Source organism: Spermophilus citellus, assembly GCF_964194105.1.
Source record: "Spermophilus citellus genome assembly, chromosome: 8".
Lineage (NCBI taxonomy): Eukaryota > Metazoa > Chordata > Mammalia > Rodentia > Sciuridae > Spermophilus > Spermophilus citellus.
Window position 1 is genome coordinate 148,119,181 of NC_138189.1, and position 72,089 is coordinate 148,191,269.

A 72,089-nucleotide genomic window follows, 5' to 3' on the forward strand; every position below is an offset into this window, starting at 1 on the left:
TTTCAAGCCTCCAGAACTGTGAGAAATAAATGGATTTTCTTTAGAAATTACCCAATCTCATGTATTTTATTACAGCATCAGGAACAGCTTAAGGCACATACTCCCTTCAAAAGTTGGAGTCTACTTCCTCTCCCCTGGAATGGATGTGGGCTGGACTTAGTGCATTGTTCTGTGGTAGAGGTGATGTTATATGACCTCCAAGGCTAGATCATGGAAAGGACTGCTTCTTCCTGCCTCAAACTCTCTTAAACCAGTTGCTCTAAGGAAAGCCAGCTGCCATGTCATGAGAGCACTTGAGCAGATATGGAAGAGATCTGCCTAGAAAAAATCTGAGCACTCCCCTAAAATCCAAGTCACACGTGTGAGCCATCTTGAAAGGGAATCCTGTACCCCACTGAACCTTCCTTGACCTTGACTGCAGCCTCAGCCAGTATCTTGACTCTTGCCTCGTGTTAAGGTTTAGATGCAAGGTGTCCCCAAAGGCTCCTTTGCTAATGTAGGAATTTTCAGAGGTTAAATGATTGGACTGTGAGACTTGCATCCTGATCACTCCATCTCAGTTTGAATGGGCTGACGGGGTGGTAATTGTAAGCAGGTGGGGCTGGTGGACGTGGGTCACTGGGGGCCTGCCCTGAAAGGGTACATCTTCCCTGTAGCTCCTTCCTCCCCCCATCAGCTTTCTGGCTGCCATCAATGAAGCAGTACCCTTCCACCACACCCTTCCACCATGATGCACTGCCCCACTTTGGCCCAAAGCAATGGAGTCAGTCCACTAGGAACTGAACCTCTGAAACGATGAGCTTAAATAAACTTTCCTTTCTCTAAGTTGCTTTGTTAGGCATTTTGGTCACAGTGATGCAAAGCTGACTAATGAGGGACTTTGAGCCAGAAGCACTCACTAATCTTCTCCAGAATTCCTGACCACAGAAACTGTCAGAGATAATAGATGCTTATTATTGTTTTAAGCCACTAAGTTTTGGGGAAATTTGTTATGCAATAATAGATAACGAATACAGGAAGTAATTAGCAGAGGATACTGTTCTATTCTTGAAACCCTTGAAATGAAAATAATAATTAGTGTATGATCACAGAATTCCTTTTCCCCAACTAGTTACATCTTATTCTCATTCATTCAGATCACATAAGCCCCACCAAAAATGCTTAGAATCTCTACTTTTCCTTCCATCTGTTCACATTTGAAGGTTGATATGTATTATTTGCCTGTGAATGCATGAATGTGAATGGAGCAGAAATGCCAAAAAGGGTTAAGAAATCTGAAATCTTGGTACACTTCCCTCATGGCTCACTCAATATTTTACACCTTTAATCTCCTTTGAAATCCTTTTTTGTTTTAGAGAAAATGCTTTTGAGCATTTGGATTGTTGTTAACTCCAATACAATTGTTAACTGAGTCTAAGGCCTTATTATCTCTTGAATGCATTTCTGATAAGTCCTCCTCTTCTGCCCTCTGACTGTATCTATCACCCTTCCACTCAAAATTTTTTCAAAGGTTGCTCACTGTGCACTGGAGTGGATCCATCTTTCCCTTCGAGCCTCCTGGGCCACCCTCACCCCACCTTCATGGTTGTATACAGAGCTCAGAACAAGACACCTACTGAGGGAATGCTCTGGAGACACTGAGGTGTGAGGTGAACTCAGCAAGCAAGAATCTCTCCTAAGGCTGTCCATTTCCTACAGGATTAGAGTTCATTTGCAGCACAGGCTTAATAATACCTGTTTTATGGGGTGGGGAGTGATAAACTTTACTGGAGTCTTTTGAATTTACGACCCTTCTCCACTCAGCACAAGACTACCTGTTCCTTCTCATCCCTCTGCCAGCCTTAGCCATGGGCTTAAGGGTCCTCCACTTTTTTTTTGGGGGGGGGGGGTGCGGGGGGATCAGGGATTGAACTCAGGGGCACTTACCACTGAGCCACATCTCAGCCCTTTTTGGTATTTTATTTAGAGACAAGGTCTCACTGAGTTGCTTAGCACCTTGCGTTTGCTGAGGCTGGCTTTGAACTCGAGATCCTCCTGCCTCAGCCTCTCCAGTTGCTGGGATTACAGGCGTACACCACTGCATCTGGCCACTCATTTGTTTTTACAAGAAGATAATTTGAAAAGCCAAGCCAAGCCCATCTCCTGTCCTGCTGGCTGTTAGGATAATCTACCAAAAATGGTGGGTGTAAGTTGGCCAGCAGCATTTTTTTCTGTAAACAATCAAACCATAAATTTCATGAATCTGGGGTTGACTTGAACTCACAAGGGTCCACAGTCAGTCATTTTTTGGCATTTTATTAACTGGGTGTGATCTTTGCTAGTCTTTGACATGTCTAACATTGGGTCTTTCCAATGGATTCCAAACCCAGTCCTCCATAATCTGATCTGCGTTTCTGCCTGGCCACTGGCCTCCTGCTAGGTTCTGCCCATAGGGGGCGCTGAGGAGGGGTGCGGGAGGGAGTGGGGAGCATCCTTCATCCCTACAGCTCCTTCCCCTCTCAGCATGGAATTCACTTTGTAGTTTTCCAGCTACAAACTGGCACCCTCCCTCACCGCCCAGAAGTACCAGCCGGCCGGGGCACTTCCTTAGATGTCTCAGTTCCAGCTTCCCAGTAGCCTCCTCTAAGTTTCAAAGTTTTAAAAATTCCAAACTCTCACCTTTCTTCTCCCAACCTGCCTGTGTGGCGGCCTTGCAAATGGGCCTTGCAGGTCCCCAACTACCAGGAGTGTCATTAGAGCTGGTGGATTTAGCAAAAAAAAAAAAAAAAAGATGGAAGTGAGTTCATTTTGAACAACAAATAATTTTTAGTCTCTCTTACACAATATTTTAGACAAACTTATTCTAAAAATTTACTCATTGTTTATATGAAAGTCAAATTTAACCGGGTGTCCTGTATTTTATCTGTAACCCTAAGCTTAACTGACCACGTGTCTCAGCTACTGCTCGGTGCCTGAGGCTGAGGTGGATTCCAACCAGACACAGACTCCTGTGGCCAGCAGCTTTGCCTCAATGGCGTTCCTATGGCTTTGCTGGCACTTCCTGGGGCTTCATGGCTGCTTTCTCCTGGGTGCTGCTGGCATTTCAGTCTGTGACAGTTCTTGGGCCCCTACTGATCCCTCTGCTTCCTGTTGCACACATTTCCCCTGAGGAAACCGTTGCAGGTTAGTCCCATCTTCATGTCTGCCCAGGGCAGGCTGACGAAGACGGTCCAGCCTCCTACGGTTCCCCCTGGGATGCTCTCAGAGTCCTCTGTGCCCTCGGCTACCCACCACACAATTTAATGTCTGGCTGGCAGTTCTCGATATTAAATCCTCTCTCTTCAAATAACTGGTGCGGTTATCTGTCTCTTGACTGATTCTGACCGGGTGCCCCTGAGCCTAGGGAGAATGCTAAATGGCTCCAGGAAGTTTCAGACACTAAACCATTCCATCAAAGAGATGTGGGATGTCATTGCCCCTGAACTTCTCTCGTGATTTTACCACAGTGTTGGCAAAACAGGTTGAGCAAGATGACTGCCTGTCATAAATGGGGCACCAGACGTTTGTCATGTTGTGTGTGATACTGGAAGTCACACTTGGACTCGTTGGCAAACCAGGACGCCTCCGCAGGAGGGTGATCATGGAAAAGACGAATCTTGAAGTCATTCCCCAGAAGGGGTTTCCTCATTTGATCTGGAGCAGAGAAGCCTGCAGGAGGATGGGGAAACTGTTTTTAGGTATCTGAAGGTCAGTCATATGGAAACAGGATTCAAGGATTTTGCATGGCTCCCGATGTTGGAACTGGAACCAATCAGCAGAGCCAGAAGTAGACCTGTGGGCTCATGATTTGGCAATGATACATACCTATATCCCTTCAATAGTTCTTAAACATGTATCTGGCAAGACTGGGGAGGAATGTGTGTGTGTGTGTGTGTGTGTGTGTGTGTGTGTGTGTGTGTGTGAGAGAGAGTGCTAATAAAATGTATATAGTTCTTTATGCTCAAAATAAAGGATTTATTACATGTGGTAACATGACAATAAAATTTCAATGTTTTGAAGACGTTTCTAGTTTTTATGTCACTATCTCTGAGTAGCAAGGGTCACTCACTTTACTAAGTAAGAAAAGAAGTAACTTACATGGGTGTCATTAAGGATTCTGTCCAGATACATTTGAGTTTCTTGGACTGATTTTTTTTTTGGGGGGGGAGATATTCATTTCCTTCTTTATTCAATACTATACTATAATCTTCTTTGGGTATTTTACAATTGTCTGAATGGAAAAATTATGGCCTATTAAAGGGTTTGTGATTTAGACAATAAAATAAAGTGCCTGTTTCTAGTAAACGTCATGGCATTATTGAGTTTTGGTATTCCAGATGATGACCACATTTTTGGACTCCAGTGGGCAAGACTTGAAGTTGTTCTTAGTGCCTTGAGCTACTTACACATTTGCCTCCCTAAAATACTCAACAGAGATAACTCAGCTCAGATGGGGAATATGTTTTTAAATTTCCCTTTGAATGCCTCATCTACTTCCATTTGGTGGGACCAATTTATAAGATCCTGTTATGTGAGGAGTCAGGCACGGAGACGCCTTACTTGGCACATTCCACAATTGGTGTTGGTGATATTTTAGCATCCCTTTTTGATTAATGCTCAGGAAGCTGTCTGGTTTTTCTACCCCTTAATCTAGACCTTCAATGGGTAAAAGGGAGCATATTTCTGCCAATACAAGCAAGACCTCATTAAGAATGAGAGTTTCAAGCCAGTCAAGATGGTGCACACCTGTAATCCCAGCAATTTGGGGTGGAGGTGGGGTGAGGCAGGAGGATTGCAAGTTCAAGGCCAACCTCAGCAACTTAGCAAGATCTGGTCTCAAAAATAAAAAGGACTGGATTAGCTCGGTGGTAGAGCATTTGTCTAGCATGTGCAAGGACCTGGGTCTAAATATTGAAAAAAAAAAAAAAAAGAACTAGAGCATCTAACAATGCCTTTAGTTACATTGCATGCAAAGAAGAGAGTTCCTCAGCACTGAATGTTACTGACTGTGGATATACAGAAATAAATCTTGCACCAGGAAGGAAGATCAAGTGGAACAATAAATAGAAATAACTTCATTTAATTAATGAAAAGTCTTGTTACACTTTCACAGGTTGTGGGAGATAGGCAAAACAGTGATTCATGATGAAATGATGTCAAGAGTGTTTGGTTATATTTGAAGATAAAACAAAAGAGGGAGTTGTATGTCTTTTCAAGGTCATACTGGGACATTGTGTAAGAGGCCTCTTAGGAATTTAAAAATTTTCCAGGAAGCTGTGCCTTATTTGACTTTGTGATTAACTGTTGCCCAGAGTCCAGACACTGTGGAGATGTGTGTTAACTCTAAGGTTTACCTGCTAAGATGCAGATTTCTCTATGGTGAAAAAGATAACCTCAAAAGTTATGCTTTTGTGTTCCAGAGACTATGAACCAGAATTTTCTCTAATTTAAAAAAGAAATATATATTGCCCTGTACCTTTCTTTTTCTTTAATATTTATTTTTTAGTTTTAGACACAATATCTTTATTTTATTTATTTATTTTCATGTGGTGCTGAGGATCAAACCCAGGGCTTGCACATGGTAGGTGAGTGCTCTACTGCTGAGCTACAGTCCCAGCCCCCTGTGCCTTTCTTGATGGACGATGTAAGTCCTTTTTCTTCAGATGCTCTTAAACCATCTTTGGTATCTCATTCATGCTCTTCTTAATCAATGAATCTAATAGAGTTTTTTTGTTTGTTTGTTTGTTTGTTTTTTGTGCCAGTGATTTAATTCAGTGGCACTCGACCACTGAGCCACATCTCCAGCCCTATTCTGTATTTTATTAGAGACAGGGTCTCACTGAGTTGCTTAGTGCCTCGCTTTTACTAAGGCAGGCTTTGAACTCGAGATCCTCCTGCCTCAGTCACTGGGATTACAGGCATTTACCACTGTGGCCCGGCCCTAGTAGAGTTTTGAAATGTGTTCATTCTGTATTTCTATGAAAGTTATGCTTTTAATTTTGAAAATTATATCTGACAAAAAGAAGAGTCAGAAAGAGAAGCAGTTGTCCTAAGAACTAATAAAATATTAATAAATCAAGAATTCAGTACATACACTGTCCCCTGCAAATAATAGTTGATGCCTGAGGCATGTGATTAGCTTGAGTACCTGGCTTTTAGGATGGCGTTATCTGAACACAGAACCACAGGAAGAGGCAACTAAGAGGAGAGACCTTAAAAATATGTTGGGTGAAGTTTGATAGAATCAAGGAACAGAGACTCAAGAGGCATGTGGTGTGGCAGTTTTTAAGTTTTGACCTGGAACCCATTAAATGTGACAAGTCACAGTGCTATGGGAAAGTCATTACCCTTCTCTGGGTCTCAGTTTCTTTATTTGTAAAATGAATGAGTTTGACTAGCTCACCAACCCTAAGATAATGGTACTCAATATTGAAAGTTTATTGAATAAAGGAAGACTAGATGTTTTTTGCACATTTTCCAAGAACATGCACAAAACCTGGGTTAGACACTATTAGAAAATAGATTTTTGATTGAATGTAAAAACAAAAACAAAAACAAAAAACAAACAAACAAACAAAAAACTTCACGGGAATTGTTTGCAAATATAAGAGCTGTCTTGTGAAGTTCCGACTCCTGGGACCAGTCTAGATGATCCAGCAAGATACTCAGGTGGACTTACCTGCACTGCCACTAAACTGCAGGTCCTGAAAAGAATACCTCATGTTCTTATCAAACCCAGACACGTCTTCTCGTCTCCCAGAGTGAATCTCAAATAGCTAACTCTGTGTTTCTCAATGTTTTCTTCTCGATTTTTTTTTTTTAAATTTTGTTTCTGTGTCTTGGCCGACCTGCTCGTCTACCTGTGTTTTGGCTGACTTTTATAATCAGGCCTACCTGTGTCCTGGAGGCAGATCATTTTGTTCTGTGAGGACCAAAGACCTCTCCCCAATTCTACATTCATGACATCATGTTGGTGGCTTTGAAATAGCTCTTATGGGGGATTTTATGTCACAAGTACAGGCAAATGCTGCACATCAGGACTGGTTATTTGAAGGTGCCCCAGATATACTATATATAGAAAACTTTAAATTGAGCAACAAAAAGAAAACTTTAAATTGACCACTGTGTCCAGGTACTGATGATTCCATATTTTGGTCTCAAACCAACATCAACTGCATAATCTAAAGAGCACCCTTGTAAGACTTCTGGTCATGGCTATATCCCTTCCTAGAGCTACACCCAGGACCACCGCAGGTACCCACTCCCTGGATAAGAAATGGACTTGTGCATGTGTCATGTCAATACACAATGGTCAGTTGCCATGGGGAGTCTGGTTTTAGGATGTGACTGCTTGGTGATGACTGGGAGGTGAAAAATGGGCTTCTGTTTTCTATCAGGGGAGAGATGATAGCTACTCCAGTTTTTCAGTCTTTTTGTCTCTTTGTCTACTTGAAGCTCAAATTACCCCAGATATACTATATATAAAAAACTTTAAGGTGAGCAACAAATATACCATTTATGGTAACTTTTAAAATACACATGGTTTTTAGAGTTCTATTCTTTTGAGAAAAGTAATAGGTGGATAATAAGAACATTAGGAAAAAATATGTGTATTTCATATGTATCCATGAAAATATGTGATGGTTTGGATGTGAGATGTCCCCTGAAAGCTCACGTGAGAGACAATGTAAGAAGGCTTAGAGGTAAGATGATTGGGTCATGACAGCCTCAACCCAATCAGTGAATTAATCCCCTTATAGAGACTGGCAGAGCAGTAACTGGAGTGGTGGGGTGGGGCTGGAGGAGGTGGGCACTTTAAGGACCATGTTTTGTATCTTGCAGGTGGAGCTTCTCTCTGCTTCCTGATCATTAGTCCTGAGCCCTTCCCTCTGCCTCATTCTTCCACCACTTGTTCTGCTTCACCTTGAGCCCCGGGAAAGGGGCCAGCTGTCTATGGACTGAGACCTCTGAGGTCATGATCCCACAAATAAACTTCTCCTCCTAAAAGTGTTCTTGTCCGGTCTTTTAGTCACAGCAGCAAAAAAGGTGGACTAAAACAATATATTAATATATCATATAAAGTGATATATTAATCGAATTATTTGCAGAATTGAAAAATTGGGACTTAGGGGTTAAGGAACTATTTTGTACCCACTAGAAAGGAAAACAGTGCTCTGGAAACTGGACCGGTGAGTTCTCGGTTTCTGTTTGCTCCTGACCTGTCACGGGACGGCAGGCCCCAAGTCATCCAGCACTCTGCACCCAATGCTTTTCTCTCTCACTGTGGGTGTGAAATGTCTCCTCAGCTCCGGAGTTTAACAAATTATATTCCTGGGTCTTTTAATGTTAAGTGATTTTGTTCTGGTTGACTTACAGAGAGTAGTCAGTGCTTATATAAGTGTAATATTTCCAGAATTCCTAGAAAATTGACTGAATTTTTATTATTCTAACTGTTCTAGACTTTTAATAAAAAATTCTTCCAGAAAGTGCTAACTCAGAAGCACTCTATATGATAATAGAGATAGATATATATGTATAATACATAATAAAATGCATGGTAAATCTTTGGATAAGTTGGTCTAATTTATAATTTTGATTTCAGAAAAATCAACTTTTCCTCATTTTAATGTTTTAAGTATAATGTATTTATATATTTTATTTTTTAGAAGATCAGAGTTTTGCTTGCTGAACTTGCTCAACTCTATATACTAGCTCATCTAGTATAAATGAGCTATAATACTACTTAATAATGTTGAGGATTATGAAACATGTAAAATGATGTGTCTAACAAAATAGAATTATAATTTTCACAGTGTTTTGGTACTAATGATTATGTTTTATAGTATATTAGCTCAAACATAATTTCCAATATCAAGTTAATTTTAAAACCTGGGCTAATATTAAATCGAGACAATTAATAGATAATCTTTGCCAACCTAGATACATTCTATGATATAATAAAAAAAAGCATTGAAAACTAAATCTGACTTTAAAATAGATATACATCTTTGTTTCTTTTTCTTTTTTTCCATTTTTACTATACTAGAGAGTGGCATATTTTGGGGTGACATTAATGAATGTATTCGTTTTCCCTTTTATATAACACAAAATTATCAATTATCCCTCTAGTTTTCTCTGTGAAGTAGATGCTGGTGAATTTATTTAAAGTGGCGTGAATTTGGGTAACTAAGGCTGAACAGAGAACAACAGTGCAGGTAGGTGGTGGTGCAGAGAAGTACGAGAGTTCCAAAGGCAAGGGATTTTTGTTTGCTTGTTTTCCAAAGGAAGCATGAAATAGGAGAGGGACAGACAAAACCTAAGTGGATATAGAAAATTATAGAAGGTTTGCTGAAAGTAAATGGTATTTGACTTGCTCGTCTGAGAAGAAGCAATAAAATATGTTAACGTTCTAGTAAAGTTTTCTTACATTTGATGGGCTTATTCAAAAGGCTTTTTTCTTTTCTGTTTTTGGAACTTGGAATCCTTTATTACTAAATATTGAATTAACACAGAAATAGAATTTGGCTTTCTCTCTGTTAAAATGATTAACTGGTCTTAATGCTCTTAAAAAGGGATAATAAGCAGTTATTATTTACCTTTGTGTAACCCATCCAGCTAGCAGAGATTTTCATATTGTACCAGAATAATTCTCTGTGGTTTGTGTCGATATTTTCATGTCCATGGTTATAAAAAACAAAGTCTCACATCCTGACAGAGCAAGATTCTTTAAATTTGCTTTTCCCACTTCTGTGCTTGTTTGAAAACTCTGCGGTTGTCCTAATGAAGGTACCCTTTGTTTCCCCAGGCACTCGAAATCTTAACCAAATCTCCGGTTAAACCCATTGCTTCTGACTTCCTAAGATCACATCCTAAATTCAGAAACAATGAAGTTTGTGGGGTGTATTTACACCTAAAGTGACCTTGGGGAGTCCCCCAACACCTCTGGAAATCACAACGATTTGCACTTTCACCTTATGGAAAAGAGAATGTTAGAGACAATTAGGTTTATTTCATATTTTTTAAAAAGCTCAATGCTATTTCAAGAGTAGCATAGGAAGAATTCTCTGATCAGAAGGGACGCTCAGCCTGCCCTGGGTTAAGTTTGTTGTGTAGGTAAAATATCATTAATATAAATGGTTCAGAGATGGCATATGTCACAGAAAAGTCCTGAAGATCTTGCAATGCCCTTGCTGTCCATCATATGTTCTCATCCCTGAGAGGAAACCTTGGTCAAACCCTTGAAAAACGCGCACGCGGGAGAGAGCTCTGTTCACCTCCATTCTGCCATTGTGGGCTACCCTCATCAATTAGCCACAGCCACAGGAAAGAGGCTCACCCTGCCTTTCTGCACGCCTGCCTGCGGTCTGCTCTAAGTTCTAAGCCAGAGATCAGATTTTCAAGGAGAAAGCCTCAGAACCTCATGGAAGGCACTGCACTGGGGACTGTCAACTACAGACTCTTCAAAGAGCAGACTCCTGATTAGCTTCTAAGATGACATCCCTCTTCAACTTGTAGACTGTGCGAGGAGATGAAGTCATAATTTCCAGGCCTGGTTTTTGTTTGTTTGTTTGCCTAGAAGATGATAACTGTGTGAAATCAGATCACTGACCCAACATCCAGCTGAACAAGAATTAATTATATAAGGCCAAATGAACAGATGAGAAAAATATAATTGTGATTATTTATTTGGAAGGTTATTTATATTTTTAATAGTCTATTTTCTGATGGGTATATTGTTCACTTCTGAGGTGGCAAATCGAGTTGAGTGTTTTTTTCTTTTTTAAAGAAATTCCTATCTTTTAGAGACACATGCTGACACAGATGAAACGGTGCAGTATCTGGGAATGGCTTCAAAATAACCTTGGGGCAGAGTGAGTGGGAAGAGGAAGCGAGTTTGCTCCATGTGGATAATCGTTAAGCAGGCTGGTGGGAACATGAAGTCTCATCATGCAGTTGAGAGAGTCTATAATTTTGGTTTAAGAAAAATCAATATGTTTTTATCTGATTTGAGTGCAAGAATAATATATTTGTACCTTTTATTTTTTAGAAGGCCTGTGCTTGCTTTCTGAACTTCCTCAACTTCATCTGCTAGTTTATGGGTGAAAATAAGTTAATATGGTTTTTTAGTAATGTTAAGAATTGATTGTGAAAAAATATAAAATATGTAGATACTTGACATTTTCATAATAAAATGATTTAAAAATCTCATTACAAAATTTTCTGTGTTTTCCTGATCATCATTTAAATATATCTTATTTCAAGATATGCACAAACCATTATTTCTGTATCAATTTCTCTTATTGGACTTCGGTTGTTTCAAATTTTTATTGTTATAAATAATACTGGAATAAACCTTTTTACAGAATTTTGTTTTGTTTTATTGTTTTGATACACACACACCCACACCCACCCTCCCCCCACACCACGCACAGAGTGAAATGGGCTCCATAGTCAAGAAAATTGCATGTCCATCTCCCCACATATATTCTGTGTGTGTGTGTGCGTGTGTGTGTGTGCGCACGTGCGTAAAAGAACCTGAAGTCTATTCTTGAATTTCAAGGTCACAATATAGCACATTAGATCCTGAGACCTGTTCATCCTCCAGGACTGCAACTCCATGCCCTGTGACCAGTGTCTCTCCATATCCTGCCCCTTTCCACTCCTGGCAACCACTGTTCTGCTTTTATTTATTTGATATTTTTTAGATTCCACATAGAAGGGAGATTGTGTGGTATTTGTCTTTCTGTACCTGTCTTATTTCACGTACCATAATGTCCTCTAAGTTCATCCACGTAGCAGCGAATGACAGCATCTCCTTCTTAAAGGTTGAGTAATGCACCTTCTATACACACATATGTGCACACATGCACACATGCATATACGTGAACACACATGTACACATGTATACCACAGTCCTTTTTCCATTCACATGTCAATGGACTTTTTGGCTGTTTCCATATCTTAGTTATTATAACACTGCAATGATCGTGGTCCCTTCCAGGTACTGATCTATTTCCTTCTGGTATATACCCCGGGGGGGGGGGTTTCTGGGTAGTTCTGATTTCAATTTTTGGAGGTACCACTAGGCTATCTTCCATAATGGCTGCACCAGTTTACATTCCCACCAAAGGTGTGCATGCATTTTGCTCCACATCCTTGCCAACGCTTATCTCCTGCCTTTTTGATAATAGTAATTTTACTCACACGAGGTGATGTATGGCTTTGACTTGCACTTCCTTGAGGGGCAGTAACACAAGCATCTTTTCATACGACTACTGGTCATTTGTGTCTGTGTGTGTCTTCTTTAAAAACATGTCTATTTAGAGACTTTGGCCTCCCCCTGACTCCCTTTCTCTGGTACTAGGGATGGAACCCAGGGGCATTTTATTGCTGAGCTCCATCCCCAGCCCTTTTACATTTTTTATTTTGAGACAGGATCTTGCTAAGTTGCCAGGCTACCCTCAGACTTGCAGTGCTTCTGCCCCAGCCTCCCAGGTCTCCAGGATTAAATGTGTGTGCCACCATGCCAGCTCACTTTGGCCATTTCAAAATCAGGCTTTTATGTGCTGAATACCTCTAATCCCAAAGTCCAAAATGCAAAATGCTCCAGAATCCAAAACTTTGAGGGCACCAGAGTGATGCTACAGGTGGAAAATGCCAGACCTGACCTCACTGACCCACGGGTGGACCTCAGTTGTGTTAGGAGAAACTGCCTAGTTTTTCATCGCTGTGACCAAAAGACCCAGAAAGAACAACTCAGAGGAGAGAAAGTATATTCTGGCTTCTAGTGCTAGAGCTTTAGTCGGTGGTCAGCTGAGTCCACTGTCTGGGCCCAAAGTGAGACGTTCCTCATGGCAAGGGCTTAGGGAAGGAAAGCCGCTGCCATTAGAGCATCCAGGAAGCAGGAGGGCAGGGGAAGGGGCTGCAGGAAAGATGGTCCCTCCCAGAGCACCCCCCAGTGACCCACCTCCTCCAGCCACACCCCACCTGCCTGCAGTTACCACCCAGGCTGCCCATTCACACTAGGACAGACTGATCAGGGCACAGCTCTCCCAATCCAATCATCTCACCCCTGAACTTCCTGCATTAACACTGGAGCTTTTGAGGGACAACTCATATCCAAACTGTAACAACAGTCCAAATGTAGGCATTAAAAGCCCTGTGTGTATAAGGTCTACATGAAGTGTGCATGAACTTCACATTTAGACTGGATTCCTTCCCCCAAAATATCTCATTGTATATGTGGAAATATTCTAAAATCTGCAAAATCTGAAACTCAAAGCCCTTCAGGTCCCAAGCATTTCAGATGTGGTTTACTCAGCCTGATTTTTGTTTGGTTTTTAATTTGTGTGAGTTCCTTGTATAAGATGATAACCCCTTTTCAGATATATGGTTTGAAGTTTTTGCTCCTAAACTGCAGATTGCCTTTTTCATTTTTTTGCTTGCTTTCTTTATTGTGCAGATGCTCTTTATTTTGATGTAGTTCCACTTTATTTTTGCTTTCGTAGTCAGAGCTATGAAATCATTGCCAAGACCAATGTCAAGGAGGTTTTCTGCTATGTTTTGCTAAGGGAATTATTCAGATTTAAGTCTTTATTCCATTTGTGCTAATTTTTGTGTGTAGTATGAGATGAGGGTAAATTTCTTTCTTGGACGCATGGCTATCCAATGCCATTTATTGAAGGGACTATCATTTCCATTGTGTGTTTTGGAATCTCTGTTGAAAATCAACAACTATATATGCTTGGGTTTGTTTATGGGATCTCTGTTATGTTCTATTGGTTCGTAGAAGTATCACATACTAACCAATTGTGACACTGGAGTTCCTGTTCTGAAGGTTCTATGTGTCTGTTTTTATGCTAGTACCATACTGTTTTGATTACTAGTGTTTTGTAAAATAATCTGAAATCAGGAAGTATAATGCCTTTAACGTCAGTCTTCTTTTTCAAGATTTCCTTGGCTGTCTGGGGCCTTTTGTGATTCCATTTGGAATTTTATAATTATTTTTTCTATTTCTGTGAAAAATGTCATTGACCTCTTGATACGGAATTTCATTGATAGGGATCACATTGGATCTACAGATTACTTTGGGTAGCATGGACATTTGAATAATATTAATGCTCCTAACCTATTACATGGGCTATCTTTCCATTTATTTGTGCCTTCTTCAACTGCTTTCATCCATGTTTTATAGTTTTTAGGTACAGATCTTTCTCCCCTTCATGAAATTACTTCTAAGTATTTTATTCTTTATGATGGAATCATAAATGGGATTATTTTATTTTCAGAAAAATTAGTGTTGGTTCTCTGTCTTTTGAAGTATTCCCAGAAGGACATGTTGGATCAAGGGGTGTAAAATTCTAAGCCTCTTGATAAGAATCATTTAATTTCACAGCTTTACCAACACACACAAGCACAATCTAATTTTCCTTAGCTGTTTTATTTCAGTATTTTCCAACATTGTGTGACAGATAGTACCTTGCTATACTTGCCCTTGGGAATTATTTCCAACAGGCTCTTCCTAGGTGCTATTTCCATATCTTGGGCTCATGCATGCTTGGATAGACATTCCTACTGTGCATGAACTTTGATATTTGGCTGCAGGTGGCCAAGAGCCCTTGCTCCTGAGCCAAGGGGAATTTCTGGAGGCCCCAGCACCATGATCCTGACAATTTCTGGCTTCTGGTATGAGAAAGAAGATTCAGATGTGTGGGAAGGAGCAGGTATTGGCTCGCACAATTGAGGCGTTCACTTAAAGGGTGAAACACTGTCCCAAGCTTGGCAGAAAAGAGACCTGGAGAAGAACATGTTGTGACTAGAGCCTGAAGTCTGGAAAAAGACTTCAGGGGTTAAATTATGTATCCAAAACGGGCTTTGACATTAAAATGAGGAGGAAAAAAGTGAGTTTTCCAGACCAATAAATGAGCCAGTATTTTTCTCTTAGAGGTGGATATAGCATATGTCAGTGCCTTCTAATGAATATAAAACCGAGAAGCTGCCTGGGTTTGCCTGATTTTGAGATGACTTTGCAGGCAATGAGGGGCAGGCTAGTCGAGCAACTTCCTGCAGGTGGTTTGTGAGTGTCAGGAGTACACCACAGGCTGACTTGGATATGGCAAGCACCCGCTTCTTCAGCCAGGCTTTGTTGGGTGCAATGTTAACGTTTTCTACATTACTCCAACACCAAATATTTCATATAGACAATTTGAAACAAAAAGATATACTAGGGAACAAAAGAAGTAGGGGAAGAAAGTAGCAACTGACTGCCAGAGGTCCTTTGTGAATGTCTTCTCTGTAAGGAATCTGCTCGCACAATTACTCTGGCTAGTTGTTGTACTTAGTACATAAGTATGAGTCTCTCAGAAAAACTGTGAGAGACTTTGAAAGGGGCAGCAGATTACGGGGTGTCCTTTCAATGAAAAGCTAGGCCTTGTCTAGGTAACCCATGGGACTAGTTAGATTTTATGAGGTGTGTGCATTTCTCTGTCTTAGACTAGGCGGCTTTACCACTCTATAAGTTGTAGAAAATGGGAAGTAATGCAAATGATTCTTATCCACAGAGATGCAAATAAGTGTTGTCCAATAAAAATACTTTTGGTTTTCCCTTGTGAGAAAGATGATTTTGAACATTACATTTTATTGACCTTAATAAGCTTTGCAACTTTTAGCATTTTAACCTTTCTAATTAAGTGTGTGTGTGTGTGTGTGTGTGTGTGTGTGTGTATTCTTTCTATTTTTCTTTAAACAGTAACACCTTACTGGTTTCCTCCATAGTATAAGTGTTATATAAAATCTTTGGCACATATTCATTTCATATTTGTATGAGAGTCATTATTTTAATCCTGAAAAATTATATTTTAATAGTTCTTGTTATCAGGAACCAAAGTTCCGCTGCTCAGCTCCTCTGCAGACGCAGGAGAAGTTCTGCAAATAAGCCTGATAAGCAAGAGCAAGGTTTGTTGTGCAGGTTTTTCATTGATAAGAGGTTTTTTTTGTGTGTGATTTTGTCATTCTTTACTTCCTAGTTGTGAAGAGGGAGACACTCGTTTACAACTGGAGATTTCCTTTATGAATATAAAATTCTCTTACAAAATGGTAATTTCCATTCTCTTTTTAGAGCTTCTCTTGTGGTTGTAGTTCCTCAAAATAACCAACTCAAAGTAAGCCTTAGGCCAAAAAGACATTTCTTGGGGTGATATATTTTGGTCTTCTACAGTCATGTTTTGGGGTGCCATGCTCCGACCCCCTTCAGCAGACATGTCACTGTTCAGAGGGAGACTTTAGAATCTATGTTGCCATCCTCAATCATCTCTTCTGAAGTCCATGCTGAACATGAGCTCAAGACAGTCAGAGAAGCCTGGGCTGTCCTCAGCCCTGGAGATGAGTTAGTGCTGAGCATCAAGACTCTGCGAGGGATGACCCTCCCCCAGCATCTCTTCTTCCTCGTACGAAAGGGAAGAAGCTGAGTCCTCCTTGTGTCAGCACATCATACACGACGTTTCTTTTATCTTTTCTCTCCATTTTTCCTTTCCTTGTGAGTGACGGGTGGCACACAGACACAGCAGTGTGAACATGAGGTTAAGGGGGTCATTCTATAGCTAAGGCCTACTGTACTGGCTCCACATGCTTTTTTAAATATTATTTTTCAGGTATAGGTGGAGACACATGTTTGTTTTATTTTCATGAAGTGCTGAGGATTGAACCCAGTGCCTCATGCATGCTAGGCTCTACCTCTGAGCCACAAGCCCAGCCCACCCACATGCTTTCTTTTTGCCAATATACTAATATGGGTAATGTATGTTGTAACATATATGCAAAGATAGAAAATGTGAAAGGATGAGACAAAAAATTAAATTGAACAAAGGCTCTAATACTTTCAAAAAAAAAAAAAAGCAATGTACCTGAGGCCACTCTGGCCCTGTTTTGTCTTAAGTCAATAGGATATGCTTCCTTCCTCAGTAAACAACCTGTTATCTGCAGAAGAAATGTGGACCCAAAGACAGCTCCCTGCCAATGAGAAGAACACGAGTTACCCCAAAGGGAGGGCTTTTGTGACCTTCACACAGACCAAATTCCAGGACTCAGAAAAACAAGATAATTAGAAGCTGAGCCCCCAACCATAAAATCTGTAACAACAAGTTCCAGTTAGAACCAGTCAGTGTGGGCCAAGATGACCAGAGTTTCCTCAGCTCTTTAGCAGGTCATTATAATAGTGAAATCTCCATGCGGCAAGACCACATGCAATGGGGATTTAAAAGTCAGCAGCAATCCCGCTGTCAGTCAAAGTCAAGAGGTAGACTTGGGTGGGACTCTCTGGGGTCCCAACAAAACAGGAGGGCAGGGGGTACATCATCCTTCTCTTCTCTGAGAGAAGCTACTCTCTCCCTTGAGAATGTCCCATTGTCCTCCTTTTCTTATTCCTTCTAATAAGCTCTTGCCTGCTATTCCAAGTGACTTATTTGAAACCCTTCCCGTGTGATCACAAGGAAATGGTGACTGAGGACCACCATGGTCACTTCAGGTCTGTGGATGGTCTTGTTCTGCAGTAGTAAGGATTTTTTAAGGGCAGGCAATGGTAGTTTGAAATGAAGATGAGGTCTAGTAGGTATCTATTGTATAACACACACACACACTTTCAAAAGACAAAAAATAATTTTCAGGAATGGTAGGGTCAAAATCCATTTCTCCATATGCACCATCATTCCAGAAATGGTGGTTTCCACAAAGAAAATAGCTTCCAATTGATATTTTTATATAGAACATCAACTCCTTTGGTTCATCCTCAGGCTCTGCCCTAAAACTCATCTTGCATAAGAAGTGGAGCCCATTCTAAAGCCGTCTACCTCCCCAGGACACCTTTAGGCTCACAAGGATTTGGAACAAGCCTTAGTATTTTAGGGTTTTGGTTTTTTTTGGTACTGGGGATTAAACTCAGGGGCACTCAACCCCTGAGATACATCCCCAGCCCTCTTTTGTATTTTATTTAGAGACAGGGTCTTACTGAGTTGCTTAACGCCTTGATTTTGCTGAGGGTGGCTTTGAACCAGGGATCCTCCTGCCTCAGCCTCCTGAGCCACCGGGATTACAGGTGTGCGTCACCACGCCTGGCAGTATTTAAGCTTTTGTTTTTCTGGTTTTCACTTTACTACTCTGGGCAGGACTTCACATCTTTCTAGTGTGGGAAATATAGAAATGCAGAAAGAAGGGTTTAATCCCTTCTCCAAGAAAACTCCAGAGTACTGGAGAAGGGAGGAGACTGGGGAAGATAAGACAGAATAGACATCATACATTGTTAGATCGAACAGGGCCTTCAAGATATTTCCACACCAACCCATTTAATTTAGGCTGGAGAGTTGTGCTCCGAGGGTCAAGGGAGGCATTTGCCTCCAATCCAACATGGGATGTTTATGATACAGATTTAAATAACTCTTCTCACAAAAATTTGCCTTCAAATTAAAATCTGAAAATCAGAAAAAAATACTCTTGATTCTTTATTACTAAGTTAATATCCTAGGCCCAGGCTTTTAAAAAAATTTGCATGCAGTTAAATATTTTATATAATTTTAAATTTTGAAATGATCTGCAGTTTCCTTGTGATGGTTCCCTGTGCAGTGATCCTGGGGCACACCGGCTGAAGGATGAAGCTTACCAGCAGTTGATCAAAGGGCTGGCTAGGGGGTGGTTCACCCTCCTGGTGAAGGCAGAAAAGGAGCCTTGTTGAGAGAATTTAAAAACTATAATAAAACTGAACTAAGAGTTGGTCTGCTTATTATTATCATTGTTCTCTGCGATTATAAACAATGTCAGTGATAAAATTTTCCTCCCTGAAAAAAATCAGTTGGTCTAAATTCTAACCAATTGCTGTAGTTCCTGATGAGTTCTAACATGTACGTAAGCTTCAGATCAGCACCTGTTATTACATTTCCTTTAGTAAACATGGTCTCCGACTATAAATGAGTTCAGAGAACTGCCACTTTCCCATTAGCCTTCCACACACATAGACTCAGCTCTATGTGTTTGATAGCAAGTCCTCCAATCCCTGAGGTTCTTCAGACTTCTGCATTTGGAACGTGGCTGAGTAGTAGGTAATGACGGCTCAGTCCTAACAGGGACTCAGAGAAGCTGCCTTGGCTAAAAGCAGAGTCTTCATTAGACTTGCAGGTGCCCCAGGGATGACTAACACAAGATAAAGCTTGACCTCTCTGCCTTTGCCTCCTCTCTGTCTCTTAATGCCTTAAACTTTGGGTCAGATTCCTGCTCAGTTCTGCACTGTCGAGCTAATCATTCAAGGAGTATAAGATAAGATTTATTAGCCCTGAATTTACCTAACAGAATCGTCCCTCTTGAAAACTGGGGATATCAGGATGATAGTAAGGAAGGTATTTTCAAGATTTGCAGGACTTTCAACTGCCAGACCCTGCAGAGGCACTTAGAAGTTTCCAGTCATTGCCCTAAACCTGTAGACACATTTGGATTCTGGGAACAGTAGAAGCTTGCAGCCAGTTCAACCACCAATGAGATGGCCCCTCTAGGTGGGAGCGATTACCCCGTGATAGGAACTGAGGCTGCCCCCACTAATGGGGAGCAATCTTCTCACGGGAACCACAGTGCCCCCTTGAGTGATGGCTTTTCCAGAGCCCCTTCCAGAACCAGCAAGACTATGGTCTGACCTGGCTGACTTACCCTCTCAGCTGTGCAGCCCCTGCCCCCGCCACGCAAGCGCCAGACCCAGGCTTTTGTTCCTTTTCTATAAAACCTCAAAGTTTCTGCCAGTCCCTTGAAGACAGATCTTGGGTCACTGTGCCTCTGTGTCTGTTCTTCCCTGCGTAGTCACACTGACTAAAAGCTCCTTCCCTGCACTCTACCTATGTCCATCTCTTTGAGTGGCATCTTGGGACTGGGGACGGAGCTTGGTCTCCCAAGGACTCCTGTAACACAGTGATTTTAAAGATAGGAAGAGCACTGAAATTACTTCAAGTCTGCCACTCTGTGTGACCACTTGTTTTTATCTGTGCAGTATTTTACAGTGTAAATTTTAGTTCATATATGAAATATTTTATTGAATTTGAAAACTCTCTCTAAAATAAAGATTTATCCTTTTAAATTGCTTATTGTTTCAAAGGAAAAATTAAGAAGATGTATCACATTAGTGATACACTTTAGTAGTTTTCCAAGTGAGTCCCTTTTACTGAAGTTGTAGTTTAATTACAATTTACTCATTAGTTAGTAGAAAAATTTTACAGAAAATACTATTAGATTCTAACCACAGATGAAAGTTCAGATTATTCAGCAGATATTGTAGCACAACTTCCTTTAAAGTTGGAGGATTTGAAGAAGCACCCAAGCCTTGTCCTGACTGATTCCATTTTTCTAACTTCATCTCATGCTGGGAGCAGAACCTGCCTCCCAAGAGACCCAATCCTGGTGCCAGTGGAGCCAGTAGAACCAGACTTGCTCCCTGCCCAGGCATACATCCCCACGCGTCAGACCCACAGCTGCCATGACACACTCTGGTTCCCTGCTTGGGTCCTTCCCCATATTATTCTAAGGCCACCCTCAGTATGGGAAAGAACTTTTCTGGATTAATTGCCTCCCTAATTTGGCCAAGCTGAAGGCACATTCCTTTCCTGCTTCGCCTTTGTCTCTCCTGGTTAATTGGACTGCCTCAGTTCACCAGACCTGGGGAGCCCAGGTCGGCCTCGAGCCTGGAACCTTGATAACAGAATAACTACTAAATAATGGAGGATGCTGCACTTCCGTTGTCGGGAGACGTGGAAAGGGAAATGTCTAAGATCACCACGATCTGGAGGCCGAAATTCGTGATCATTCAGCCATTTCTCAGATATTTTCAAAAAAAGAAAAATAAATTTTATAAATTTTTACCAAATGAAAATGAAACTTATGATTAATTTTCTGGAGCTCTTATAGTAGGAGATATGTGACTGTGGAGACATTTGAAAGCCATTAAAATCAATACCGGAGAAATTAAGACATGGAAATTAGTGCAATTTCTGGAATTTATTGTGAAATGAGATTTTTATAAATCTCTGCTAAGCTCATCCTATATTTAAGACTTTTCCTACCTCTCTGCATTATGAAATTAAAATCAATCAAAAGTGTTCTTTGATCAACTGTGAACAAAGATAGACTGAGAAATCTGTTTAAAATACCTGTTAAAATGAGTATGTAAGGAAGATACATTTTCATAAAGTCATTAACACATTTGGTGACTTTTGCAATAAACATTACCATAGGGACCATAACTGGAAAAGGGTAACATAGTGGCTGCAGTGGAGAGGTATTCTTTAAAAAAAAAGAAAAAAAAAGTCATAGGTGGACACAATATCTTTACTTATTTATTTTTATGTGGTGCTGAGGACCAAACCCAGGTCTCACACGTGTGAGGCAAGCGCTCCATTACTGAGCTACAGCCCCAGCCCTAAGAGGTATTCTTTAAGATCTTAGAGACATCAACATTTGTAAAGTTAGTGTTTTAAAGACAGTTGAATGAAGGGGGAATTTGAGAGGGGGCAGATGTTCTGCTGAGTATGGAAGAATGGTATAACAGTGGCCACTTCTTTTTATCCTCTACAAAGTTACTTCCCCTCCCTTTACCAGGCATTCTAAATTCTAAAAAAAAGTCACACCTAAATGATTAAGATGTTAACCCCTAAATAATCTTCCTTTAGATTTGCAAAACTTGAACATCTGATGATCTTCAGGTCATTTCAGAGAGTGTATGATGAGGCTTAACTTGCAGGAAAGTGTTTGTCTAAAACAATTTAAGAACTGGACTCAGGAAGCCAAGGTTCATTGTGATGTTCTGGCAAAAAAAAAAAAAAAAAAGAAAGAAAGAAAACACACCCTGGCTGAGAAGACCACACTGAGCGCGTGCCTCCTCATCACTGTCTTCTGCACCTTCTCTTCCTCTCTGTAAAAGCCCTTTGTGTACTTGAGTTTCCAACATGGTCTTTTGGGGGAGATTATTGTCCCCCTATCTTCTCAGTCCTCGAATAAACCTGATTTCTCTCCCATCAACTCTTCCCTCCCAAGTATCGGCTTTTGCGTGGCAAGCAGAAGGAGTTGGGTCCAATAACAGTAGTGTCCACGTGTCCTTTTGTTCATGTATTACGCCTCCATTTGATCACGGGTCGGTATGTCAAGACTCAGAAGGAAGGTCATCCTAGAAAGCAGGAGGTCATCCTTTCTAGGTCATCCTAGAAAGCAGAAGGTTGTACACCCCTGTCCCAGCCACTTACTTTCACAAATTTGTTAAAGGAAGTGTATCCCCAGAGAGTAGGTCAGTCCAATCCTTTTTGTATCTAGAGGCTACAAAATGCTATTGGGCTTCTTCCTTTCCCCAAAGGCCAAAATTCCTTAAATTTGATTCTAGGCTTTCACATTATAGCCATTGCATTTTTTATTTTATCTGTCTACCTATTTATTTATTTATGATGTCTTTCCAAACATTTTTAAAATCTCATGGATCTTAAGAATATAATCTATGAAAATTCCATCTACCTTGTGTCTCATTCTTAGCAAGGAAACACATTCTCCAAAAATAGTTGAATATAAGTTAACCTCTTTTTAAAAGATTTTCTAAGACAATGACACAGGAGTTGAGGTTGTGTTAATAACACTCAGTAAATTTCTTAAACATTCCTTGCTACAATTCTTTACATTTGTCATATATGTGGCAGCTGTGCCCCAAATCTTTCTTTTTTCTTTCTCCACACTCCCCCAATTCCCTCCAGATCTGGCATTCTAACAGTGGGTCTCATCTTCCTGTCCTCCACCATATTTCAGGGGTATTTTCTTCCAGGTGGCTATAACCTCTGGCTTTCCCAGCCAAGCAGCTAGGATGCCCTCCTAACCCCAAACCCTGAATCTATATAAGATCCTGGAACTATATGGGCCACAAAAGGAATTCTGCTTTACAGAGGGGAGAAGTGGCCCAAGTTCCTACATGTTCACATCTTTATCTGCCCCAATGATTTCCTCTGTCAGGCATTAACCTGTTGATGAGCAAGTAGTTGATTCAATTCTGGTGTGTCTCTGCCGAGAGAATCTTCCAGGGTTTGGGGCATTATGAAGTAAATCTCATAATGATTTATGTGCAGCACTTGAGAACCACAAAGAGGGAAGATTTTTGTTTTTTCATTTTTGGTTTGTTGTAACTTATCCTCACTAATACCTTTAGAAAATGGGGAGGGCAATGGAGGGAGAAAGAAGAAGAAAATCATCACATGGTGGAGGGTGACTCTCCTTAGTAACTCCACGTGTCATCCTCAGAGTTGCTGTGTGGCCTGGTGAAGAGCACAGGTTTTGGACCTAGATAGCCACCCTGAAGCTCAAATTCCAGCTCAGTTATTTTCTAGCTAAGCATAATATGTAATTCACCAATTATCAGGGCCAGAAAGAAAGCATTGTTGCCTGCAATTGGAGATAAGAGGTGCTTTGCAAGATTATTGCAGGGACTGATGAAATAATTTTTGTAAAATGCTAGGTCTAGTACCTGTCATCTTATACACATTTAATCATAATTACAATAATAATGTAAATGATGATAATAGCTTTTTTTAAAAAAAAAACCCTGAAGTTGGAGAGCTTCTGCGTAAACTTCCTCTATTTCTAATGTTCTAAAGTTAGCACTATTTTATGCTAGTTTTACTTTAAAAATTATATCAAGAATAAAATCCTTGACAATTATCAGCGATACATAAATATCTAACTAATACAATGTATCCTATCTTGATGATGGATGGCAACAACCAAACAACCAAACCCTGAGTGATCTCTTACAGGTGACCTCCATCTTACCCATTTCTCCCCGGCTTCTCTCCTGGTCTCTTTCCCTTGACCACCAAGGAGAGCTAGAGGACCTTCGAGAGGAGGTTCAGAATAGTGCTGCCTTGATTTTGGCAACATGCATATTGTGTCTTCAGCTAGCTCAGCACGCTCGAGATCATTTTAACAGCATAGTGTTATCATGTGGTTTCAGTCGAAAAAGTCCCTATGTAAAAATAGCACCTCCTTCCTCAGCATGTCTGCTCCCTTTAATGAAAATAAGGCTTCAGCTTAGACTGAGCCAAGGCAGTGATCAAGGCGTGAGCTAAGATCTCATCTGCTCCCAACACTGTGAGCCAAATTCACTAACGGAGGTACTTACTGTGGCCATTGGCAAGAAGAGGGACAGTGTGGAAAGAGGACTGAGCAATGCAGGAGAGCTCGAACTCGAGTCACAGTGCTCCTGGCGAGAGCCCTAGAGAATATAGTTCATGAGAAGTCACAATTGTTCTACCAGAAACGTGGTGGCAGGACCAATAAATCAGCAAGGACCTTCAGGCAATCAGTAAAATTAACAAATTCTTATCCCCATCAAAAAGAGATGAACTAATACGCTTCTGGCCATGTGGCTACCTGGTAGGTTGCTCCTTCTTGGAGAAGGAATTATTCATTCACCCTTCCCACCCTGCATCCCACCATGCCGTGTCCGCGGTAGGAATGGGAAACTTACTGATACGAAAATAAAACTGCAAGTTTTGAAGGAAAGACACAGCTACGCTTTTGAAAGTTATCCTAGAAAGCAGAGTCTCAGAACCTATTTTCTGGCCTTCAGGGTCCTCTGAGATTATGCGCATCAATTCTGGTGGCTTGATTCACTATGCTTCCCAGAGTCCCTGCGGAAGAGTGGTGTCAGGGTGGGAGGTCAGGCTACAGCCACACAGTCCTGCAGCTGGCCAGTCGACAGAGCCCAGTCAGGGAAGGTGGCTCAGGGAACGACTGGAGATATGCCCCATATTCCACTTTTTGTAGAATGAAATTCTACTCACAGAACAGAACAAAGGTTACAGGAGCTCAGTGTGGGTCCTGGCAGTCACTCAACTCCTTTATCAGGAAGAGAAAAGGAGAACTGCAGCTTTATGTTGTTATCCATTTCACCCAGAAACCAGACTTGTCTTAAGGAAGGATGTTTCCTCTTTGCAAATCTAAGATACCTTCAGCAAAAAGTCTTTGAAAGTCATTTGAGGCTGTCAGACGCCTCTTATTTATCACATCAAACAGAGGTGTCCACAGCCTCCTCTTCAGCGAGCCTGCAACCTTCCCTGGGATCAGTGGCTGTCTGCCGTGTTATCCCAGAAGATTCCTTATCAAAATCTGATCTGCTCCTTATTTGAAAGCAATCCTAGAAGATGGTCCCCTCTGTCAATTAGGAGACCACAGAGTGTCTCCTCCAGGAGGCTTTCAACAAGTGCCTCTACCCAGTGCCTTTCATCTGGAGGGGAGAAGCAAACAACCGAAAGCTTCAAGGACAGCACACAGTTGCCAGCTCTCAGCTCTGCAGTCTTTGTTTCCAGCCAGAACTGTTTTCAGGGGAACTACAGATACAACGTTTGGGTGGAAATATGCAGTGGGCCCCTTGAAAAACTGGAGCCAGACTTTGACAGGAAGCATAGGAACTGGGGTTATAGACTGAGAAACCTTTTTTGGTGGGGGGAGTACAAGGGATTGAACCCAGGGCACTCTATCACTGAGCCACACCCCCAGCCCTATTTTGTATTTTATTTAGAGACAGGGTCTCCCTGAGTTGCTTAGCGCCTGACAATTGCTGAGGCTGGCTTTGAACTCCTTCTGCCTCAGCCTCCCGAGCTGCTGGGATTACAGGTGTGCGCCACTGCGCCCAGCTAGACTGAGAAGGCATCTGCCTGGAAGTCTCTCATGATGGTGTTGAAGTGAAAGAGTTTGCAGAAGTACTATGACAAAGAAAAGGGATATGAGGACAGAAACTCACATTTAACCTCAGAAGGAGTAACAGAGCTCTAAAAAGACAATAGAGAAGCAGTCAGTGGACCGGGAAAAAATGAGTGTTTACTTGTAATAGTAAGAAGGGAGTTTCCAAAAAGAAGCTTAATTGTATGAACAGCCACAAAATGATCAAGGTAAAGATGGGAGAAGATGTGATGGATAACAGGGAAGTAGTCAGTTCATCCAGTCCCTAGGAGAGTAGCTGAGAAGAACCAGCTTAGGGGAACGAAGAAGTTTATGAGAATGAAGAAGCGGATCTGGGGTGAGCCACTGGAGCTGATGCCTAGAGCAAGTGGCTCAGAGACCTGGTGTGTGGGAGCAAGGGCCTGAGCTCCGCCTGTCACCTGGGTGCAGAGCCAGGGGTTTCCGTTTGGTGCACATGGGCCAGGACGGGTGCTTTGTGACCGCATTAGATTGCAAGGCGTGCGCTGAGTCCCTCGGTCACCCCTGCACCCGAGAGCCTTTGCACTGGCTTTGCAGCCCCTACCATGGAGGCGTGGAGTCTGTCTCTCTCTTGAACTTGGCTTTCGTCATAGGATTTGCTTTGGCTGCTGGGACCTTAGCAAACATGACACAAAGAGGCCTTGAAAGTGCTTGCAGAGTGGGTTCACCTTCTGGGGAGCACTTTGAGAACCGTGTGGGCTTGTCTGCTAGAGACTGAGAGAGGACAGGGGAGAGGCCCAGCTCTTCCAGCTGAGGCCCCAGATGGGAGTGAGTCAAGCCCAGGCTGAACCTGCCCAGACCAGGAAAATTGCCCATGGAGCCACAGTGAGGTGAGAGATGACGTATGTTTGTTTTTGTAAGCCATGACATTTTGGCGTGGCTGGTTACACAGCAAAAGCTACTACTGATACAATGAGATTCTTTCCTTTGGTGACTATTCTCTGGAAAAACTTAGACAAGAATGTTGGGTGACATCATCTTAGGAAAAAAAAAATGGACTGCAAACTTGCAGATACCAAAGATGTCCTCTGTGTCCCCTGGTCAGACTGTGGACATCATAAGCACCCAGACTGCAGGTGTGACCAGGTAAAGGCCAATGTAAATGATGCCTCAGCACCAAGGAGATGCCCTGTCAGAAAGACTGTGTGACTTATTTATGGCACAAGCACAGAAGCACTTCTAAGTGGTTGCATTATAACTTGCTGATAGAGAATTCTCTATGAGGAGGGTGGCGGTTTCTTAAAGTTTAGGGATTGGATTTCTAGGGTAGCTGTCATTTCATAGAAAGGTTTCAGATGATCTATTGGGATTATCATTGGTAAAAGCAGAAAGTCTAGAAACCAGGACTGATGCAGGACTTGGGGTCAAGAGCTGCCCTGATGGTGGTGGGGACAGGACATTGCCCACCCCTGGTTCTGGGAAGACAGAAGTGGGCACACACACAGGGCGGTGTGTTTCACCAGCCTCGGAGGACATCTTGTGCCACTGCCTAGCCGTAGAGCTGATTCATAGCAGGATTCAGAGCCATCAGCAACGTGTTAAATGACGTTCAATAGATTCTGTTTAATGAGGCTGAGAAGAATGGAATTCATTTTATGACAATTTCCATGAAAATGGCTAAACTTTTTAAAAGTTTGGCGTTTAAATTGTCTAAGCTTCAGTTCCCTGGAAAACTCACTTCTGTGACTCCTCATTTTCCAACAATACAGATTGGTGAGGGATTAATTCAGATATATTCATTTGGCTTTAGAATGGATCCTAAGACCATAACATGACAATTATTTCCAGAGACAGAAGAGATGCACTGTCCAGCAAATGGAGAGTCACTAGGACTTTTTTTCACACTGGGAAATACATGTTGGTGTGACTTCTTAGCAGTGGTTGGTCTCGTTGTTTTGAATCATCTGTTAGCATTGTGTGATCTCCACCGATTCCAGTTCCCTCTCCTCTTGGCCAGATGCTGTCATTAACTCCTTTGCCTCTTTTCTCAGCAGGTGCTGGATTAGCCTGTTGTCCTTCTTATTCAGCAACATCTGCTTCAGATCAGTCTCTATCAAGAGTTCCTCCTTAGTGAGCCTCCACCTTGAACTCCTGGGCCTCCTGCACCCTCATGCTATTTCCTGGACACGGCATCATTATCATCATTGCAGCTTGTGTGTTTAACTTATTCAGGGCCAACACAGTTTCTGCGTAGGACACAACTAGTGGTTCTTCAACTTGTCTATTACCTCATCTAAAAGGTTTGGAGCAACCCAGGCTGCACGCAGCCATCACCCTGCTTTCTAATCCAAGGATTATTGAACCAAGAGATAGACTTATGGAGTGAAGTGTTCTTGGTGCTGGGGATGCAGCTCAGTGGTAGAGCACTTGCCCAGCATGTACAAGGCCCTGAGTTCGACCCCCGGCACTGGAAGAAAAAATGTACTTGCTGTGTTCATTAGGTCCCTAAACTTCTCTATTGGTCATCTAACATGTAACATTTGCCAAATTCCACCAGCTCTTTGCTGTCTGATTTTTGCATTGGATAAAAAGTATTTCTAGATGCAATGTAGGTTATTAAAAAAAATAGACTTTGGTGTAAGACTACAGTCTTGGTCCTGTATCTGTCTGTTGGTAACTATGTAACTATGTGATCTTTGACAATTTGCTTAATCTCTCTGAGCCTTGCAGTATTTATCTCTGTAAGGAAGTCATTACAAGGATTACTTTAGGGTTGATGTCATTGCAAAGGTTAACTCATTGTAAAGGTTAATTCGTGTACACAAAGCACAGGGTATGGTTCCTGACAAATAGAAGATACTCAATAAATATTGACTCTTTTCATTTTCTGCTTCCTTCATAATTAATCTGTCTAATTTGGACTATTGTCCTTGATATTGCTTGCTCTTAACCTAGGCCATGCATAACAAGACTTTCCAATTGCTTGGGAGGAATTTCAGCTTCTCACTATTTGTCTGAAAGTGGGGGGTGGGTTGGGGCACGTCATGTCCTGCTCCTTAATTGTTATGAGCTTGGTGTTTGAGAACCCCCTCTCACCAGACTTCCCTTCTGTGTCCCACGCTTCCTGTCCACCACGTGTTCTCCCCTAAACATCTGGGAACCAGGAAGGCAGAAGCACTTGTAAGAAGCCGCTTTTCCTTACTTCCAGCATTTGGAAGTCTGGGCTTCCAAACCCAGAGTTCCTGACCCCCTGGCTGGATCATGAAGGTTACTGGTCATCCCCTCCTTCACGGTTTCTCTAGTGCTGTGTCTGAATGTCTGTGTCCCCCTAAAATCCACATGTCAAAACCCTAAAGGGAAGGTGGTTAGATGATAAGGGACCCTTCACAACGGGGATTAGTGCCTTACTAACTAGGCCTGAGGGTGCTCTTTCTGTCACTCCTTCCACCATGGGAGATGACACCAGCTGGGAGGTGCCATCTATGGACGAGGTAAGGGGTCTCGCCAGACGCTGACTCTGCTAGTGCCTGATGTCAGACTTTCCAGCCTCCAGAGCTGGAAACCAATGTCTGTGGTGTAGAGCTGACAGTCTGTGCTGTTTTGTTCTAGCAGCCCAGACTGAGACGCTAAGGGATGGGAGGGTGCGTGTGTAACTCCTGCAGTGACTCCGAGCTTGCTCTCCAGGGCTGCCTACGGCCAGGACAGTTGCCCTCTGCTTCTCAGGGTCTAGAGCCACACAGTGAGAAGCCAACTACCCAGTCCACTCAGCTGCCTGGGTCTGTGCCCTGTGAATCCAGTGTCCCTTCCATGGGCCATGGTGCAGACTTGAGGCCAAGGGTAGAAGGCCTGATGTCAGCCCCAGTCCTATTCTCTAGTCCAGTTTTTCTAGTGAGAAAGCTAATATTTGGATCCTAAGGGACAGTTGTGATGATTTCCCATGGGGGTGTCAGCGAGCTTGACAGCAGTTTTCTAGTGTGAATAGGACTTAGTATGGCTTCATCCGTCACTGGTGCGTGTGTGGGCATATCAGCCGAGGAGAGCTTCAGACCGTGATGTGCCCACAGCCTAACCGTCCTCGTTTATAGACACGGAAGAGAAGCTTGGCAAGATTGTGTCACCCAAGCTCACGTATAGTCAATGGCAGAACCAGGGCTTGGGACAGACCCAGTGTTCCCACTTCTGGTCCAACGTCTGTCCAGAGTGCCATCCTGCCTTGTCCTGGCAAACCAGATCTCTGCTGGTGGAAACAATTCTTGGGATCTTCACATCAGGTTCTGACTCTTTCCCCGGTTTCCATTCTGACTGATCTGAGTCCGGTTATCACTAGCTTCACATCAGCTTATCCCACTTGGGTATCCCACCTTGGCTCCTTCAAACTCTTAAACCATGGATCGATAGTTCCCAACACATCTCTGGGCCCCAGAAGAACTAGAGGATCGCAGCACAATTCCCAAGTCTTCAGAATCAGCACCACCTAGAGAGGAGGAAGGCTGTGTAGGTTTTGTGTAGGGTGTGTAGGGTGAGTTCTAATATTCCAGGAACTTTGTAGCATCAATAACTTTTCTAGGGCTAAACTCTGTTCTTTATCAATTACCCAGCCTCAGTTATTCTGTTAGAGCAGCACAAAACAAACTGAGAAAGGTGGTGTCAACAGCTGATGGGATCTTGGCTGTCTGAAGGGGAGGGAAGACCCCTGGATGGAAAGCAGAATAGACTGAGCTTTGGAAGGTCCAAGAGATGAGACTTTCAGAGTGTGCATGTGGTCACGTGTGTGTCTGGTACTGGGTCAGAAGGTGGTGATCTGTACCTCCCTTTATGCCTGGGCCCCTTCAAACTTTAACTGGCAGTAGCCATCTTCCAAAGATAAATAGCTCTGTAGTCACAGTGCAGTGAGACCAGGATACAGCCTCCAGTCCACCTGAATGACTAAAATTTAAGTGTCCTTATTAGATAGTCATTTCCTTATGGAGACAGTATTTTTTAAAAAGATAATTATTTTTAATCTCTGTCTTTGCCCATTATCTTTTCTAGCAGCTCAGACAATAAACCAGACAAATCAAATGTCGGGTTTTTTTTTTTTTTTTTTTTTTTTTTTTTGGTGCTAGAATTGAACCCAGGGCTTCCCTCATGCTAGGCAAGCACTGAGGTATATCAGCAGCCCGTTTTATTTTTTTATTTGAGACAGGTTCTGGCTAAATTGCCCAGGTTGTGATCCTCCTGCCTCAGCCTCCTGGGTAGCTGGGATTACAGGTGTGCACCACCAAATGCTCCTTTCATAAAGGAGTTATAATGTGAGAAGGGCCTTTATCAGGTATTAAGGGGAAGGGGGAAGTCCTTTTGTCCTGGAAGGCTATGAAAATCAAGCCATTTGTCACGTATGTTCTGGTTTGCCTTTCAGGGGCAAAATACCAGAGGAAGGAGCAACGAGAAGGGTTTGATTGAAATCCAAGAGCAGAGAGAGTCTGTGCTCTGCTCTTCTGATGAGGAAATCTGTCGCTTGTGTGGCTCAGCAGCAGGTGGGCTGCAGCTGCACTGCAGAGCACAGCAGAACACCAGGAGCCTGCCGTGCACGGTGGCCCCACCAGAACGCCTCGGCGGCGGCCCACAAAGCTGAAGAAGGACTCCGAACTCGCCCTGGCGTCCTCACCAGCTCTGGGCTGCAGAAGTAAGTGATGGGGTGACTCCAGGCTCTCGAAGGTGTCACTGTGGTGGAGTGGTGACTCTCCAGCCAGGGGCTGAGGGACACCCACCCAGGCCCAGAGCAGACAGGTCTGGTCACACTGAGAAAGCCAGTGATGCAGAGGGCACCTGCCACATCACGAGTCACCTCCTCCCCTCCTGTGTGGACAGAGGCCGGGAGTCTGTCTTCCCTCCCCTGAGGCTGGCGCCCTGGCACCTGCTCTGACGGTGGCAGCAGGAGGCTGTGCCACTTTGGCCACACAACCTGGCAGCCTTTGCTGTCCTTCTCTTGGAAGGCAGCTGCCACATGGTAGAGAAACTCAGGTCACCCTCCTGAATGATAGGGGGACAGGAGGGAAAATGCCCTGGAGGCGAAGGCCATCTCAGAGGTTCCATCATCACTGAGTCCCCAGCAGAGCACAGCTGCACGGTGACGTTGGTTACACCACGTAGAACAGAAATGTGTCGGGGCAGTGCGGTCAGTTGCAGAATCGTGAGAAATCATGTTCCAATAGCCAAAACTGAGTTGGTGTTGGTGCTCAGTTTCGAGGTGGTTGGTCACACTGCAGAGGGTGACCACAATTGTGCGTCACTTAACCACGGGGCGTGTCCTGAGGAACGCATCCTTAGGTGATTTTGTCACTGTGGGAACGCCATAGAGTGGAGTTGTCTAAACGTGGATAGGCAGCCTACTGTCCACACCTGGGCTGTACGCTGTGTACACCAGCTTCCGTCAATTGCCAGCCACAGCCCTGCAATCGAGAGACCTGGTAAAAACAGGGAGCATGAGGTGGTGGCTGGCAAAATATGGGGCGCCGTTTACAATGATTTTCCTTCACCAAGTAGAAAGAATACTTGAAAACAATGACAAAAAGGATCGTACAGTACATGCACAGAACAGCCAGCAACTTGGCTGTTCATGATCATCACCAGGTGCCGCTGCACACAGTCACCTGTGCTGTACTTCCCCGTGACTGGCAGCTCCGGAGGCTTGTGCACACCATCACCACAAACACACGAGGAGTACCGTGTGCTGCGATCTTACCCTGCTGGGACATTGCTAGGTGACAGTGTTCTAGCTCGATTTTACTCTCACAGAACCACTGTCATATGTGGTCTGTAATGGACTGAAACCTTTGTGTGCATAACTGTACAATAAACTTTACTTGTCACAGATTAATCAGTGGGATCCAGCTCAGCCAGAAGCAAGCCCAGCCCAGCTCTTTATGGTAGACACCACGAGGAGTCAGAGGACACACAGCCTTGGAGCTGAGAGCCCCTCCTGCTGACCCTCACGTGCCCAGGCACGATCTTGGGAAGGACAAGGGAAAGGAACCAGTTGGAAAGGCTGGTATGGCAGACAGAATAACGTCCCCCATACATGGGGGACCACATCCAAGCCCTGCACACTGACAGTTGCCTTACAGGGCAAAGGCCTGGTGATGGCCTTACGTGGCAAGGGGAAGTTAAGATTGCAGAAGGAATTGAGGTTGCCCATCAGCTGACTTTAAAATAGGGAGATTATCTGGGATTATCTGGGTGGGCTCAGTGTAATCTTGGGTCCTACGTGTGGAAAAAGGAGGTCAGAGGGAAGAGATGTGGGCACTCTAGCCTCAGGTGCTGGCTTGGAAGTGAGGAAAACACCAAGAACCACAGGGTGGGCCATGAAGCTGGGAAATGCAAAGAAATACACGGTCCCCTGCAGCCTCCAGAGAGGGTCACGGCCCGAGGACACCTTACCTTAGCCTGTATTGGGTTTCCAAACTACAGAAGCAGCAGATGACAAACATGCTGTTGTAAACCACTACAACAACAGAAAACTAATGCAGGTGAGCAGTGAGGAATGGGATAATTCAAAATCAGGTTCTCAATCTGGAAAAGATGGAGCAGGCTTTCAGAAGCAATTTGACATTATTTTCTCCCATCTTCCAGCATGACTAAGGCTGGAAAAGCAAGATTAGATTTTTTTTTTTTAAAGAGAGAGAGAGAGAGAGAGGGGGACAGAGAGAGAGAGAGAGAGAATTTTAATATTTATTTATTTTTTCTTAGTTCTCGGTGGACACAACATCTTTGTTGGTAGGTGGTGCTGAGGATCGAACCCGGGCCGCACGCATGCCAGGCCAGCGCGATACCGCCTGAGCCACATCCCCAGCCCCAAAAGATTAGATTTTTATGGACTGTAAAAGAGCTACCTTTTACATCTCCACTCCTGAGTACAGCGAGTTAAATTTGGGATCTGGTTGCACCTTTGTTCCGAGGCTCCATTTTCTGTTAAAATGAACTCCCGTGGGAGAGCCTCACATTAAGCTTTCCTGAGTGTGTTGATCCCATCGCTTCCGAAACAGGCCTGGGTGAGGGGAGCGTGGAAGATTCTGGGAATAGGAGGCATACAACCGCCAGGGGTCCTGACTCAGAGGACATAGCGGATACCCCAGCACGGGGCTGTCCTGGAGCAGAGCTGTTACCAGTCCCACCCAGTGTCTCTCCTCACAGTCTCGGGCCATGCACTGGGCCCCGTGTGCGGGGAGCGCCAGCGAGAGTCCAGCGGGCCCAGCAACCCAGGCCTTCCTTTTGCTTTGCTTCCTCCCAGGACATTTTAGGTTCCATCGGAATCCCACATTTCGTGTTGACCCTTAAACTCCAAAGTCCAGCCTTCTCGAATCAAAGGTTAGATTGTTTTCAAAGTTCAAAATACATGCTGTCTCCGTTATCGGTGACTATCGTCCTCTGTGATGGGAACGATCCCATCTGATGTGCGATAGGTGATGGTGACAGACTTCATGGCAGTACCCAGAGCCACGGCCATGATTGCCAGGGGTGTCATTCCCGAGGCACACAGAGGCTTGGGGCACTTCAAGGGCACTGGATGCTCTTGGGTTGGCCCCAGTGGAGCAGCAGCTCCTGTCTGGAGTAGGGAATGAGGGAGGCACTGGGGACCAGGGGAGCCTGGTGGTCACCAGGGCTGCTGGGAAGGCGTGTGGCTTGGAGTTAGGGGCTCAGGCATTAGTCTATGTAAATGGGCTCAAAGTCACTCCAACACTTGGTGCCTCTTGGAGGTCACTTAGCCCTCTACCCATTTTTTTAAAAAATAGGTATGTGTGACAATGAACAGTGCTGACTCATAAGGTTGGTGACAATTAAGTCTATTCATGAAAACACATCCTTCTAGGTAGAAGTAAATGCTTGAGGATATTAGTTTTGTTGTTTTTTTTAACCCAAAAGTTGAGAGGTCAACACTTCCTCCAGACCACAGGTACTTCTGTCAATCAGTGTCCACTTTAGCTCACGTCAACACAGCACTGGGCTCCTCTGATCCCCTCCCAAGGTGAGTTGGTGTCCAGCTCCACACATACCTGAGGCCCTGGAAACATGGGGAAGGCTGGTGCCGTTTCCAGGTGCCTTATCAGGTCTCCGAGTCTGCTTCCCAGCTCCTGCCTGGCTCCATGTGGTTCCAATCCCCAAATATTTAGTCCATCTGTCCCCAGGGCTTGGACTTTCTCTTCCTTTGTGTTTCTTGAAATAATATGCTCCCAAGGCACAGGCTGTTCCTTCATCACTAAAAAAGGTCAAGCATTTATTAGTCTGCGTGTAAACACGACAACAAAGGAGTCCTTGTAAAGATGGAATGTTCAGCTTGGATAAGAGACAGAGGGCTCCTCTTGAACCTGGCAAACTCTCTAGGATTTCAGATCCTTTAAACACACCCTGTAATATCACTGTTTCTGCCGCTCTCCAGCCTTACCTCACAAAGCCTCATGCACCCTTTGAGGAGCAAGTTCATTGATTTATAAAGCCCATAAATGCAACTTCCTTTCCAATTCAAGCACATCAACAGGTTGTTCAGATAAACCGACTCTGATGCTATGGACAAGAGGGGAACACTCCTGTGCGTCACACCACCAGCCGTCACAGAAAGGAAAGGGACTGCTCTTTGCTCACACAGCAAACCCTGGACGCCCAGGGCCTGGATACCTTCCCCTGCTATCCAATGACCCGATCCACCATAGACCCGCACCATGGGATTTCACGTCCCCCGTGGCAGCCCACCACCCTCTCTGCTAGCCTGCCTCCTTTTGTACCATGATGCTTTGGGACATTGTAATCATCTCTCTTCAGAGAACACAGCCTCTGACTTGGTGGTATGCACCGTGTGGGTTTTGAATGTTTTCAAATGTTCACAGTGTCTCTTTGTAAGCTCTTCTTGGTGCTGTCCTTTAAAGAAGGTTCCCTTGCCTTCGTTATCCAAGGAATGAAGAAGAGTTGGATTCCATCATGAGGCATTTTCTAGGTGCTCTCAGCTAAAATCCACCAAAGAGAATGGTGCCCGTGTGTCTTCAAGGACAGCAGAATAAACTCCTCCACCGCTGATTGAGGCGGCACATTTAATGTTTCTTGTAAGACTTGCAGGTATGGAAGGGGTGCTTGATCATGGAGCCATATGCCCAGTCCTTTTCATTTGTAATTTTGAGACAGGGTCTGGCTAAGTTGCTTAGGGCCTCACTAAGTTGCTGAAGCTGGCTTTGAACTTGCAAACCTCCTGCTTCAGACTCCAGATTTGCTGGGATTACGGGCGAGAGCCGCTGTTCCTGGCTGTATGTAAGATATTTTAAAATCAGTTTGATCTGCCACATTCCCTCTCCTGCTAACACTGTCTCAGCAGGAGAGCACACTACCCGAACACAGGGCTGTTTGTTGGTCTTCCTGTTTCTTCTTTGCTCCTTTTCTTCTTCCGCCTCGTTTTCGTCCTCCCCCTCTCCTCATGAGCCTCCTCTCCCTTCTTTTTCTTCTTAACCTGACTTGACATTTTGTCCAGAGTTGGCCAAAGAGGCTTAGAAAAGGACCCACTATGTACTGGCTCGCTAAACACTTCCTTCATTGCTATGGATTTCTTTGGAACATGGCTGGAAGTCATGTGCCGTATATTTTTAACTTGATGTCAACTTGTATTAGTTTATAAATACTTAAGTGGATATCAGCCCCGAAGTTCAGCAGCCTACCCTTTCCACAGGAAGTACAAAGGACACTTCATGGAAGAGAATGAAACAAACATCTGCTTTCAGGACAGGCCCCCACTTGCCTGGCCAGTTTCTTCTGCTCCCACCCTCCCTCCCCATGTTCCCCGACACACGTGCACACACAGGAACATACCACGCAGCTGTTACCTGTTACATGATTCCCTTTCCTCCATCTCAGAACAACTTGCAGCTTCAACCAGGGGAATGAATTAGGTGTGCAATCACACCCCGCACCTTTCCTCGTATTTCCCTTTCTTCTTGGAATACCCCTCCCCGTCTCCACCTTTACTGAAAAGGCTTCTGCTCATCTTCAAAGCCACCGCCTTTCCCTCCCGTCTCAGGCAGCACTGCTCCGTGCCTCCTGCTTGGACTTGGGTCTTTTCCTTCTGAAACGCCACCCCTGCTCCGGGTGTTTGCTCTCTGTTGGCGGCTTTGCTGGTCTTCCTCTTCTCTTACGGTGCACGTTCCTTCACAGTAGGACATGTTTCCCTCTCTGTGTCCCCCAGGTCTAGCACAATGGCTGCTACAGGCACGAAAATGTTTTGGTTTTCTGCTGATGGTGCTCTAGAAGGCCCAACTGCAGCCATAGGGTGCTGAGGAGGGGCATCCACCAGCCCAGCACAGGATGTGCGGCAGGAGTGTGAGGTGAACGTGGGCAGCCTTGGTGCAGAGATCTGGTAGTCACCTAAGTCTTGTAGGCCTGGAGCTGGGGAGAGACTTAGACTAGGTGTGTAGCGTTGGGGCTGAGCAGTGGGGATGTGAGGATGCATCCATGGGGTGGCCTTAAGGGTGCGGTATAGAGTGAGAATTGAAGAGGCTGAGGGCACACCTTGAGGAAGGTCAACAGTCATGGCTGGATGATGGACAGGACCCAGGAGTGGACTCTGAGGAAGGATGGGCGGAGGAACAGGTGGAGAGCAGGAGAGCGAGGTCAGAGAAGGTAAGGCAGGAGTGGGACTCAAGGGGAGGGCCAGGTGCTAAAGCAGGGCAACAGCTAGGGTTCATACAGAATCTTCAAAGGACAGAAGTGTTGTTCCTTTTCTTTGGTTGGTTCTGCTTCTCAAGAACGAAACACCTAAGGGACTAGAAGCTGTAGGACCACCCTCTCAGTAAGGCCTCACAAACTCATCAAGCATCACTGGGAAAACCACACTCCAATCTGAATACACTTGCCTATAAAGGAGGTTGCAGGAACACGAGGGAAACTTTTGTCCATAGCCTGTGACCACCTGAGAGTAACTAGGCCCTCTAAATAGTAAGCCCTCCCTTGTCAGTGAAGCCTGACGTGTGGGGTCACTGTGGGAGTTCAGGGAAGACTTCTGAGTGTGTGAAGACCATGATCGTTAATGAGCTTCCAGGAGAAGTAATAGGAGGGAGCACTTAAAAGCAAAAGATGCTTGGAGACAGGCGTTCGGATTTATTGCTATGATAATAATGGCTTTCACAATTTAATTTGTATTTGTTTTATTATTTTAGAAGAAAACCAGCCTTTTTCTGAAGCAGACTAAGATGATATCAACACAGAAACAGCTATGCATTTTTCTTTACTTATTTTTGGAGAGAACAGGCAACCCATGGATTCACTCTTTCATCTGTCCTTCCATCCATCTATCCTTCCTTCCTTTCTTCCTGCTATCCACCTGTCCACCCCAAATCATTTTTAGGGTCCTCTGATGGGCTTCATGCTTTCCTGGCCCTGAGTCTATAAAGATGATCAGATCAACATATTCACCATCCGGGATATAGGAATTTAATTTTAGGCCATATTAAAATTAGGCCAGGGATCAGGATATTTATCAAACTGTTTTGAAATAAAACCTGAAGATGTACTTTAGGAAGGCTCTCTGCAATTCCTCAGCGCACTAATGCTCTCTGACATTATTGCTATTGATGATAAATGTCAAAGGGGAGAGTGATATTTTTGGAGCTGAGTTTTTTTTTTCACTCTATTACAAAAATAGATTATAAACACATACACATATGTCACAGAAAGAGCTTAGGCTAATATTTCTATATGAGGACAAGCATTAACATATTTTTAAAGTTCACAGTTACATTTCTGTTGTCAGTTATAATCATCTGTTTGAATTCCCTATTTTATGATGGCTATCAAAATCTATTGGTACAATGTAAATTCCACAAGCATATGAGAATTTTGCAGTCAAAAGTGTTCCTAAAGGAGGAATATTTTCATATAACCATCTTCCTAAAGGCACAAATGATGATCCTTAATAACAATAACACGAAGCTATAATTAAACTCAAATTCATGAATATTTTATTTTTAGGTAGCTGTTCACTCTTCAGGATATTAGTCTAAGTCAGTATTTAGTTATAATTTATACTAAGCATATTACTTAGTCATAGAACTAAGATTACCAAGGCAAAGTACGTAGGAGTCAAAGTTGTCTGTGTCTAATGATTTGGGTCTTAAATGTCCCCCAAGAGCCAGTGTTGAAGACTTCATGCCCAGCCTGAGGTGCTCTCGGGAGGGAAGGACCTTCAGTCGGCAGGCCCAGGGGAAGGAAGTCAGGTCATTTGGTCACACCCTTTGGTTTGAGGCACTGCATCGTGGCAGAAGGGCAGGAGGGGAAATTGCTGAGTCATGACAGCGGGGAAGGAGAGTGAGAGCTCTGCTCTCCGGCGACAAGGTAGCCCTGGAGAGCTTCAAGGCAGCCCCTAGGAACCTGTTTTCCCCCATCTGCTGTAGTTACCACCCAGCTGACCTGTTCCAGTGCATTAACACACTGATTGGGTTACAACTTCCATAACTAATTATTTCACTTCTGAACATTCCTGTGTTGTCTTACGCATAATCTTGCAGAGGACACCTCATATTCAAACCACAACACCCTTGAAGGGGACATTAGCACCCTGGCTCCTTCCTCTTGGTCTTTTTGCTTTCTGGCCACCATGAAGTGAACAGTGCTCATCATAATCTTTTGCTTTGTCTCAGGTCCAAAAGAAATGGGGCCAAGCCACCATGGAGTAGAACCTCTGAAACTGTGAGCTAAAATTACTTTTTTCCTTTAAGTCGTTTTCTCAGGTATTTTGTCACAGCAACAGAAAAACAACTAATACGCGGAACCATGGTGCTACTGCTGCACCTTGGACCACTTTGCTCGGCTGGGAAGGCCACTTGGCTTCTCCAGTGTGGGAGGATACATGAGGTCAAATTGATTGCTGCTCAAAGAGGTGAGAGATACAGTGCCTTTCATGAGGGATCTGGAGAAGGCTGAGTTGTCTCTAGCCTTCGAGGGGATCACCAGATATGGAAGCCCCTCTCTTGCTTGGTTGGCATGTCCTATCACACACCAGATTATTCTTGAATCAGTTGAAGGATACTGTTGGGGTAGTGTCAAGACAGCAAAGACCAGGACTACTTGAATTCTTATTATACACCACAGGTTTGCAGCTGGGTGGGTAAGGACTAGTACTGGTGAGATATTTAAGTCACAAACTTTATTTTCCTACTCCATCCATGTGGTGTGAACTAGTCAGCTCTGTTGTTGAAACCAATGAGCCCCTAAATCTTGGTTACAACCACAAAGGCTTATTCTGAATCTGGAATAAGGAAAAAAGGTCCTTGAAATGGCCTGATGGAGTCTTCATCCAGATCCAGGGTGAAAGAGCAGTTCTTTTGGGGGAATGGCAAAGAGAAGACATCTAGAGAGCTGGTGGAGTAGAAGCTCTCTTACGGCTGCGCTAGACAGGCTCAGGCAAGGGACCCCGAGGCTGGGGTCCCCAGACAAAGCCTGCGCCTATGTCAAAGGTGCAGGACAATCCACTCCCACTAGGAGGCGCTGCATGCAGTGTGCCCTCACTGGAAGGGGATGGCTGCAGGAAGGAGAACCGGTTGGTTCCCCAGGCTCCTGGCTGCAGCCCCACCTGCTCTCCAGCTACTCCTCCAACCGCGCTCAGGGAGGGTGCCCAGGAGACTTCAGAGCAAAACCCAGCACAAGAAGCAAGGCCGCAGCTGCTGTGCGCCCCATTCCAGTCTCTGAGTACAGAGAGCAGGGAGGACTGGGAAGAACCGAGGATCAAGTGGGAGACCCAGGCCTGTCTCACTAGCCAGAGGGGTCTCCGGGCTAGTGCCTGGAACAAGGGACAGAGTCACTTTAGATGAGCGACTGGAGGGCTGTGTCTGAAGCCACCAGTTAGTATTTACTAGCACTCAGGAGACACGGGCCCTGTCCTGGGAACTGACGGTCATGCACATTATCATCCCACAGACAGGAAACCCACCTTTCTTTCCCTTCCCAGTCACCCCGGGGAAGAAGCTCTCCTCCCCTTCATTCCTGAGTGGCATCCTGATTAAACATGGTCAACAAAGGGAACTTCCCACATTGTAGTTTTCTTCCCTCTCCTCTTGTTTTATTTGCAGTCTGGATTTATTACGCAAGAATTGCCTCCTTCAAGCATCATCCCCTATTAACCAGAGAGATAAAACCCGGGAAGGGAAGGGAACTCCTTCCGTTCTCTTCTGCAGTTGTGAGACAGAGCAGCCGCATTTATCAGGGGTGTTGACATCTGTGGGCTGAGCCAAGCTGGTCCTGCACCCCGGCTGTGCTCATTCCCAGAATGCAAACTGCAGCTCTCAGAGACAGAGCGGGGTTTAATAACTGCTTGAGCCCAGAGCAAATCTACTTGGGCACCAGAAAAGAAATTGTGTGGTTTTAAAGCAGATGTATGTTCTTCACATGGTTGGTTTGTAAAGCAATAAAGTGTGGGCTCCCCCCTCCTCGGCCTATCACAACTGTGAGAGTAAATAGTGTAACTTAAGACAGGGCGATTCCACCACAATTCCATGCAATATTTTGTCCATATAACAGGATGAAACTTAAATTAGCAGCACATATAGAGGCATTTCATTTTCTCACGTACCATACAATATTAGGAACAAACAACATATGTCTCCATGGTTATAAACAAAGGTGTCATGTTTGCAAAACAGATCCTATATGTAGAACATTTATAAATGGGATGAAATATGGGGTTTCTGTTGGTGGAAATAATGGGAAATATTTCAAGCTGCGTGGTCTTTGTTTTCTTCTCTGTGATACCAGTCAGGGGGTCTGGGTGCGTCACCTTGGGCCAAGCTCCGCTCCTGACTCAGAGCCTCCCCTGTGACCTTGAGAAAGTCAACCCACCCTAGACTCTGTTTCTTCACTTGTGAAGGGAGGGTGCTGGGCTGGGTTCTAAAGCAGATTTTTCAATTTTCCCCTTAAAATTAAGCACGTTTCTTTCCTCAGAAATCAGATGTGCTCAGAACATTCACTGTGAAGCTCCAAGAGGGAGATCCAAGATGCGCTGGCTCTCTAACTCTTTTTTCCACAAAACTTTTTCTTGTGGAACATTTCTCAGAATCAGTCCCAATATCAGACACTAAAGACGCCACCTCAGAGAATTCCATGATTCTCCTGCCTGTGTATTCACCTGTCTTTCCCATTTCTCCCACCTATTTCAGGAAAAGTCCCACCTGTTTGTTTGTTTTTTTAAATCAATTCAGAAGGTGAAATTCAGTTTGTTCTTCGTTCCTATCTTCTTTTCTTCCTGCGGTTTTATTTTGATAAACTTCAAACCTTAGAAATTTTGGAGAAGTTGGAAGAATGGTAGTGTGAGCATATACTCTTCACTTAAATTCAACCATTGTTAATGTTTTTCCAATTGCTTTCTTTCTCTCCTTCTCTTTTCTTCTTCTCTGTACACCACACACACACACACACACACACACACACACACACACACATACACACTATACGTTCTATGTGTACAATTTTATTGCTGAACCACTGAAAATAAGTTGCAAAGTTTTTCACTAAATACTTTAAGATTCGTTTCCTAAAAGCAAGGACCTTCTCAGGACTTAACACCTGAAAAACTTAGCATCGATTCATATTGTTTAGTGAATATTCCACATTTAAATTTTCCTAATTGGCCTCAAAGTGTCCTTTATATATTTTTAAATTTTTAGTAGTATTTTATTTAAACTTATACGTTCAAAATACTATCATTTCAATGTATGATTATTATAAAAACTATACATGAGTATTTAAAAAATTTATACTTTTTAAATTTTATTTTATTTTTAAGCAGCAAAGAGGTGTTTATTGAGAGCTAGCCTGGTCTTCCGCGTGCACACAGCAACTGGTGATGCTGAGAGGCCCCGAGCCCAGGGTTTGCAGCAGTTTTATACATTCTTTGGGGGAGGCAGGGACTTCACATACATCATAGCATCCCTTAGCAAATCATCACACACCACGGGAAAATCAAACAACAACTCTAAAACATGATCAGCACAGTCACTGGCGGGAACAAGTTGGGTAAGGGTGATTGGTTAGTACAGAAGGGGATGCATTTGAACTGATTGGTTTAAGCCACGAGGGCAGTATGTGCTGAACTACATGGTTTCCCAACATGTTATCAACCACCATAAACTACTGGGAGGGTCATCTGGCATCCCAGGTATTTTCCCTGTCTCATGCTGATTGGTGGCTGCTAGGGGGTTGCTATGGGTTCCCACGTAGCCTGACTGAGTCAGAGACACCTGGCTCTGCAGATCTCTCCTGTTATTTGTAGATAAACAACTCAGCAGGGTGGGTATGTGCCTAGGAGTGCTCTGTGGGTCTTTCCAAGGACAAGGGTCATGCCCCCTTCCTTGGACAGGCTTTGCTCTGAGGTAGAGGCTGGTTTTTCATTCCCCCCTTTGTCTGGAAACTTGGGAACCAATCATGGTTCCCTCAGTTGAGGGTCTATTTGGGCAGGCCCTACATCTTGGTAGAGTAAAGAGTAACCCTCAGGGGATAGTCTTCAACTTCCCAGACTCACTCAAAATTGGCCTCCTAGATCCAACTTGACTCGACTTACCTATCTACACTGTATCTATTTCTGGCTTCATTCCCCCCTCTAATTTTAGGAACTCCTTATTGCTCTAAGGAGAAGGGGTGACGGCTCATTCTGGCTGCTTCAGAGCTGAAAGGGGGCGTCGAACGTGAGGGGACTTGACAACATGGGGGACAACGTGGGAGACGTGAGTTCACTTTTAGAAGTCATTTCCATTTGAAGTCTTGTTGGGGAAAATCAGGTTGTCATCTGGGGATGTATGCTTCAGCAGGGTTTTCATTACCTCTCAATTGGGGTATCTGGGAAGGCTTATAAGGGGGATCCCAGACGAGCCCCCATATGTTATGCTAGAATTTGGGACCCCCAGAAGACCACCAGGGACCAAGATCGATGTAAGCAGCAAAGAGGTGTTTATTGCAAGCTAGCTCCGTCCTCTACATGCACACAGCAACTGGTGACGCTGAGAGGCTTATACTCTTTTAGAAATAAATTTCATTGTGCATATTTGAGATTTGCAACATGATGTCATGGAATGGAGATGGTCAAATGGTCACCGCAGTGCAGTGGAGTACACCCTTGCATATCATCTAGGGTTCATTTGGCTTCATTAGGTTTAGTCATAGCTGTCTTGTTTTCTGTAATATAAAATACTAAAGACTTCTAACTTGTTTTTCATGACATTTATTTCTTTTGAAAACTCCACATCATTTATTTTGTACAATGTCTAAATTATAAAAATGTGTATGATTATTTCCATTCTGTTTAAACACTTCAGCAGAATGTTAACAGGTGATGCGTACTTCACATTACCTCATATTAAAAGGTACATAATGTCACTTGGTCTCATTATTGGTGACATTTTGAATCATAGCCAGGTTAAGACGTTGTTCATTGTACTTCTCTATTACAAAGGAAATTTTCCACTTAATAATTAAAAAGTGGTATGATAATCAGGTGTGGTTTTTTTCCCCTTTAGTGCTGGGGATGGAACCTAGGACTTTGCACATGCTAAAGATATGCTCTCCCACTGAGCCACGTTCCCAGCCCACTTGATGATTGGAATTCTGGTACTGGTGAATAGTTTCCCAACAATTTTTCACATAATGGCTTCAGCATTTACTGATGATTCTGGCCTGAACCAAAGACTACACCTGGGATGCAAACAGGTTTTCTGAACCTATAGCCCTTTCCACTTTATCAGCTGCTATTTTTCTGCAAATAATTTTTTTCCTCCTGTCCTCAGTGAGAGTCATGATGTGGCATAGATTCTTTTTTATTCAGTGCTTTATTATCTATTATTGTAACTCATCCTTTTAAAACATTTATCCAGAGACTACTGATGTGAGATTAACTTAACAGTTTCTCTGACTTTCCCTGCGGATGCTTCCAGAGACACTGTCAGTGCAACATGGGCTGCTAGACCAGGACCTTGACCTGGCCACCACGTTGCCACAAAGCTCAGTCAGATGGAGGAAGGAATTGAAGATGGAGGTGGACTGGAGAGAGATCTCCAAATTGCAACTATCATTCCCTTTCCAGTAAACCTGGGTCAGGCTGTGTGGTCCCAGCCGTCATTTAAATTATCACACAAGAAAGGGGGAAACACAAACTTCCATCTCTGCAGAGCTTGGCTTGGATCTGACTCAGAGAAAGGAGTAAAAACCCTGAGAACTTGACCCCTAGCACTCAGGCTCAGGATCCATGGAAGGAGAGAGGCTCCTGTTTGCACTCTCAGCACAAAACGGGTTTTTTAATGGTTACTTGAGTCACTCCGAAGACCTGGGAAAGACATTCGGGTGTTCAGCGTATATCAGTTCTTGCACTAAATGTCAGGGGACCAAAGGGCTCAGGTAAGACAGGAAGCCTGGGAGTGCTTCCATGGCCAGGCATGGGCCACGGGCCCCACCCTGTCATATCTTCACCTTCCTGGCAGGATGACACATTGGAAACAATGACCAAAGGAAGGAGAGAGCAGAGCTGGGGACTGTTTTCAGAGGAAGATGAGGAATGCTGTTCCTGGGAAAGAACAGATCGACCCATCTCAGTCACATTCTCCAGGGGAAGAGCTTTCTGAGCCTTATGCAAGGGCCACCGTGTACTGCAGCGAGCGGGGGCTGTGGGAGCCTGCTGACTGGCAGGCCAGGAAACACATGGAAGGACACACAGTCTTTGGTTCCTTCTGAGGAGAGCCCCATTCCCCTGTGCAGCCGTCCAGCCCCAGAAGGCAGGTGCAGCGCTGGTCCCAAAGGAGGAGGCAGACAGACAGGAAATGGCACCTGTGGGAGGGCAAGGTCTCAGGAGGGACTGTGGCGCCTGGATCTTTGTCACCTCAGGGGCTGCCCGAATTTGTGTCCCTCCAAGGCCACAGGGAAGATCCTCCTAGCTGTCCCAGCACCTTCAAAGGGATAAGGGATCAGGGGGAAAGCCCAGGGTTTAGAGACCAAAACACTCAAGTTCAAATGCCGTTCCCTGAAATTCAAGAGGCATTAGGCCTCGGCGGCTTAATACCAGTTCCCTCATCTGTAAAATAGAGATAAAGTATATCTCACACACATGTTGTGAAAATCATGTTAAAGTAAAGCTTGTGTGCGACTTTATTAGTTGGGATTCCTTTCATTCCAGGTAACAGAAACCAATTTCAGCCGGCTTAAGAAAGGAGCAGGGTGGGGGATTAATTATATGGTTATGGTGATGGTCCATCAGTCTCTCTTTTAATTAAACTTTTAACCAACACATAAAATTGCACATATTGGTGGGGCTCCCTGTGATGTCTTGATACATGTATAAGTTGCAGTCAGGTTAAATGTATTTATCTCCTCAAACATTTATCATTTCTTATGGTGATATGTTCAAAATCCTTTCTCCCAGCTTTTTGAAAGACGGGGTACATTCTTGTTATCTCTAGTCCCCCCCCCCACTGCGCTCTCTCACCCTGGAGCTCCTGCTCCTGTCTAGCTGTCACTTAATGCCCGTTGACCAGCCCTTCCCGTCCCTCTCTGCTTTCAAGCCTTATAATGAGGCCAGAACCCAAAACTAAAAGGCCAACAGCTTCTCTTTGTATCCTTGGGTTTTCCTTTTGTGAGGGCTGACTTTCTCTCTCTTAAGCCAACAGCACTGACGGAATTTGGCAAAAGCTCTCGAAATTACATCTTCCTTTCCCAAAACACCGACCCCAAGGGAGCCAGAGTCTCATAACCCCAATTCCAAAGTCTCACAAGTCTGAGCCTTTATCTTATGACATGGGCTCACTGAGGGGCAGGGCTGGGGGAGTGGGCAGAGCATGGGGCCTAGGTAGCCCACACCAGCCCAGGGCTCCCAGAGCTTAGGCACTGTGTTGGCTGCACAGGTGTTCCAATGTGTGTTCTTCAAGTACCTAGGCAGGTGTCTGTCACCTAAGGGAGGTGCAGTAACATTACTTATCTTTTTTTCTTTCCTTCATATTGGATTTGATGATAAGACTTCCAGGGAGGGCCTGAGTGAGAAGTGAGACCCTGAACCAGAGTCAACGACGGTGAGCCCACCAGGCCAGGGCAGTGGGCAGGGCAGGGCCATAAGCTGGCCGAGGCAGGAAGCTCTGTGGGGAGCCCAGGCCTGGGCCTGCAGGGGACCCCAAGGCCACCAGGACGGACAGAAAGAAGAGTTCTGAAGGCAGAAATGCTTCTCACACTTAATGCTTCTCTAATAGTAAGGATCAGGTTATAAAATCCTTCCTTAGTAGTTCTATTTCCTGCCCACCTCCCAACACAACTTGTACAAATGTAATGGAAGAAAATTGTCTCCTGAGGTCTGAAGCCCTCCCAGGGTCTGAGACCACACGTACGCTCTTTCTTTTAAGAAACAACGACGTAAAGGTGACTGCTTAGGCAGATTTCTTTGTATGGTCATTATAAACAAGTTGTACCTGGGTGGTAAAATATACTAGTCTAGTTTCAAGGTTTTTGAAAGATTAGCAGCTTAGGTGTGAAGGAGGATTTATCTTTATTTAGTGACATTTGTCCCTACTGTGTTTCTCAACCAGTTGAAATCCATGGACTCGTTGGGAAATATTTAACAGGTAATGAGAATCACTTGAGTGACAAGTCCATTTGACTAAAGAGCTCAGCTACGTCTTTACTATTGATATAAATGCTGCCATATCACATTTACACCACTGATATCAACTGTGCAAAAAAATAGTATTTCAACAGTGCAAATATAATGTGGCAGATAGGTAACCCTGGGGTGTTATAAATATCAAATAAGTCATAACTGTAATGATAATATTCAAATTTATCTCCAGAAGATAAAGGTTGAACTTATCAAGAGGCCACAAGTGAGCAATAAAGTCTTCCTGGTTGAGAACAGATAAATTTGAGATTTTTGATAATCCTGCTCCGTACGCTGTGGTTCTCTATTCTTAATATGGTCCCTTAGTTTTAACGCTGCTAACTGCTTTCGCGGTTGCTACTTTCTGTTGTCTCTTCCATATCTGATCATCTGTAGTAAAACATCAGTGTGCTGTTAAATAGCCTCTTTTTTCTGTGTTCACTTCTTTCCTGAATTACTGTCTTACTTCTCCCCACCACCTCCCAACCCACCCACTACTTTTAATAGTAGGGTCAAAGACAGAAGTAAGCAAAACAAAATGTGAATAAGAATTATTTAATAAGAGGGGAGAGAAAGGTGGGGCACAAATTTGCTACCTTTTCTCTGCCTAATCAAATCTCACTCCTCTCTCAAGGCTGGGATGTTTTCAAGGGCTGCTGTAACAAATACCGTGGACTTCAACAACGGAAATTTATTTCCTCACAGTTCTGGAAGCTAGAAGTCAAAGATGAAGTTTCCAGCCAAGTTGCTCCCTTGAGCCTCCCACCTGGGCTTGCAGAAGACTGGTCTTCTTCTGTCTACACTATCTCTCTGTGCACGGATGTGTCCAAATCTCCTGTTCTTGTAAGGATTAGGACTCATGCCAATGATCTCATTTTAATTTAATTACCTGCTTAAAGTCTCTGTTTGCACATACACTCACGTTCTGATGTGAGGAGAGGGCCTCAACGTGTGAATTTTAGGGAGGACAGCCCAACCCATGTCTGTCTCCTTACCCAATACAGCTTCTCTGATGCTTCATCCCACACTATGTTGATCTCTGCTATTATTTCCGTGGTGATCTCTGTCATTATTTTAGTGGTTGATTAAATGTAATTGGGCACTTACAGGTACCCTCTTGGTTTTTTAGATGAAAGTCATTTCTTCCCCAAAATATCCATGAGTACAGAGAGTTTTGAATCCTTCTTAATGCCCGGAACACGGCTGGTTCGTCAATAGTCGAACTTACAGTAAAACAGAAGAGCAAGACTAACCAATGTCAAATGACCTGAAACAGGAAGTGTTATTCTTTGAGAGGATGCATTTGTACATCTTATTCCTTTGAGAAAGGAAGAATCTTTAGAGGCAAGATTATGCCCTTCTGAAAAGAAAGCCAAAAAATTCACTCACTTTGGCCAGTGAAAATGAAATTTGATACATCTTCAAAATCCTTTGCCTTTTCAATATGTTTTTTAATACAGTGATGTGAAAATTCTATAAGTAGGTTAATTCTAAGATGTCCCTTTATTTGGATGAACCGATTTTGTTTGTAGGAACCCACTTAACTTTGGATGATAACTACTAGAAGTAGTAGAAGCAATAATGATTCTTCTTCATGGAGTAAGTGAGAATGTTCCAGCCACATACCGAGACCAGATCCTGAAATAGTTCCCAGCAGAGCTACTGCCTACACTTTGCTTTGTGTGGTTTGATTTTCCCATTTACAGAGCTATCTCATGTGCCCTTCCTAGCTTTATGAACAAGGCAGGTACGTTTTTGTGCTAGGACCACGGCTTCTCGGAAGCCATTGGGCAGTTCACATCCACAGCTCCATGAAGCTCTTCCAGAACTCACTTGACTCATGTCTGATTAAGTTTCATTCTCTCGTTTGTTTGAAAATTTAGTCTCAAATAAGAGAAAAAATTTACGTTGTTCTCCTGGCTGTTTAGAAACGGAAGCAAAAATCTGCCTTATTGAAGGAAAAAAATCATAATTCCCTAGCATAAGAAATAAATGTCAGATTGAGGAAATTCCAGAATGACCTGAATAAGGGTTTGTGTCATCTTCCAACTCAGCTCCAAAGACAAATTAACCCCCACTGTGACACATATGGTGATAGAGAAGGAGACTGCAAGTCAAGGAAACTCTGATTGGATGCTTTCTGCAGTTTCTGTTCCATGTCAGCCAGGGCGACAAGGATGTGATGGTGGAGAGTCTTGAGAGGAGTCTGACATTTGCATAGTGCTCAACCTGTGAGAGGACACCAACTTTGACAAAGACCAGGAGGTCCTCAGGCAGGTGAGAGGCCCCGCCCAGCAGCACTGTCTGGGAGCCTCCCATCTCAAGACAGCCCCACACTGTCCCCATGTGCCGAGGCCCTTGCTCATATCACCTAACTGAGTCCTCACTCCAGCTACTTCATGAGGTGGGTGTTAGGCTCCCGGCTTCACAGATGAGGATGCTGTGGGGTGAAGACTTTGGGTGGCCTTCCCCAAAGCCGTGCAGCACAGCGGGGAGATACGTACAGTCTCTAAACCGTCAGGCCCGATGCACCCAACATGTGTCAGTTTAAATGAAATCCGGGTAGAAGGAATGTTTGCCAGAATGACTGTCTGGATTTCTTTTTCTTAAACCCTCTATGTCGTATTTTGTGGCCCAATTCCTTCAAGAGCTGTCCCTGTTCTCAGTTTCCACCTTGGAGGAGGAAATTGGTTTCCACTCCGTGTTGAGTAAGACCATGGTTAATGTAGGAAAGCAGCTGGCGAGATCATTGTTGATGTCGAAAACAATTCTATTGTATTTTTCGTATCAGGAAAAATCTCTCTTCTCAAAATGTACAGGAACAACCGACACCTTTCAATGAAAGATGTTAGGGCGGAGAGGCCTTGGCTTTCAGAAAGGGCGACACACTTGCCCAGCATCTTTCTTTCAAGCTGCTTGGCTCCTCCCTGAGTCTGTGTCTCCATGAGATGTGCAATGACCCCTGCCTCCAGAGGCTGCAGGGCACAGTCTGGACAGCAGCTCCATGTCACAGTCCCCCACGGTGCATCCCCAGCAGAGGGGAAGCCTGAGCACACAGTAGCTCTCCTAGTGCAGGGCTCCCAGGCAGGGGAACGCTTTCACAGAGCGGATTCGGCCACACCTATCAGTCCCACTGGTTGTCAGAGCTTCTCGTTGATTCCCACCTTCAGCAAAAATCCTTCAGGGCCGCCAGCGCAGCAGGAAAACCGTCATTAACAGCCACCGCGGTTCTCGGGAGTGCCAGCTCCACTGTTGAACTCAGCCGTTTACCTCATCGGGGAGAGCTTTGGGTGATGGTCAGGAAATAGAACATGTACATTTGTCTGCCATCAACACACACAAGCTCTCCAGAGCACAAATCAACAGAGCGACCGTGTTTATTGGTAAATGCGTTTGCATTATTTAACCAGCCGAAGCAGGAGAGCCAGCTGCATGTACAGCACCACCCAGGGCCTGGCTTGGGATCTGTCTTGAACAATACAGCCTTCTCCAGCCACCCCACTCACCGAGTCAGGCCCTGGAAATGGGCTATTTTTAGATGGGCTTGGTACACCAGTATTTACAAAGAGCACTGTTAAAACCTTGAATAGCAGCCAAGGAGTTGGGTGAGAACCTAGAAACCTGCCAGGCAGATCGGCACCCGATCCACACAGGGACAGCCGGGGCTAAAGATCTGCCTTTCTTTCCTCTTCTTCTTTCTTTTCATCCCCATGGGAATATTAATGTCAAGGAGGAAAGGGGACAAAGGGTTGGGCCTTATCTGTCCTTGTCCTTCAAATGGGTTGCTTTACTCACTCTCCCAGATAAAGCCCATGTGTCAACATTGCTGGGGGTAGAAGCTGTTGTTTTTCAAAATCCCTTTTGGAAAAGACTTTACCATTTATTTGCAGGGGAGCCAATGTGACAGCCGCAGGTGCGTCATGGAAAACGCAGGCGTGGGTGCCCCAACGCTGCAGGGATCAGGTCACCTGCCTACCTGCTGCTGGGCCACCCAGCCAGCCAGTGCACGTGGGCCAAGGGGCCCCATGGGAAGGGGGTGGAGAAGAAAACAGGTAAACTGTCGGCATGAGGCAGGTGGCAGATGAGGTGGTGTTGAGAGGAACGCAATCCCAGGGAGGAGGGGAAAGGCCTCTTGTCATTTGCAGCCGACAGGAAACCTGAAGGAACTTAAGTCTGGCTGTTTCCAGAGCTCGAGAAATGCTGAGAATGGAAGCCACGGCTGGGCTGATTCTGGATGGTTTTAAAGACGATTTTTGTCAGAAGAACCCACATCTTTGCCTCTGTTCTTTGCTTCTGGGTAAATTGTTCACTGCAGACTTCTCTGATCCTTTCAGGTGATGCCAATTGATTTGCATATGGTGTGCTGGACTGGACCATTGGGGACATCCCTGGTGGCTGAAACGGGAAGGCTTTGCCCCATTTCCCGTGGTGCCGGCTCATTCCTTTGCTTTTGCTGACTGGCGGGGAAGTGGAGTAGCCAGAGACCTCTCTCTTGTCACACCCTTGGCCGTCTCAAATGCTCCGTGATGTCACTCTTGACCTCAGCAGAAGGAACCAGAGGAGAAATAAAAGGGGGCTTGAGCACTTTGAATCAAAAGCCATCTCTGGATTTAAGGCAGGTTTTTATTTTATTTATTATTTGTACTTTATTTTATCATAATATTAGAGGCATTTGACAAAAAGCAGTTTGGCAAGATGGTTAATAGTGATAATGACATCAGCAACTTACTTTTGAGCCCAGATGTGCTGGGCACTCCTTTAGACACTTTGCACAATGCTATAAGCTCACCAAGAGCCTGCAAGGGGAGGTGCATCATTCTTCTTGTGAGGAAGTACTAACAGAAGGGTACCTCCCAGCATCACCAGGCCATCGGGACAGATCTGAAGTGCAAATCTAGGTTTGATGGGCTCCTTCTGCTGCACCAGGCCATGCTCTTTGTAAGTGGGATCCCATTCTGTGCGTCAGAGGGCAATGTCCTTCCCCTGATGGAACTTGATTCTATATTGCTTGACGGTATTTTAATAGACTCCGTATGTTGGCTTATTTATTTATAAGATAGCAACAGGATTGTTAGTTCAATTTTCACTTGTAGTACTCTGTTTGCCTGCTGCTGCTTTTAATTCCTTAGTATCTTGCAAGTATTCCATTTGACCTGATCTTTTTCCTGGATGTGACATGGAAAATATGATCTACAGTGGAGTACATTAGAAAGTCCTGGCTTCCTTTATAGATGCATAAATAAGTGAGAGAAGTCTCTTTTTCCCAACCTTGAGCACACAGGCAGCCCGCCACACAGCAGGCTTGCATGTGTGCACATTTGATTGACAGCAATCACTGGACAAGGACTGGGCAAAGGCTGGCACTAAATAAGCAAGGGAACAAAGTTCATGAAGAAATGCAAAGAAAAACAGAGTGCTGGTCATCTCGTGTATGCACGTGTGGTCATCTTGCATGTGTGTGTGTGTGCTGGTTGTTTTTTATGAGTGTGGTGATCATCTTGCATGTGTGTGTACTGGTCATCTTGCACGTGTTGTGTTGGTCATCTTTCACGTGCACGTGCTGGTCATCTTGCATGTGCATGTGCTTGTCGTCTTATGTGTCTGCTCCATAGATAGCTCTCCCTTTTCTCTTGTGTCCACTTACCTTGTCAGTGACCATCACCCAACAAAAGTAATGGGACAAGTACAAAGTACAGCTCTTCACGTAGACTCTAGAAAGTAAGAATGGCCTTTTCCAGCTCCAACACCAAAGCATCAGGCCTCCCTGTAGATTGAAGAAATCTCCATGCCCCTCACTACCAGGGCCTTTTCATTTGCTTCTATCTCCATGTTCCATTTCTGTTTTGTCTGAAAAAGAATGAAATAGAATCACCTCCTGCACTCACATGGCTATTGACATTAAATCCACCTTCTCTATCACGCTGGGCGAAGCTGCTCACAGCACTAGCGTTTGCTGATTGCTTCTGGAGTTCTACTGCTGCTGCTGGAACGCTGCGTCTTGCTTTGGCAACGTGTTCTCGCCACACCCGTGGCATTTGTGTACTATTTATTTACCTTTCAGAAAAGCTATTTTCCAAGAACAGAAAGAAAATGGGAGTACAGATGCCCAACAGCACACATTTCCCCTGCTCTCTCCTTGGCTCTGAAAGAGGACACGTGAGACAGAACTTCAGGCTGTAATTAACATGGCTCTTCATAAGATAGAAGAGCTTTTTTTTCTCCAGAAACATGGCTGCACTCATTCTCCACGGGACCAAAGTGTGCCATGAAGGCTCTTCCCACAGGAAGATTCACCTTTTCTCTGCTAGATATTTATGGCCCAATTGTAATGTTCCTTTATGGGAAACTGAGGGTGAATAAACAGGGGATGGTGATAATATTGTTTATAGGGCTGTTCAGATAAATGCCAGACAGAGGTCACATCAGGAATCTTTAAATGGTCTTGACTCTAGGAATGTATTCGCAAGCACAGACCATCATGGGACACAACTTAGATCCCGCACTTTTGGGGACCAACAGACTGGGAAATGCACCTTCATTTGATAGGAAGGAAAAAGAGCTGTGGTTCCCTGCTGTGTCCTAAAGTACTGTCCCACAGGAGTGGCGTGCTCGCGTGCTCAAGTTTCTCTCCTGACTTAAGTATCTCCTTGTGGAATACTCACGGCAAGGCAAACTCGGTGCGTTCTGCACGGACGGCTCACAGCGGGCGTCATTGGTAACTGGTGGACCCGTGTCCCGCCTCGATGCATGGTATTTGCATACTATGTAACTTTGCAAACAACACATGACCCGAGAAGGAAAGAAGGATGGAGAAACAGCAATGACTGGAGGTCAGAGATGACAGGTGCCAGCCCGGGTTCTGTGGAAGAAGAGCTCCCTGGAAGGCCGTGGGGCCCGAGCTGCACTGCTTAGTCCTCGGCCCTCTGTGTGGCCTCTGATTTCCACACCCATAAATAAGAAGATGCCCACGTTCCTCCTTCATTGGGGGACACCTTGTGAAGGTGTAAAAGGGTCAGAGAGGCTTGTCATGGGCACCAAGGCCACACTGCTTGCTTGGTCAAAGCAGGAAGTTAGTTTGTTTAAAAAATTTTGTAGTTTCTATGTAAAGTGAAAATGAGAGGGAAGTTTCAGCAACAATTAAACCAAGTGGAGAGGTGTTGGAGCACTTCAGAGAGACGGGAGGCAAGAAAAGAGCGAGCAACGTTGCTTCCGAACTTGTCCAGTGTGGACTTTCCTTTGTGTGAGCATGTGTGAGTGCACATACGCGCGCGCGCACACACACACGCACACACACACACACACACACACACCCCTGCAGGATTCCCAGCCAGGGAAGGAGTCTTTCTCAAGTGTTTGCAAAGACACTCTCGAGCTCAGGACCTCTTGGGTGGACTTCGGTCAGCTCTGAGCCAGCAGACCCTCTCTGGGTCTTTCCTTGGTTGCCTTTGTTCTGGGCCAGTGGGTGGGCTAAGGGGACCCCCCAAGGAGATGAGGAGGAGCTTCTGGATTCACTGATGAACAAATCGAAGGGTCCGTTTTACGGGTCACCCCTTTTCCTTGCCGCTAGCCCCCAGACTCCTTTTGTGCCCTGAAAACAACATGGACACGAAATTGGAAAAAAATTAGTCACCAGCTATTGCTCACAGTTCTGCTCCCAAGAAAACATTTGGCAGTTATTCCTTAACTAGATGAGGCTCCTAGGACAAGTCTCACCTCAGGAAAAGAGGTTGATTATTTTAGACTTCAACTCCCACAGTGAGAAAATTGGCCTTGTCCCTTTCTATTGTGCTGTGCCTTATGAAAAAGGTGTAAAGTCAGTGAAAGTAGAGAAACACACAAAAGAGGTTTTCGCATGTGAAAGTAGGTTCCTAGGAGCACTGTTCAAAATGGTCTAACAACCACTGACGAGAAAACCAGTGTGACACTGGAATATTATAAAGTAGTGAAAATAAATGACAGCTTCATTCACCATGTAGATGAATCTTCACAGCATGATATTGAATGGAAAACAGAGCTCCAGCCAGGCATGGTGGCACTCACCTGTGATCCCAGCAACTCTGGAGGCTGGGGTAGGAGGATGGCAAGTTCAAGACTAGTCTAGGCAACTTAGTGATCTCCCGTCTCAAATAAATAAATGATTAAATAAAAGTACTGGGGATAGAGCTCAGTGGGGTTTAATCCTCTGTACCAGAAAAAATTCAAAATAAGAGAAAGTTCTGAAGATTACTTACAGCATAAAAGCCCCTTTAGAGTGAAAAAATAACTAAAAACCTCAGTTAGTAGGTATATCTATACAACTACATAAAAACTGCCAAGAATTAGTGGTTCTGCTAGGTGTGCAGGAACTAGGCCCACAGCCCCTGTGTACTAATTCTCCCGGCTCTAAAAAGAGGGTCTGTGACATAATTTCTGAGCTTCTTACTATTTCTAAATTTCCAGGAATCTGTGAATGACTGGCTTTTCTTGACACTAGCTATTGGTCCAGGATACCATGATCATTCGGAGTCCCTCTTTCCCTGTGTGCTTAGTCCCCACCTGATATCAAACGCTGTCGTCTCATCCATTTTCCCAGTTTTCCCTTAATCCTGGGCCTGATGGGGTTAGACCTGGATTACTTGAAAGATGTCCTTACAGGCCACCACTTCCTGCCCTCTTCTTTTTTCAAATTGTTCATGGAAATATTTTATAAAAGTTATGTCAGACCAACTTAAGATCTCACCCTTCAGCGTGATTCTGTGCCCCTGACTAGGTCAAGGCCCTCCATGGCCCCACACGACCCATCTGTCCAGTCCTCCATTGCTGCGGCTCAGCATGTAAACAACAGTGACCCTGCGCCACCAGGGCCCTGCAGATACACACACGTGTCCTTGCTACTAAGCCTATATTTTTGCCAATTTTTCAAAACAATATCTTCTCTGTCCTCTTTTTTCTCAACTGACACTCATTCTCCAACTAAAATTCCACGTATTTACTGAATTCTCCAACACCCCAACCCTTTCTCTTCCCTTCTAAACACAATCTCAGTGTGTTTAAAACTTGGTTACAGACAAATGATTATTGCCACTTAATTTTTCAAGTTATTGGGATTTTTAAAAAAATATTTCAAGTGACTTATGATATTCCTAAATATATCATAATATCCTAAAATATTTGAGATATATATATATATATATATATATATATATATATATCTCAAATCTTTCTTATAGTCCTTGTAACATGCATTCAATTAAAATCAATCTCTAAAACTAAAAGTGTGTACATCCTTAAAAAAAATCAATATCTATGGGGAAGTGCTCAACGTGACCTTCACTGAGCACTTACTTATCCTAAGATAGGAAGGGGGACTTGTAAAGTTGAATAGATAATCCTTCTCCTCACAGAGCTCAGAATCTACTGAACTTGGAATAATACATTCTATTACTTCCACATTTTTAGCTCTAACTGTGACATTTCCCTAAAGATACAGATTCCTTATGTCTAGTGCCTTTAGCCTCATTAGATGCTTCACAAGTACCATGTCCCCATCTCACCCAATCTGTGATTTAACTTTCCATGATTTCAGTTACCTGTGGTTAACCATGATCTGAAAATATTGCATGGAAATTTCCAGAAACAAATAACTCATATTTTTAAAATTGTATGCTACTCAGTAACATGATGAAATCTTGTGGCATTGTGCTTCATTCTGTCCGGGACAGGAATTATCCTTCATCCAGTGTATCCAAACTGTATATACTACCTGCCCAGTAGGCATTTGGTAGCTGAGTTGGTTATTAGACTGGTAGTATCTTAGTGCCTGTGTTAAGTACTACTTATTTTACTTAATAATGGCCCTGAAGTACAAGAGTAGTGATGCTGGCAATTTGAATAAGCCAAAGAGAACCCAGAAAGTGCTTCCCTTAAATGGGTTCTGGACTTAATAAGGAAAGAAAACAAGGCATTAACCTATTATAGGGTAAAGTGCTACCCTCAGGTTCAGACGTCCACGGGGGTCTTCAAGTGTGGCCCTCACAGACCTGGATGGACTGCTGTATTCACATCAAATTCAACCTGTTTATTACTGGTTCTACACCCTTCTTCCCCAATATAATTCTGCCATTTTTCTTTATAAAGTTTGAAGTTATGTTTTCAGCCACATTTAAATTCAAACTTGTTATATCACCCTAGAATTATTTCTTTTATCCTTTAATTCTTTGTGTGTGTGTGTGTGTATGTGTGTGTGTGTGTGTGTGTGTGTGTGGTGCTAGGGATTGAACCCAGGGCCTTGTGCAGGCGAGGGAAGCACCTTACCAACTGAGCTATACCCTCAGTCCTATCCTTTAATTCTTAATGGTACTTTATTTCTTAAGGAACATTTTGTTTGAAAATAACATGAACCTGCAGGTTTCTTTTGTTTAGAATTCGCCTATTTCACCTTCCTTTTTTTTTCCTACTTCAATTACCTCAGCTCTTATATTTAGGTATGCCTCTTAGGGAGATAAAGCCGACCTCTCTTTTTCTAAATCCAATTGAAATCTATCTTTTAACTGAAGCCCTGAGCCATTTACATGCGTGAAGATTTTTAACACACTTAGGGTTATTGCTCTTGTCTTCTTCCGGACCTCTTCTTGGCCTGTGTTCCCCTTCCCTTCACTGTTTGTTTGTTTGTTTAATTGTTCTAGCTCCTTTGGATCCACCACAATTTTTCTGATTCCCCCCTCAATGTTTGGACAGTCTGTACCCTGTAAGTACTCTCTTGATATCCCCAAATATCTCTGATCTTCAAGACTTGAAACATATGTACTTGAATTAAAGCTAATAACTGCTCTATTTTCCAAATACTACAAGAACCTTAGATCCCTTTAACCTTGCTCACCCCTCCTTCATTTTACATCTAATTGTTATCCAAATTTTCATTCTTTCACTCTTTTAACCCCAAATAGACATAAGAGCTTAGTTTAGTGATTGTTCTAATCAGATTTTTTTTTCCTGTTGTGACCAACAGACCTAACAAGAACAATTAGAGAGGAAAAGTTTATGTGGGGCTCATGGTTTCAGAGGTCTCCGTCCATAGATGGCCAACTTTGTTGTTTTGGGCTGGAAGGGAGGCATACACTGTGGGAGAAGACTGTGGTGGAGGAAAGCAGCTCAGGACATGATGATCAAGGAGCAGAGAGAGAGAGAGAGAGAGAGAGAGAGAGAGAGAGAGAGCTCACCTCACCAAATATAAAACAAAATAGAAACCCCAAAGGCATGCCCCCACCTCTCCAGCACACCCTACCTGCCTACAGTTACAACTCAGTTAAAACTTATCAGGGGATTAATTCACTGATTGGGTTAAGGCTTTCATAACCCAGTCATTTCACCTCTATACTTTCTTGCATTGTCTCGCACATGAGCCTTTGGGGGACATCTCTAAACCATAACAGTGATTTATTCAGTAACATATTTATTGAGTCAAATTGTCTTGATAAGTTTTGTGGCTGCTAGAACAGAATACCAAGATAGTTTACAATGAACAGAAATTTATTTCTCACAGTTCTGGAGACTGGCAAGTCTAAGATAAGGGACCAGCAGGTTAGGACCTGGTCTGTGTTTCCAAAATGGTGCCCTGAACGCTGCCTCTTCCAGACCTTCCTAAAACCCACATCTGACTACATCACCCCCTCTATAAAATTTTGGGCACCAAAATGAAAACTCTTCTACTCAAAGAAGGGAGACGGCTAGGTCATTAAAAACAAAGTTAATGTAGTAAAAGATACAGAAAGGCTGTAGGGATGTTCTACATTAAAATAGTAAAGGGACATGACAATTTAAAGCAGCATTTTATCTTAGACTGGATCCCGTAGTGATCCAGTAGCTACGTCCTATACAGACTGAAAGAGAAAAATGCTACCAAAGATGTTATTGCTTCAACCAACAAAATTGGCATATGAATTTCAGGGCAGATTAAAAGTATTTTACTAGGGTTAGATTTATTAAAGTTGATAACTGTTCTGTGGTTATGAAGAGAATAGCTTTATTTTAGGAAAGATAGAGATATGTAGGAGAAGGGGATCATGATGATGTATTCAATATACTTTCAAAAGATATGGAAATAATGTAAATCTGCATACACGCATCCACATCCACACATGTACATATGAATGCATGCAAAACAGAAGGAGAAAATGGTGAAGTGAAACAGCAAATGAGATAAAATACTAACCATAGGAGAGTAAAGGTTATGTGGCTTTTCCTTATGCTATCTATGCTCACCACTTTTCTGATAATTTAAAATTATTTATAAATAAAAGTAATATATATGTGTGTGTGTGTGTGTGTGTGTGTGTGTGTGTATCTCCAAATAATAAATAAGAATCCCTCCACTGTTTCTCCACTGCCTGCGGATCATTCTAGACCCTTAATTCCCAACTCTGGCTGAGGCTGCTGCCATTTCTCCTCCCACATCCCAGGGAGCAGCCCAGGGCTTCCCACCCCCACATCCCCCAAGCAGAGCACAACTCCTGGTCTCTACACCTGCAGGTTCTGATGCCTGGAATATTATCTGGCCTCTTTATCCTCATAAAATCCTCATTGCCTCAAGGCCCAGCTCAGAGTGATCTCTCTTACATGAAATTCTCTGACAAATATTTTAGAAAGTCTTTAATGGAAATGAAGATGCTCAGAAAGCTAAAAAAAAAAAAAAAAAAGAGGGGAACAATATGCCTTGTTTAAATTAAGAAAGTAAGGGTTTGAAAGGTAGGCTACCTCATCCTCAACTTCTTCTCAACTTACAATTTCTATGAACAATTTAGCAGTTAAACATGGAACTTGCATTTGGATCTTTCTGCTTTGTTACATCAATGTTACAATATGTTACATTATAACAACACTTTGCATATCCTAGAAAACATCACACATGTTGTCACTACTACTTCTGGATCTATTTCAGCAGGCACAACGTGGAAAGAGAACTACCTCATTCATCTTTATGTCCCCTCTAATTCTGAGCAAGATGCCTAGCATGAAGTGGACTTTTATAAATGGAATGATCATGGTATAAAACAAAGCTTATTACCAAATTTAATCTTTGCATGCATAAACACACAACTCCCAAGTTCAACATCACTCTATTGTGCTAGCAAACAAATAGCAAATGCTTAGCAAAAATGTTTCTGCTGGACCTGCTCTTCCCACCGGCAATCTAATAAGGAGAATCCACTTTTCTCCAGTTCTCATCAGGCAATATGACGTGTGCAGTGTGGGCGAATAAATAGCTACGGGCCTATACAGACTGAAACCTTTTAACAGCAAATTTACATAGAGCCAAATCTAGTTAAGGTCAAAATTTGAAAATCCCACCAGGCGCAAAGCAATTTGTAAGTAGCAAAATTCCATTTCAAATCTATTTGTCTCTGGTTTCTTAGACTGTTTTAAACATACTTCTGTCGGCAGGTAAATCACTCTTTGAACAAACATCAGTATCTGTGTAGTTTAGGTGAAGCTACATTTGTCAGATAAATGTGTGTATTCATCTTCCTGTTTAGAAAATAAGTAATTCTATACTTTGAATTCAATGAGAACAAATATATTGGTGGATATTTAAATAAGCACCATTGATGTACAAGAACTTCCAGGATTAAAATGAAAAATCAAAGTAAATTTGTATTTTTATGGCCAACTGGACTGAAAATGACACATACAACTTTCTCAAATATAATTTAAGTCTTAGGTAAGAATACCTTGGTATATCAGTTGTTTTCTAAAATCCTAATAATTAAAAAAATTACTAATGCATTACAGTGATACATACCTGTGGGATTTATAATGCCTTATTCATACATGTATATTACACTAAGACATTTTCCTTTTTCATTTAAGGATGGAGTTATGTAGTGAGTGATGACTTTACTTTTCATAACAAAGCTGTAATGTTTTGAATATCATTGTGTTTTAGCACAACACCGAGCGTACAGATCCTGATACTGAGTTATCCGTCTCAGACCGGACTTCACAAGAACAAAGTAAAGTTTATTCCACTGGGTCCTAATACTCCTCTTTATGTTACGAGGGACAGCATTTGATGTCTTTTTAGTGTAGTAGTTCTTTTCACAATTTAAAAATTTAGGATGTGCTGCAGAGTTCTTGGATTATAGGATTTAATGATCATATCTGATAAGAGCTCTTCTGATCTCTAATTAGGTGCTGATAAGGACATGCCACTGACGGCATGTTGACAAGATCATTTGGAGATTCCCAAGCAAACCCCACTCCCTCAGTTCCCATAATTAGCCACAGCATGCTGTTCCTCTCCCGCATTTCACTTCACCTTTGCCCTACATATCACATATGATGCTGAGAACTGAAGTGTCTCCCCTGGAAAAGAAAAGGAGGAGAGTGAGCATAGCTGTTGGGGGCACAGGTGGGTCTCTATTCCAGAAGGCAGAACCCAGGTGTGGAACTCATAAGGGTAAAGACCCAGCTCCCTGTGAAGACTCTCCAACATCAACAGCTACTGCCCAGCTGATGGGCCCTTGAGAGAAACTGACACCTCTCAAGGGACATGGTCAACGGGCAGAGGTGACCACCTTGTCAAGGTCCCACGATAGAGCAGACACTATAGCAAGTCAAATCTAAGATTCTCTGATTCTGTAACATTAGAATACAATGCTCAAAATAGAATTGCCATTCTTGATCCTGAGTCTCACCTGACACTTTGTCAGTAGAGGTAAAGTCACTGGAGAGATTCACTGTGCCAAGTGTCAGTTTCCTGGTGTGGGGAGTAGAGGATTTGATGATTTAATCTCTAGTACTCCATCCACTTCTAGCCAGACTCTGCCTTCAAAAGGAGTGGGCTGCTGTGTTCTTGCCTTACTCACCATCTTCGGTTCGCATAGAAGAAACTGAATAAGTGCACGACATTATGATGATCGTTTCATATTCACAGATTTGATTTTAGTCATTCTGATTGCTTTTGTCAATAGGGAAAATGTCACATCACTGAAATCGTAAACAACCTCCCAAATAGTTCATGTTTATCAATCTAGAGAGAACCTCTAGCTGCATTCTGTTAGAACCAAATTAAAACCAGCCACAAACCTGGTTTCACCGTTAAGACTTGAGAATGTGCTGCAGCCAGAGCTCTTGAATCGCAGATCTCAGTGGTTTTATCTGACCTAAGAGCCTCTGGTCTTCACCGAGGCACTGATGAGGACATGCTGTCGACTCAAAAAGATCGGAAGGTAGCGTTTATCATTTGCAGATTCCCGGGATCTACGTACGCCAGGCTGCTTGGTGGAGATGGAGATTACAGGATGGCCAACAGGGCTCTCCGGAATGGGCTAATTAATATCCATCTCCGTGGTTCTGGACACTTCATAGGGGATCCTCCTCTCTGTGGGAGTCTCAGCACCTGAGTCTGAGACTGTCACTACTCTGGCAGGTGTTGAAACCAAAGCTTCTGAGACCAGCACCCCACTGAGCCGTACAAGGGCCCGAGCTGCCACACCTGGCTCAGGAACGTTCCAAGCAGCGGCTGGCCATGCACAACTGTGGCAGGAAGGCCCCCACCCCTGGGATCAGGGAGCTGAGGGCTCCCACCAGCACGCACCCCCAGGCCTGGGGTTACCCTGTCATGATGCCAGCTCTGCGCTGGCCCTCTCACTCTGTGGCCCCGGCTTGCTGCCCACACTGAGCCCTCCTGCTGGAGCTGTCCCTGCTTGTTAACAAAGTCCCTCTTACCTTCTGCCTGCTCTGCACAGTGCCTTCGCCTCCTTGCACAAACAGAACCAGAGGACCCTGCTTCTCCCGTGGACCTCTCAAGTTGGGGTGGTTGATTCTCTAGGTGAAAGGGGTGTTCCATGACACACAGCTGCCTCAGCCTCACCTTGCTGTGCCCAGTCGTCCTCTGGGCCAGTGGCAGGATGTGGCACGAGTTCCTCTGCCTTCCTGTAGCCCCCCGGCTGGGGGCCTCCGTTAGTCCTGGAGCCGCTCCTCTCACCCCATGCCAGGCAACCTGTGCAGTGACTTTGGAACCCAGAGCTGGCTTCAGATCTCCTCTCCATTCCAAACACCTGTCTGGGGGACACGCCTGGACCTTGTCATCTGCGACTGCCCTACAGACAAAATCAGCAAGTCCTCCCTCGTGGTCTCCAACCCCTCACCCCCCCCCCCCCGCTTCCTGTCCTCTCACTATGGCTGCCCTGGGTCTGAACGCCCTCCACTCTCTAGCAATCCCTGCGCCTCTCCTTTCATCCTTTCTTTTTCACCCAGCTAAACTCTTAGCCAAAACCTGTCATGGAGAGCTGTTTGTATGCTGTCCCTCTCACCACAGTGCCTTTGCACATGACATTTTCTCAGCCAGTAAGGGTTTCGTCCACTGCCTTGCTGGCTAGTTCTGTGCACCATTGGGATCTGGTCAGTAGAGCATTCTGCACTGACACGGATGCTGCTATAATGCGAGGCACACTCTACGTGTGGCTAGTGAGCACTGGAATGTGGCTGCTGTGACTGAGAAACCGAACTTTTAATTTTATTAAGTTTTAATTAATTTCAAGAATCACACATCCTTAGTGACTGCCTTTTTTTTTTTTTTTTTTTTTTTTTTTACCCAAGTGAGGTTCCTTAGAGTATCTTTTTTAGCTCCCCATCTGAGTTCAGGGTCCCCCACTGTAGGCCATGATGGCCCTTCTTCTCATCTTTGCAGCCCCTGTCTTCCATCATAATTGTAAGTTCATCGTGTGGTTACTTGACTTTCTCCTCTTTGCTCAGCTTGTATTCCCGGCATCTAGCAGAGCTCCTGGTTTCCAGAAACATTTCTAGATGAGTGAATGAATGAATATTCTGGGAGGAAGAAAGAAGGGTGCAGATTAAAGTTGCTGACAATGATCTCCACTGGGCAGTCCTCAGGGACCAAAGGAGGACTTCTGCCCTGCTGGAGTTAGGGGACCACTCAGGAGCCACAGGGCGGCCCACATCCCAGGCCAGGCCTGCAGTGGGTGGGAGCTGCTGACGGTGACACGGGCTGTGGGCGCCTCCTGCTCTCAGCTGAAGGTGCCCTGGCCACCCAGTTCTCGAGGTCACCAGTAGTCAGAGTCCACCTGCCAGCACCTCATCTGCCCGTGGACTCATGAGTGACAGATTATTCTGAGATAGTCTGGCTGCTACTGATTTTTTAGAACCTTAAAAATACTAGGATAATATATTTGAAAGTAAAACACACTATTTCAACACCTGATTTATTCAATTTAACATATGGCTTATATCTTAAATGTGTTTTTGAAAGATTATGTATTCTTAAATTGATAGAATTATAATTTCCCCTATTTAAGAGTTACATAAGGGAACGTAGGCATGTAATTTTTGTGGAAACAGATGCAATATGATGTAGAATATCCTAAAATATTCTTTCTGTATCTCCTACTGATAGTTCCCTCAGGAAAAAGAAAAAAATCTAACCTCAAGGAGGTCCTTCCATATCTAACAACTCAATTTTTCCAGTAATAAGTTTGAGAATTCCTTCCCAATGTCAACAATTTTTAAGGACTCACCATTTTATAGCAATTGTGCTTTTAGCATTCAATTATAAGACATCATAAGAAAGGTTTTTATAAACCCAGTAATGCCCTGAGATGAATAGTTTATTAATCTCTATAGTACTTACATATACTTGAAAAGTTAGAGTACAAATATATAAATCACATTATTTATTCCCAACATAAACAATGTTTGTAGTAGGAACATTTTGTTCCCCAAATCGCCCCCATGCTTCTCTGCTCATTTGTTATATATTTGTTAGTTCAGCCTCTCAAATAAGGATCCAATATTTAGAGTAGAAAATGGAGTCACTGAATGGGGACAGGTTTTGCTAAAATGCAAAATAATAATCGCATGGGTGCGTACACACACACACACACACACACACACACACTTGACAGGCGAATCATAGAACTTGGAGATATTCCAATAGTTTTTCTGGATTACTTCCTACAATGCAATAGAGTTGTATGTAAATCATTCATAACAGAAATAGCTGGATGGTTTTGGTGCATTCAGCAATGAAACAACATTACCACCTTATATATTAAAACGAAAAGTTCTCTCTCTAGTTATGATTTGCCCATTGCCAAGGAGAGGCTTAGGCTCCTAGACCTTGGTCTCACTGCACTCCCTGTTGGAGGTGCACACCTGTGGTTGGGGTCTACGGTCCCACTGAGCAGCCCAGCCGATGACTTCCTAGACAGCCAGCGTCTCCCTGATCCGAGTCAGTGATGACACATTCCTTCCACCCTTTTCGCACTCGTGGTTCACTTGAGGCTGGTTTTTGCGTACACATGCCATCGTTCTTAGCGCTTGGTCCTCGCCCTCCCTGGTTGCGATGAGCATGCAGCATCGATTCATGAGAACGTAACACTGGAAGCTCCCCGGTTTTAGAAGCTGCCTTGGTTTTGTAAAGCATTTTTTAATAGAAATTCACGTTGCACTCATATTTCAACAGAAACATGCCTAGACCACAATAAAAACACAAACTTCCTTTGGATGGTCCTTCTTAGATCTCTGCTATTAAATGTGGCTCCGTCTGGACTTGATTCTCCTACATCTCCAAGTCTTATTTGTAGAGCTTCTGATTTTGTGAGGCATCTGAAATGAGTCATACGAAAACAGCTGTTACTCTAGGGCCAGGTTTATTTAGGTTGTGCTGACTCTGAACTTCTGAATCCTGTGCTCACCTCCTTATTAATCATGTAAACTCATGACTCTATGCTCCCTAAGCCAAGTTCCTTCCTTCTCCTAGCCCTCTACAAACCAGTCTATTTTTTGCTTGTATCCCCAAAGGAAAACACCCAGATTTGAAGACTAAGCTTTGCTGATGGACTTCTTGACCTCCTCCAGACTAGCAGCAACCTGCCCAGATAGCAAATGCATGTCTACTTTAGTTCCTCTACAGCCAGGGTATCTGGCACACCTTAGGGAGAGCTCTGAGCCACCCTGACTTCTTATATCTGTTGATAATGTAGATTCCCCTGTCAATTCAGCAATTAATGCTAATTTGTAACACATTGAAACTCACAAAAGACTTTTAAAAATATTCTGGCATAATAGGTGCTCAATAAATTTTGCTGGAAGAATGACTCAATCAACATATCATCTTATGGGAAGCCAAAGGCTCAGGTCCCCTCTCGGTGACGGCTATCTCCCAGCTTTCTGCTACTTCCTCCCCCAGCATCTCAGTGACCAGTCAGCATGTGCCTGTGGTGAGGCAGCCCATCATGGTGACAGCGTGTGGCAGAGGAAATCCTCAAGTCACGGCAGCCAGGAAGTAATTGAGAAAGGAAGGGGCCAGTGACCTAGCTTCACACTCGTCCCCATCTCCCACTAGAACCTCAGGCTGGTGACCAAGCCTTCCACACATGGCCTTGGAGGGACACTCCAGATTCACACTATGGTAACATTGTATGTAAAAATGCATTTCATACACTTAACTGACCCAACAGCACAGCTCAGCAAGGTCACACAGATGGCAGGCTGCCTGCCCTGGGGATCCTGTGGCTGACTGGGAGCTGTGGTTCACTGCCTCTGCCCAGCCACGGGACAGTGTTGCAGTGCCTGTTGCTAGCTCAGGAAAAGAGCAGAATTCAAAATATCAAATACGGAGTCTACTGAATGACTGCATAGCACTACTGTACCATCAAGAGTTGAAAATCACAAGTTGAACAATTGTTAGTCGGGGACCATTTGTGTGTGTGTGTGTGTGTGTGTGTGTGTGTGTGTGTGTATTTATCTTAGCTTTAGTGAAAACTCTGACATATCAAGTGATTCTTCTCACTCTATGAAGAGCCATCTTATGAATGCTTTCCAAATAACTACTGAAGCGCACACAAGAATTGACATTGCACTCCGATGGGTAACAGTGGATTGAAAACGTTATTGATGCTTTATAATGTGGGGAAAACCCTGACCGTATCATAGAAGGGCTGTGAACATGCTCTTGGGCAGTGAACAAGAAATAACCCACATTCCACAATCTGAGCTGCTGGCATTTGGATATAGCTGGCCAACATTCTTTCACTTCATTTAGTTTGTTAATTTAGTATTTTCTTAGGATACACTCTGCATTCAATGGGCATAAAATGTTGGCATATTTTACATGCTAATCAGTACTCTTAACCTAACGTAAGGTTTGTGCCTTTGAAAATGATTTAGTACCTTATGATTAATATACTAGATTGACATAAACATATACAAGTGCACACACATTTCATCTCAAAATCCATTTGAGATTAAACTGAGCACACCTCTATATACCAAGCATATGTACAAGTTGCAGTCAATGACCTGCTTTGGGGAATGTTAAGTAAGCCAAATTCTGGTTTGGCCAGAGAACTCCAGTAGTCCCTCAGAGTTTTCTGCTACTCAGGTGTAACTGCATGTAAAATCCTCTATCTAGAAGCTGAGGGCAATTAAAACTCTTAATAATTCTTTTTTTCCCTTGGCCATACCTACATTTGTTGGCAACTAATGACTTGGCTTTTGGCCAGTGTAGGGAAAGGAACACTTCTTTCTCAGAAAATTCATGATGACGGACGTCATTTTCCTGCTCTAAGATGCCAATGGGAATTGACCTGATCGTCATGAGCAATAAAGTTGTACAGATAAGTCCCTGTTTAGTGGGAGGACGGTTTCCATTAGGAAATTCCTTCTAGTAAGAATGAACTCTTTGCCCTGGAGATGGAGTCACGGCTGGCCCTCATTCTAGGTGACCTTTCCTCTGTACCCCAGTGACCTCTCCCCTGTACCACCAACTTGCCCGAGTGGTGGCAGGAGCCAGGGGCCTGAGCCATGGCTGCGACTCAACGAGGCCCGAACATCTCCAAGTTTCCTAGGCCACCCGGCAGCTCAGGGGGCCTGACGGTTTCCCCACTGCAGCGCGAGGCAGGGCTTTGGAGAACGTTTTTTTTTTCAGGCCCTTAGAAGAGCACAAGCCAGGACACGGGAAGACCAGGAGTTGACTTCTAGGAAATGGAGCCTTTCAGAGAATACAGGCATCATCGAACGTCCCTGATACCACCGTCCCCCAGCTGTCACGGTGTGGAAACAGCACTCAATGGTCCAAGGACAGCTAGCCCAGCACTCAGGACTGATGATAGGATTATTAAAGTCACACACCCACCCACACAAAGCAAAAGTCTTTTGAAAAAGCGTTGATAGGTGTCATTGACCAGGGAAGCGTTTATTTTCTAAAAGAAACCCAATTAAGAAGCTGGGCTGTGGGACATCACTCCTCCAGAAACGGACATCTCCTGCTTCTGGGCCTCGGACAGGGCTGCCAGCCATGAGCACAAGGTCAGGGCAAGGCCCTCTCACCGTGCGCTGACCCAAGGCAGACTCAGAGGCAGAGCGGAGGGCAGGCTCACGCAGGCTTCACCTCCGGCTCGGCCTCCGCATTCAACAGCAAGATGGGCTCACCCCCAGCGGGAAGCTGGAAGGGGGCCAGCTCTGGGTACTGGAGCAGCGCTGCCCAGCACGGCTCACTGCCCGATGTTTGTGGCACGCCTGACAGCAGGGTAAACAAGCAACCCCGTTTTTGGTGAGCACAGAGGAGGCAGGGTGGACAGGGCCGTCCTCGGCATGCACTTCAGGGTGCTGTGCAGCGCCGGGCTGCGAGCAAAGAGCAAAGAGCCGGATGCCAACGTGGCATCTTCACAGGTGGTTGGCCGTCCCCCAGCCAAGGCGCTGGCAGGGAGAAGGAGGCAGAGTGACAGCAGCCTTGGCCCACAGTGCCAGCCAGAGGACAGGCTGCCGGTGGACACACCAAGCCCAGGGCAGCCGGCCAGAGCCTTCTCAGCTTCCACAGTGCACACAGTGACCTGGAGGCACCGTGTGCACCTCCCTCCTGCCCCACCGGGGTTCTGAGCCCCCCTGAGCTGGCAGAGCCCTGTGAAGGCAGGAACCAGAAGCCTAGGGAGGGAGAGGCGCAGGCCCTTCCTTCTCTGGCTGAACGAGGCTGACAGAGGTGTGCTTTCCCCCCTCCTGCAGGCCTGGGGCGTCCTGCCCGGAGCTTAGGTTTGGGCCGTTTCGGTGTTCGAAACACAGTTAGCACAGAGAGGTTTAGTGCAGCATCAGGGAGAGTTACAGACTCCATGTGACTTTTCAGAATAACAAAACGAGGCCCATATCAGCAAATAGCAGTCAGCTGAGATAAGCGGCCGTTCTAGGACAAAGGACCTTGTGCCAGGGAAACCAGAGCGAGCCTGAGCTAGAGGCAGGGGAGCACGATCCACACACCCGACTGGTGATTTATGACCCGGAGGCCAGACTTCTTTTGCTTGGACCCCAGCTCTGCAAAGCGCTGCTCACAGGAGGGTAAGCGTCCGGCGGCCCCCTGGAGAAGGCAGTAAAAACAGGAGTACAGTTACACCCCACTTTACTTGCCTCTCTGTGCTCTTGGGTCACGGCCAAGCCTGTCCTTGGAGCCAGTCCTGACCTAATCCTGCTACATGTGGAACGTCAACGTGTGCAGATTCAGTGGTATGGGGTTGCACCGAGAGAGATGCTAGCAAAGTTTTCATTGCTCCTAATTAGAAAGCTTTGCAAGGTTTGAATATCAAGGAATCTGGAGGTCTATCTGAGCTGAGGTAGCGCTAGAGGATCCTTCCGGGGAAGCTGTGGGTCTGACCAGAGGTCCTGGGAGTGGACTCCAGTGGGAACGCTTAGCTTTGGGGTCTTACAAGGGCTGGACCCACATAGGTCGGGGCTGCCCAAGCACAGCATGTTTCCCAAATGTCCTCCCACCTTTCTCTCTTTACCCCTGGTGTGAACTCCATCCACTTCACACCCAGTGACCTCTCGAAGAACCACGGCCCCTGTCAGCAAATCTGATGGCCACACTGGCCTTCCATGGGGCAGCTCTGGTGACCCCCTGGGGCAAGCTGAACCCTCTCCTCTCCCAGTTTCCCAGGCCCTCTTCCCTGTTCTTCTCAGGCTTCTCCAAACTGTTGCCTTCAGGAGTGGTGAGTCCTTCCCACCCGCTAAGTGGGAGAGCCTCCAGCCCGCAGCCACAAGGCGCCACCTGGGTCGGGTCCCCACTCCTCCACGCTGCCGGCCACACCCGGGCCTTCTCTACTTCTGGGCTATCTCCAGACTGCCCAGCTGAAAGCCCAGTGCACATGGAGAGGAGGAAATCCCCGTTGCTGCAGAAGCCCTTCTGTCTTTCTGCCTCTCTCCCTAACCTGGTTCCAGCAGTGTGGGTCAGGAGGAGCCTCACCCAGCGCCTGAGAATGTCCGCCTAGAGAGCAGCATCATTGTCTCACACCCCTGTTCTCTTCCCGGGTCTCGTTGTCTTTCTCGGTCCAACAGAACCCTGGTGATCAGCCCTCGCAGCGAGAGGCATTACACATGGGTGCGTGTTCCTTATATCTCAGCTTTCACACGCCCTTTCCCCGGACCTTAACCCCCAAACAACAGTGACGGCGATAATCATACCACTCGTAAGACCTCAGGCTCCGAGCTGAGCTAGGTACTTTAGGAGCCCTGTCTCTTCTCAGAAAACCTGTGAGACAGAAGCCACAGATTTGGGGAGGTGAAGTGTCAGGCTCTCGGTGAATGGAAGCTTCCACTTCACAACCCAGCCTCCTGTGTCTGCTGGGTCCAGTTAGAGAGGGCTTGAGTTGGTCCACGGGTGCAATAACCAAATATCAGCTCTGCTGAGCCTGGTGGGAGACTGAGGTTCAAGGTCAAGTCCATGATCACAAGCTGCTCTCTGCACAGAGAAGGAGCAGGCAACACAGACTTTCCAGTGAAAGGAGTCCGTTCACACAAAGGCAGGCGGTCCCGTGTGCCATGTCCCTGTCCTTGAAGAAGAGCCAGCTGCTAGAGTTTTGACTGTGCAGCATTTCAGATTTACTTTCCCCTCCTCTTTGATCAGGCTCCTCTGTCTTTCTAAAGCTCATACTATACATATAATTTCCATTCAAATTCAAAATCTTTCCGATTATTGTAGTGAATGCAATGTTATTCAAGGATTTTTTTCCTGAAAGAGCACCTATCTGACATGCATTTTTAATTTTATGTGCAATATGCAAATGTCATCAATGTCGTTGTTAACTGCAGTGCAGGATTGCAATTAACTATGGAGCTGTGCATTTTAGTTATATGCTAATGCTAATGAGATTTTCATAAAGCAAGTCCAATTACCAGCCCTATTTTTTAACTGCAAGAGCTAGTGCAAAGCAAAGGTGTTGACTTCCTTTGGAATAAATTACCCTTTGTCCTTGGCTTCTTCATCATATTCAATCATCCTAAAAAGTAACTCCTGCGACTTGGAATATTTTATACGGCCTTGTTCTCCAGTATAATATCAGTGGAGACTGTGGGCAAGATGTTTGAAACCAATTTGCACACTGCACAGGAAGTGGAAAAACTTCCTGTGAAGGTAAACTGCCCCAGCAGAGGAGCAGGGGTTTGAAATAGAAGCAGACAGTGAGTTAGCAAAAAAAAAAAAAAAAAAAAAAAAAACCCAAGAGAGCACAGGCACAGCCCCGGACCCCAGAACCACATGCAGCGGATGGTGCCACTGCTGAGAACCACTGCCCTGGGAGGGTGGCCGTCCTCTCTCCACTCAAACACCATTCATGGGGCTTCCATTGAACCAGGCACTGGAGGTTCAGACGTGAACAATATGGGAGGGAGAGAGAGACTTAGGTTTGGTTTTATTTCTGAATGAATCGATTCCTTTACAAAAAAACAAAGTTTGTGAGTGACTTGGGCGGTGGAAGGTGAAGACCCTGGTCCCATCCAG

The 72,089-nt window shown here is 44.3% G+C and overlaps 1 long non-coding RNA gene across 1 annotated transcript; it reads left to right on the forward strand.

The window, feature by feature from the left end:
• The first annotated feature begins 8,034 nt into the window (after window positions 1-8,034).
• LOC308654860 lies at window positions 8,035-11,287 on the forward strand. Its single transcript, XR_014023327.1, has 3 exons — window positions 8,035-8,207; window positions 9,148-9,233; window positions 9,824-11,287. It is a non-coding gene; the product is annotated as an uncharacterized lncRNA (long non-coding RNA).
• The last annotated feature ends 60,802 nt before the right edge of the window (window positions 11,288-72,089 follow it).